Here is a 72089-nt window from a genome sequence, read left to right as displayed (position 1 = left end):
CGGGCAAGTTCCAACGCTGCTTTTGTGAAGTGCGGGCTTGAGCTGCAAGCTGCGCGAGAGAAACTGCAAGTGGCAGAGGCAGATGCGGCAAAGCACGCGCGTCAAGCGAGTGACCTGGAGTTGGTAGTGGAGGCGCGTGACCGAACTATTGCGCAGGTTAATACTGAAAAATCTTTGTTGGAAAGTGAGGTTGCGCGCCTGAAAGAAGAGCTTGTTGCTGCGCAAGCAAAAAAGAAAAAGGCCTTGGCGGCGGCGGCGTCCGAAAAGGAAGAGCTGAAGCAAGCCAAAGAAACTGTTGAGTTGTTAAACTCTCAGATTCCTGCTTTTGAGACGTCTGTCTCTTCTCTTGCGCAGGATCGTCATTGGCTGATTTCACAGGGTGTAACTCGTTGCGCTTATGCCATGAAATATTCAGACGAGTTCCAGACCCTTGTGATGGACTGTAATGCGGCGTCGCGCTTGGTGGGTCGGGCTGAGGGGTTTAAGGATGGTTATGAATATGGCATGCTAAAGAAGAATCCATCCGACTACCCTTATCAGCTCGACGCTGTCTGCGCTGACATGGCTGAGGTGGGGGAGAAGTACTTGAATACTCCAATTCCCATCCTTGAGCAGGTATTTTAACCTTAATAAGTTTACTTGACTTATTTTCATAATCTTTTGTACTTATACTGTTCCTTGTGACTTGCAGATAGCCGCGCTTGCTGACCCGCCCGATCTTGGCGCTTTAAAGAAATTACTTGATGAATGTGAAGGGATTGGTGGCAATGATGATGGCGCGGGCAACACTACCTCTGCCAGCGGCTCTGGCGTGGCCAAAGGACCTACTCCTGACGCTATCATGACAGAAGACGACTATATTCAAGACGAACAGCTTGATTATGGTAAATTTAGAGATGACGAGGAGCAGGCTGCGCCAGATGCTGAGGGAGGAAATAATGATGAGGAAGATGAAGAGGCTGATATTAACATAGAGACTTGAAAAGCCCTTCTTGTTTTTTTTTTGTTTGTAGTTTTTACCTCATCATTTGTAAATTTGTAAACTTCTATGTTTCGAAATGAAATTTTGTTTTTCCCTTATTCGCATCTTGCGCATTCCCAATTCATCTCTTTATGTTGCATGTGTGTGCTTGTTGAATATAAGGTATGCTTATATATTGAAACTTGAACAAGGTTGTAAGGAAATTATTTTTTACTTATTCCTTAACAGTTGTCATATTTCAAGTTTTTTTTTTTTTTTTTTTTTTTTTGCGATATTCTGAATATGCTTACATGTGCCTTGGCATTTCATTATTCCTCTTTTGCGCGACGTTATCGTGCATTTATTATAGGGAATTATGAATGAGTTTTTTTTAGCCTTTACGTGTCAGTATGTGTTACTCTGCTTATATCCATTATAATCCCATGCGCGGCCCCGACCTGAGACCTTAACAACTATGCTTTGGCATGTGCTTTGCCTTAGTTGTGCTTAGGTATTTTTATGGTCCAGCTGCGCAATACGTAGGATGCATCTATGAGTAATTTGAGCTAAGGCTCATATTATTGGGCTAAGGCCCTGACGTTTTTAGAGTTAAAACTCGTTAACGCGTCTGAGCTTGAAGCTCGCGCATGTATGTTTTACTTCGTTTTATTTTTAGTTTGATATTAATACAATGTTGTCACATTGCTCAAAATTAATAAAGGGAAGTGTGAAACATGTATGCAAAAGGTAATAGAACGCATATAGAGCGCATCATTATTCATAATGGCTTAAAAAGCCTTGATTACAAACTTGACAACTTTTACATGAAACATTTTCTAAGTTGTGCTGCGTTCCATGTGCGCGGGATCTTCTTTCCATTTAAATCTTTTAAAGCATATGCGCCTTTTCCCAATTCTTCCGATACTTGATAAGGTCCCTCCCAGTTGGGAGACATCTTTCCCGGGGGTATTGCGCGACTAGCTTCATTGTTCCGAAGGACAAAATCATTCTTTTTGAAGTGGCATTCTTTCACGCGCTGATTGTAGTATTTTTCTAGCTTTTTCTTGTATTTGGCTTCACTGATGATAGCCGCCTCTCTGCGTCCCTCAAGTAAATTGAGATCCAACCTCCTTTCTTGCTCGTTATCCGTCTTACTCTTCATGAGCACTCTATAGGATGGGCATCCAATCTCTGCTGGAATCATAGCCTCCGTTCCATAGGTTAGGCTGAACGGGGACTCGCCATTGTTGGTTTTGCTTAATGTCCTGTGCGCCCACAGGACATTAGGTAACTCCTCGACCCATGCATGGGACTCTCCCTCCAACCTTTTCTTCAGCCCATTCAGCAAGCTTTGGTTCGCGCGTTCCACTTGACCATTCCCTTGAGGGTGGTATACTGAAGTGAAGACCTGATTGATGTGCAATTCCTTGAACCAACTGGATATCTTCCTGTCAGTGAATTGTTTGCCATTGTCGCTCACGATTTCCATGGGCAGGCCAAAACGGCATACGATGTGGCTCCAAATAAATTGCTTCATTGCCTCGGCTGTAATTTTTGCCAGTGGCTTGGCTTCAACCCATTTTGTGAAATAGTCTACTGCCACTACCAAAAACTTCACTCGCCCTGGCGCTTGTGGTAAGGGACCCACAATATCGATTGCCCACTTGTGGAAAGGCCATGCAGAGGTTACCGGAATCAAGTTGTTCTTTGGCCGCATGGTATTTGGCGCATAGCTCTGACACGCTTTGCATTTTTGGATCTCTTTTAACGCGTCCAAGTACATGCCTGGCCAATAGTAACCTGCGTTCATTGCCTTGGCGACCACCATGCGCGGGCCAGCATGTATTCCACAGATTCCTTCGTGTATCTCTCTGATCACATTGTTGGTTCATAGATGTCAGTAGTTCATATGTCTAATGTCTGTAATCGAGTCTGTAATATTATTTGTGTATTTGTTTGTTAAAGCGAAGTTGTTGACAAGTTCGCTTAGGCGAACTTGTTAACCAAGCGAAGTTGTTGACAAGTTCGCCTAGGCGAACTTGTTGAACGAGCGAAGTTATGGACAACTTCGCCTGAGGCGAAGTTGTCGTGTATTTATATAGGCTACGGTCTACTGTTTAGATGTTGATCGAGTTGGTTAATTTACGTGTAATTCAGTGAGTCAAGTGACGTGAGGTCGAGAGTCTGTAAGTATCACGGTTCGAGTTATTAATATAACGTGTGATCGTTCGTATCGTGTTCGTGTGTTTGTGTGATTGTTTTCTACGTCCGTAACGATCTACACAGGGATTCCGCACCTGTGTATATCGGGATATCTCGTGTGATCCGTCCAGGGAACCTACAATTGGTATCAGAGCGTAGGTCCCCCATGTATTTGCTCTGATACCACATGTAGGTCCCCCCGGGGGTGTCGCCGATCGATACGAGATTCGCACGAGGTCTAGGAGTGCGGAATCCTCCTAGACTCGTTTATTGGTGTAAAGATGAAGAACACAAACACGTACACGAACAGATACACGAACAAATACAAGAACGGGATAATCAAATCTGCAGATTCTTATATATAATAATCAACCACGAGACATACAGAACATAAACAGAAAACACGACTGACCCGAGGTGAGCTCTACCTCGGGTCGTCTCACACGACTCTCCTTGTCTCTTACTCTCTCTAAACAAACAAACTACTCAAGACACACACTAATTTCTGGATACAAAACCTAAACAAGACACACATATATATAGACAAAACATCTTCTCGGGCTTGGGCCAGTAGGCGAAGTTGTTCATAACTTCGCCAATGGCGAAGTTGTTACAACTTCGCCTTAGCAGAAGTTGTTACAACTTCGCCGTTGGCGAAGTTGTTCTAACTTCGTCTAAGGCGAAGTTGTGCTAACTTCGCCTGTGGCGTCTCCGCTGGTCTGAATTGCATAGCGACGGTCACAAAATGCACCAACAGTCTCCCCTTTGACCGTTGCTCTCAATTCTAACAAACACAAAAGATCATCTGTTACAAAACATGTACCAACAGACTCCCTCTTAACTGATGATCTTCTGTTTGCTCTTCAACCAGCCGTGTCTGAAACTGTCTTGTAGCTTCACAAATCTACCAATCACCCAGCGTCTTCCATATCAGATCTCCCCTTCAGTGTAAGCTTCTCCGACTATAACGATTGAGGTCTTTGAAATGCATGCATCCTCGTGCCAATAGATCATCTCAACCAATCACGTGAGTCCATCTGACTTCACCAACACGTGAAGTTGGGCTTCCTCCACAACTTCACCAACTCGTCGGCATACGATATGGTTTAATCTTCAACTACTCAACATCAAGTGATCAATTTCATCACAAAACCACCTTGACAGAATCTAACACATGACCGTTAATTAATCCGAAGCATCTTCAATCACCAGGGATAACGATCAAGAACATAAACACTTTTGTTCCCGATTAAATCCAACTTGTTCCAGAATTTTCACTCTAATAAATAAGCATCACGTTTCAGGATCCAATTCTCGAACACCTTGAAAATAACATAAATAATATGCTCTGACCGCAATCCAGTAATGACGAAAACCTTAAGTTCAGTTTGACTTTCTTCAGTTGGTCAACCTCAAACAACAACAATTTCATTGCCCACAAACACCCAAATATGTGTCAATATCCAGTTTCAATCAATATCCCATTCACAAACTCAACTCCATATCCAGAGTTGACACGTATTTGTTCACACGTAAGACCCAGAGATAACAAGTTTCACTCATTGACGGAACAACATCTCCGGTCTCACAATAATCGTGTACACCTGGCCATACAGACGAAAACTCCAAATACTCTTTTTTTTTTTTTTTTTTAACTTCGCCGAGAAGTCAACTTCGCCTGTTCATAACTTCGCCTGGCTTTAACTTCGCCTGTCCATAACTTCGCCAGACCTTATATCTTCGCTGAAACCCTACGAACAGTGACGGCAACTTCGCCTGATGAACAATAACTTCGCCTGCGGCGCTGTTCGGCCAGAAACGCACAGAAACGTGCCAGAAACACCAAAACGCAGATCTCGAACCAAAGCATAAGAGCCTAAGGCTCTGATACCACATGTAGGTCCCCCTGGGGGCGTCGCCGATCGATACGAGATCCGCACGAGGTCTAGGAGTGCGGAATCCTCCTAGACTCGTTTAGTGGTGTAAAGATGAAGAACACAAACACGTACACGAACAGATACACGAACAAATACAAGAACGGGATAATCAAATCTGCAGATTCTTATATATAATAATCAACCACGAGACATACAGAACATAAACAGAAAACACGACTGACCCGAGGTGAGCTCTACCTCGGGTCGTCTCACACGACTCTCCTTGTCTCTTACTCTCTCTAAACAAACAAACTACTCAAGACACACACTAATTTCTGGATACAAAACCTAAACAAGACACACATATATATAGACAAAACATCTTCTCGGGCTTGGGCCAGTAGGCGAAGTTGTTCATAACTTCGCCAATGGCGAAGTTGTTACAACTTCGCCTTAGCAGAAGTTGTTACAACTTCGCCGTTGGCGAAGTTGTTCTAACTTCGCCTAAGGCGAAGTTGTGCTAACTTCGCCTGTGGAGTCTCCGCTGGTCTGAATTGCATAGCGACGGTCACAAAATGCACCAACAGACAACGATTGTCTGTATAGATACGTTTAGCCTCATCTTTGCCCACTTGAAGTCTCCAGACAACTTTAGCACGTAACATGAGAGTAAAGTAATAGTTGTCCTAGTACCGTGACGTGTGAAAGGGCCGGATGTGTCAACGAAGCGCTTTCACCTTGATGGGATAGGCTAGAAAACAAGTGTGGTGCTGTAGCTCCAAACACTCGAAATTTCGCAGTATGCCTCAAGTGTGACTTGTAGTAGGATTGGCATAAACTATTGGTTTTAAATTGGGATTGATTTTAAAATTACCAAATAGAGTAAAAGTCAAATTTTACTGTATTTATTACCGGGACGAATAGATGAACCCTTTCATCTCCCAGGACACTTAGTTTTAAATAACCTATTAAAAGCTAAGTTTGTCACGATATGACTAACCAATTTTAAGTTAATTATTAAGTTATTAGTTTTGGAAATCAAAACGTTTTTAATTTGCAAAACAAAATCGGTTAATGAAATGATTATTTTCAAATTTATTTGGTATTAGATCGGTGATATTATAATCCTATTATAATCAATCCAAGCAATCACAATAGCAAATAATAATAATATGTAAATCCTTATGGCCAAAAGGTGATCGGTCTCGCTAGAGCCAATTAGGGAGACCGATCGGGTCAAGGGGTTCACAACAAAAAACAACCACAAGGATGGACTTCTTCGTGCATCCCGTCATCTTGCCCGAACTCCCACTAACTCCAAAATCCTTGAGCTCGTCCTCGGTTATCTTCGCGTCTTCTTAATTACAAATTTATAAACTAACATATATTTGCCCTATTACAAATTTGAACCATCTTTATGGCCAAAAGAAAACCGAAAAAATAAATAATAACCGTTTACAACTTTTGAACCAACCATATGGCCAAAACAAACTCAAATACCAAACACAACCAAACAAACATAGGTCGGGGCCGGATTTACATATTCAAAATAAACGAATTTCGGGTCGTTTTGAGTTGGTCAAATAAAATAAACAAAACTTTGACCAACTCAAAATCACCCGAAAATAAATCTAGATCTATAAACTTTAAACGATTTAAAGTTTAAGATGTAAATCCGGTTTTAAACGAACCGGAATCGACTCGTACGTTGTAACCTAGGCTCTGATACCACTGTTGGGTTTCAACGGTGGTTCGAAACAAAAACGGAACAACCTTTTTAACCCGTTTTAGTTAATGTTTCGTTTCAATAGTTATTAATCAATATTAATAAACATGGATATATAAACGAACTATAAAAAACGCAGCGAAACGATTAACCCGAACCAAAACCGAAAACCCAAAACCCGGATCCGATTACAACTATTATACGAGTACGATTAAACATAAATAAATCAACCATAGATCTAGTTTATCGATATACCTCGGTTATCGAAACCGGGAAGACACCAAGGGATAACGAGATGAGCTAGATGACACAATCAACAAAACCAAGCAAATCCGGGAACGGCGGCGACTAGCGGCGACGATGGCGGATTCCGGCGGCTAATGAGGTCGGACAGCGGTGGACAACAGCTAGTACAGTAGTGGATGGTAGCTAGGACAGCAGACAGCAACACAACAGCAGCACCAGGTCACCGGAAAAGGTTCGCCGGAAAAACGTGTTCGCCGGAGAAAGAACCAGACCGCCGGAAAAGGTTGGGTAAGGGATTTTGACAGCACCGGGGCTCGAAGGAGCTGCGGTGGTGCTTGTGGTGGTTGAAGAAGGACCGGTGGTGGTTGATGTGGGTATACGGCGGCCGGAATAGGCTCGCCGGAAAATTGGGTTGGCCGGAATTCGGCGCCGGAATAGTAACTAGCTGCTAGGGTTTGTTTTGTCTAAGGTGTTTATTAATAACATCTTATACTATATATAGATATTATTATTAGGGTTTAAGCAAGTTAAACCAATTGGGCTTGAGCCCAATTAACAAAATGTAAGGCCCCGTTACCGGTAGCCCTACTTTCGTGTTGGATTTACTCATAAACGCAGTTATAAATATCAGAGTTAATTAAAACATTCGCGGAATATAAAAGCTTTCATAAAACATTTCATAACAAAATACATCTTGTCTTAAAACATCATCTTGTCTTTCAAAATAACCGAAACATTAAACTTAAACGTCTTGAGTCTTCCGATGCCAGTCTCTTATTCAGTGCCACGTGTCTCCTCAAGCGAGCTGCCTCATCCTACTCACCTGCGTGCATACTAAAAGTCAGCTACGCTGAGTGAGTTCTAGTTAATCATACATTATACAATACACACAAACTTATATTCTTTCATTCATACTTTCATACTTTCATACTTTCTTTTGTATTAACTTGCTTTCATATCTTACGTTATAAAGAGCATTACGCCCTACATTCCTCGAGTATTATTAGGGCTCGGTACCCTCCTTCCTCGAGTATTATTAGGGCTAGGTACCCTCCTTCCTCGAGTATTATTAGGGCTCGGTACCCTCTTTCCTCGAATATTAGTAGGGTTCGGTTCCCTAGTTCTCGAATATTAGTAGGGTTCGATTCCCTCTTCGTTACCATACAACCATACATCATACCTCGAGTATTATTAGGGCCCGGTACCCTCTTCGTAACCATACAACCATACAACCATCCTTTCCTTCTTTTATTAACTTTATCACATTCATACACATAAGCATACATATCATACTTACCTTATACATAGCGTTACAACCTGACAGTACGTGCAATATCCGAAGATCGTTCACGTACCATCAAGCAATCATTCATGCATTTCACATTATTCACATAAGGCATACACTTATCTCTTAGGATAAGCGTATTAACAAACATATTGAGTATGCACACAGCCCCGAAAACATAACACATAAATGGGGCTAGAAACTCACCTGAATCCTGTTACGCTCTCCGTTAATCGTTATTCCCTTCTTGAGCTGTGCACGGCTAACTGTATAATATTTACATGTATCAATTAACTACTACTACTCATGTTGTATTTCTATCTTTATATAACTCACAACGAACGGGGGTCCGGGGGCAGCGCCCCTGGCAGCGGGGTTCTAGGGGCGGCAGCCACTAGCAGGGTCCAAGGGGCAGAGCCCCTGGCTGGGGTCGAGCTATTTTTCATTAGGTTTTTAATTTATTTTCTAATTTGCTAACTCCAGCGAACTTATCATTAAGCGAACTTAACAATAAGCGAACTTAACATTAAGCGAACTTGGCCTTAGGCGAAGTTATCAGCTAGGCGAACTTGCTTGCAAGCGAACTTGCATGAAGGCGAAGTTATGACTTGCAGGCGAAGTTGCCCAGCTGTCGTCTCTGTTCAAACTAAATCACCAAAATCACCCTTATTTCATCGAGAATTTCTTGGATATTACGTTAACTAACTCCGCGATCATTCCCATGGCCTAGTTCGGGTAAAACTTAGCCCGGAAAGACATAAAATTTGGACCTTTATGGTAAAAACGTTCAATACTAATGTTAAGGGTTCATTAATCGATCCGTTTCCATTTTCGGGTTCATTACACTCGTATTTATCATCAAGTTTACAACTTTATGTTTCGTTTATACCCGATCTACTCTCGTTTTAAGTTTCAAGACTAAACGTTTATAAAAACGAAATCTTTAAGATCAAAACATACCTTTTATACGTTCGGTGTGGTCGCGGTTTGCTTGGTTATCTCGTATATTGAAGATCTAATAATGGTCGGCTTGATTTTTTTGGACTCGAATCCGCTCTCTCTCTCTCTCGGCCGTAAGAGGTGTAGTGTATGTGTGTGTTTTTGAGTGTGTAGAGATTTATGAAAGATAGAAATGATAGTTAGGATTTTAGGATGGTTTAAGGGGATATTTATATCCCTTAAAGCCCATGGACCTAAGGCCCATTACCCTTAATCCATCTTAATTAATCTAAGTCCATGATCTTTTCCATATTAGACGTTAGTTAATATTATTAAACGCACGACAATTTAACGCAACTTTCTTTATTTATTAGAATATTTAGGATGTTACACAAAACAAAGCCTAGTCCATCATCATGTCCATCTAATTAATTGTGTCGGGCCTAATTAACATTTAAATATGCCTTTATCTCGTCACCCCCGGTGTAACTCAGTCCGGGTCACATTCGGGTCGGTCGCATTGACTTGACCCGAATCGACCATTAAATCCAACATTTCTATACTTCAAACCAGTTGGAAGCTTGTCATTCTAAATGAATGGTTTATCTCTGGCAAGCTTAAAAATAATGGTAAGAGTTAAGTGAAAATCATTGAGAGTTTTTTACTTATATTATATTTTTAATTTGATATATATAATATTTTTTAAGTTGGTAGAGATGTGTACGTATGGGGTTTATCTTTTATAAAGTATTTATTTGATTTTAAATCATGATTGTTTTTAACTTGAATGTTTATTATTTTAACTTTGAACTTGTTTTTGAAGGAAGTGGAACTTTCCAACATGTTTATTCTTGTTGATCATTAATGTTAGAAATTATCCCATTTTCTGCATGTTTTTGTATACACTTGTAAAAGTTTTAGACCGGATTGACTAGTAAACCGTATAATAGCCGGTTGATAGATAGAGTATATATATCTAATAATCGACTAACCGTATTGGACAAGAGCCGTAAGTATGAAGTACGGTTGTCAATTTAGGACGACACGAAATAAATAAAAACATGAAAATACTACGTTGTTATTGATGGTCTATGTTCATTGACACAATACGAAGACAATAATGTGAAAAGGCTTAGACAAAAACTTAGTAAATACTATATATTAAAATGAATAACAAAACTTGATTTTCATTTGGATACGTTTGTTAACATTTCTTGACTAAAGAAAACAAATATAAGAGGATTAGTTCAAATTGGTAGTTGTTTAATTAATTAATACTTGTAATTGTCTCATTCTTCGCTTACACTAGTCTAATTTGGGAAAATGCCATTTTTAAAGTAATAAGAAAAAGTTAATTACACCATTCATTGTTAACAAATGCACTTATGCAACTAGACTTGGTTAAACAAGTTAATTTTTGTATTAAAAAAGGGAGTCAATTCTAACAATTTGTTCTAAAAAAAACCTTTTCACATAGATGATTATGTGAATGTCGTTTAATTGGTACTTTGTGTAAAGAAATGGTTGTAGTGAAGTAATGTTTATTACTTGAAGGTGTGTGAAATACATAAGCAACTACATCTATATATACACAACTAAACCCTAGATAACAACCCATAAAAGGCCCATGGGCTTTAGCCAACAATATGGGCTAAAACCCTAACTAAATACAATTAACACTCTTCCTCAAGTTGGAGCATAGATGTTAATTATGCCCAACTTGTTACAAATAAAATCTATCTGAGCTTTCCGGAGCGGTTTAGTTAGAATGTCTGCTAGCTGGAAATTTGTCTTCACATGAACTGGTTGAATGAAAGGAGGATCAATTTGTGTGCCTACTACCCGATCTCTGATAAGGTGGCAGTCGACCTCAATATGTTTTGTCCTCTCATGAAATACTTGATTCTTGGCTATGTGAATAGCTGACTGATTATCACAGTATAACCTCATCGAGTCATTAGAGACAACCCCGAGCTCTTTGAGAAGACGACGAACCCATGTCATTTCTGATGTTACATCCGCCATGGCTCTATACTCCGATTCGGCACTCGACCGGGAAACCGTGTGTTGCTTCTTACTCTTCCATGATACAAGGTTTCCTCCAACAAACACACAATATCCGATGGTAGATCGTCGAGAAATTGGACAACCTGCCCAATCTGCATCTGAGAACCTTGATATCCGACCATCTCCTTCTTCCGTGAAGGCACCTACACGACAATGACCCTGATCGGAGTATAATATACCCAAGCCAGGTGAGGTCTTAAGATATCTTAAGACACGAAGGGCAGCATCCCAGTGACCGCTGTATGGTGTAGCCATAAATTGGCTCAGAACACTGACAGTAAAGGAGATATCCGGTCGTGTGACGGCTAAATAATTAAGTTTACCAACCAGCCGTCTGTATCGCTCAGGATCTTTCATTGGATCTCCTTCTTTTGGGAGGAGTTTCTTTGTAGGAAGCATTGGGGTATCAACAGGTTTACAACCTAGTAAGCCACATTCAGTTAACATATCAAGAACATACTTTCGTTGGGAGAGAAGTATTCCTTGTGGAGAGCGGGATACTTCTATGCCAAGGAAATGCCTCAATCGACCTAAGTCGCTGACCTGAAACTGAGACTGAAGAAACTGCTTGAGTTCGGAAATCCCGACCTCGTCATCACCTGTGATTATAATGTCATCCACATAAACAACTACGATAATCCTCTTCCCTTTCTGGTGTCTAAAGAAGACAGAGTGATCGTAGGCACTCCGAGTCATCCCAAACTGTCCCATAACACTAGAGAATCGACCAAACCATGCCCTGGGAGACTGTTTAAGACTATATAAAGAACGACGTAGTCTACAAACTTTCGAGGCCTCCTCCTCAACGACAAACCCTGGGGGCTGCTCCATATATACCTCCTCCTCAAGAACACCATTAAGAAAGGCGTTCTTGACATCAAGCTGGTGGAGCGGCCAATGATTAATGGCAACAAGAGCGATGCAAATACGGACAGATGGCATTTTAGCAACCGGAGAGAAAGTTTCATCGTAATCAATGCCATATGCCTGAGAATACCCTTTTGCAACCAACCGAGCCTTTAAGCGGTGTATGGAGCCATCCGGGTGTAGTTTAACCGTAAACACCCAATGACAACCAACAATACGCTTCCCTTTAGGAAGTGTTTCAAGATCCCATGTATGATTGGACTTTAGAGCCCCAATTTCATCTTCCATAGCCTGTCTCCATCCTGGGTGAGCGAGAGCGCTCGTCACATTTCTGGGAATCGGGTAGGAATCAAGGGTAGTGGTGTACGCATGAGATTCAGGAGATAGATGGGTGTAGGCAACATAATCCTGAATTGGGTAACGAGTACATGTCCGGGGTTCTTTGCGAAAGGAAATAGGTATATCGGGAAGTGGGGCACCAGGAGGATCATAAACGGGTGTATCAGAGGTTGGTGGATCGGGTAAGGATGTAGTAGTGAGAGGTGTGGCTTGCCCAGATGTAGGCGGAGTATCGGAGGGTATTTCGGGGTCGGGGCCAGGGTGTGGTGAGTCTTCATTTACTGATGTTTGACCCCTACCTCGCCTAGCATATGTGAAAAGCAGTGGCGGAGATTCTGTCGGTGGGTCAGAATCAGTAGAGATTGGATCGGTAGAAGGAACTGACACAGGAATGGTGGGGATGAAGGGGGATGTGGGTATATCGAGGTCAGGAAATGGGTCAGAAACAGGAGTGGAATACTCAGGAAAGTAAGGACAGGGTTCATTAAAAGTGACATCGGCACTAGTAAAGTATCGGTGAAGAGATGGGCTATAGCACCGATACCCTTTTTGAACCCGTGAGTAACCAACAAAGATACAACGAAGGGCCCGGGGATCAAGTTTGATTGTTTTCGGATGATGGTCATGGACATAGGCAACGCAACCAAAGACTTTAGGTGCGAGAGGAAAAGGAGTACCGGTTGGGCATAGTACAGAAAACGGTGTTTTACCATGAAGAACAAGTGTGGGCATACGGTTAATTAGATATGCAGCTGTGAGAACGGCATCTCCCTAAAAACGATGAGGGACACGTGATTGGATCATGAGTGTGCGAGCAACATCCAATAGGTGACGATTTTTGCGTTCGGACACACCATTTTGTTGAGATGTGTATGCACATGAAGATTCATGAATAATGCCGTTATTTTTTAAGAACAAAGAAAAGTCGGTGGAAAAATATTCCTTAGCATTATCGGATCGGAAGGTTTTAATGGTGGTGTTAAATTGGTTTTGAACATAAGCATTAAATTCTTGAAATATGGAAAAAATTTCACTACGAGATTTCATCAGATAAATCCAAGTAGTGCGAGAATAGTCATCAATAAAGCTAACAAAATATTCAAAACCCAAAGTAGATTTGGTAGGGCAAGGCCCCCATACATCAAAATGCAAAAGTTCAAAACAAAAACTGACTCGATTAGACACTCTAGGGGGATAGGGACGCCTGGTATGTTTACCAAGTTGACACGACTCACAATGAAAATTAAAAGAAGAAATTGGCAAATCTAGACGCATTTGCCTCATAACCGCTGTAGAGGGATGACCTAATCGACAGTGGTCCTCCTTGACTGAAGCAGTTGCTGTAGAACATGTAGGACCTGACGGGAAGATCAAGCGGTAGAGGCCTCCAGATTCAAAACCTGTGCCAATCAGACGGTTCGTCCCTAGTTCCTGAAAGATACAGTAAGTAGGATAAAATTTAGCAGAGCAATTGTGTTGTTTAGTAAGTTGGCTTACCGAACAAAGGTTATCGGGAAATTTAGGAACATATAGAATAGACGAGAGGTTTAAGTTGGATGAGGTGTTAATGGATCCAACACCCAGTACAGGACAGGAAGACCCATCAGCCAGTCGAACAGGTTGGTGGGAGACTTTATTAAGGTTGGACAGAATACCCGAATTCCCAGTCATGTGATGAGTGGCACCCGAATCAATAATCCAAGATGAAGAAGGACTAGGAAGCGTACCTGAATCGGCCATATTGGCACATGGAGCAGGAACATGAGCAGGAGTCTGAGAGGCTAGAAGCTGCTGGAGACGACAATAGTCTTCTTCGCTAACTGTGTAGGTGGGAGTGGCGGTTGGACCTGAAGTCTCACCAGCGGCAGCCAAACTAGCTTTGGGACGAGGGGGTGGCTGACTTCCAGGAGGGCGGTTCGGGCAGTCCCATTTCGTATGACCTGGTTCCTTGCAATAGTGACAAATAAGACCACCGCCCCGTCCAATACCCTTTTTGTGGGTCATATGAGAACCTCGACCAGTACCTCGACCAGTAGATGTATACATAGCCGATGTATCAGTAGGAGGTAGAGTTGCACCAGGACCATACATTTCCCGCAACAGATGAAAGGTTGATGCAACCGAAGATGTGGCAGCGGAGTTGCTCAACAGTAGGGGTCGGGCACTTGAATACTTAGGCGAGATTCCGGCAATGAAGGTCATGACATCCATCTTGGCGTTTCGCTCCTCCTGAATCTTCAAATCAGTAGTAGGTGGAAACATAGTGCGAAGCTCATCTCGGAGTTTGCAGAATCGTGTAAAATAGTCGGTAAATGTAGAATCACCTTGCTCGGCCCGACCATAGGCTTGAACCACAGAATAAGCATGAGAGATAGACTCCTTAGCCGAAATGAAGAGAGGTGATCCCACATTTCCTTTACGGTGGAAAAGTTTTGAGCAATAGTAAGGATTTGTGTATCCATAGCATTCCATAGGGCCATTAAGATTCCGCTATCATCAATTTTCCATTCTTTGGTAATCGTGTCCGGGGGTGGTTTAGTGAGATGATCGTCTTTGTCCATACTTTCAAGACACTTTTGGACAAAGAGACTCCACGAACCCCAATTTTTTGAGTCAAGTTTGATCGGAATGCGAAGAACAGCTGAATAATTAATAATACCTGGAGCAATCTGATTTTCTGAAGCCTTTTTATCGGCCATTGGATCTGAAAGTTTCTTATCCGAACGAATACAATACACGAACTGAGACAGAAAAATAAAAGTCCCGGAATTGAAAAACTAACAACACAGGGTGGTGCGGAAGCAAAAGATAAGTGACCTGGAAAAAATCCGGTGGCCGGAAAGGGTGTCACGCGCCGTCACGCGGCGGCGCGTGAGTAGCAGCGGCGGTGTGTAGGCGGCGCGTGGGGGCGCGTGCGGCGGTGGATCGACGGCGGCTTTTCAGGGTTTGCTAATCGGAGGGTGGTGGTGACAGTGGGAGCGGCAGTGACAGCTGAATATCTCTCGAAAACAGAATTACAAGAACTGGACAGGAGGTACAGGTTCGGTTTCAGATCTAGGGCCGGCTGGTTCAGATTAAGTGGTGGCTAGGGTTTGGATCGAGAGCCGTAGCTCTGATACCATGTAAAGAAATGGTTGTAGTGAAGTAATGTTTATTACTTGAAGGTGTGTGAAATACATAAGCAACTACACCTATATATACACAACTAAACCCTAGCTAACAGCCCATAAAAGGCCCATGGGCTTTAGCCAACAATATGGGCTAAAACCCTAACTAAATACAATTAACACTTTGTAAACCAGTCCAAAGATTTGTGTACGCATCTTAGAAACATGTGTAGTGAGCGTTATGTGGGGGGTGGGGTGGACATGGGCTGGGCGTGATGTACATGTCGTCCCCCCCCCCCCCCTCCCGTTTTGGCGTGCCATGGCCTGGGCATGCCTTGGTATTGGCCGCGGAAATGCCTTGGCCGTTAGCATGTTTTGGCCTTGGTCGTGGCAACACTGGGGGAGTCTACTCGAGTTGTTGTGCAAGAATCCAAGTCGTTGGGCGAGCTTCCGATGCAATGTGGAGGGAGGGGCATTGGTTTCTCACATAGAGGGTGTCCTTTGGTTATGTCTAAGGCTTCCTTCTCAGTCATTCAACCTCCAGATGCTTACTCGCTGGCCTACCTTGTCCGTCCATGGGCGCTCAATGCCCATCCCTCCCTTATATAAATATTCTGAACAAAAAGCAAATTGATCGAAACAGACATTCAGATTTTGAAGAATTAACCACCCCCCACCCCCACCCCCACCCCCACCCCAGCGAGGCTTTAGCTAATTTAACCAAAACTTAAAAAAAAAACTTGCTTGGGCTAAATTCTTGAATTTTCAATTGAACTAAAAATGCACCTTTTTTTTTTCTTTTCATTTTCATCTATTATTCAATGGGCCAGAAAACAATCTATTATCCAACGGGCCAGCAACAAAAGATAAAAGGGTTTTGATATTTGAATAATAGTCCTCTCTATTTAAGTCTATAAAGTATTAATAAGTGGGGGAGTGGGGACCATGATGGAATCAGTGTTATATAAAAAGATCCAAATTTGATCTTGTTTATTATTTGATTTCTCCTACTACCGAGATCTTGTGATTCTTGAATGATGATGAGGATGATGAACAACATGGCACGCACTAGAATCTACCATCACTCCAAAAGTCCAAAGGCAAAAAAGAAAAAAAAAACATTCATAAGTTCCCAAAAGACCAAAGCCTAAATAATTCAAATTGATTCACACATAAATATTTGGGTTCCATATTTGCATAAACTACAAATACATGAAATGGGGGTGAAAAGGCTAAGAATATATGAATACAACTTGAAAATACATGAAAATATAAATGATTCGGTCCCAGGTAATTCATTTAACCAAGGGTACAAAACCGGATCCATAACTGATTTTTTGTCAATTCTGGTTCAGCTTCATCGGTTAATGGTTCAGTTTCGCTTAGTGTCTAGTTGCTGCTCACTCTCGGGTTAATAAAAAAAAACTTGTGTTTCAAGTATAACTCAATTTTCTTTAAATTTTACAAGTTGTAAATTTATGTATCACAAATGAATGAAATGTGAAAAGATAAGCTGACGAAATGTAAATTGTGACACATAGCCGTTGATATTTAAGTGTATGACTTATCTTTGAATTGTGAGATATCATTCCTTTTCATGTAATTAACATATATTTAGACAATAAAACATCTACAATAATCTTGTATATTATCTTTATTATTTTCAAGAGTATATAATATAAAATAGAAACAAAATGATGTTTAGAACGTCTACAATGGTGTACAAATGTGTTTATTTATTTATTCGAATATATATTAGGCTATATGTTGTGACATAACTAGAAAGCAATAGTTAAAACGTCACATTAGCGTCGTGTTAGGCTCAACCTATTCACTAACTAAAACCATTAATTAAATGTGTGGGTTAACTAAAATTAAATAAAACAAAAAAATTAATTTGTCATTACAAGGTGGACCCCACTTGATTTCAACATGTCGGGCGCTGTTGGGTTAATAGAGAAAGGGGTTAGAGCCTTTGGCGCCTTGGTTATTGTTGTTTAACCGCGCCATCTACTTATGTGAAGGGTGGGGCGCCACCCACTAATACCCACAACATTTGATCTAATAGCTAATATTAGTACCTAAAATAAGGAGGCGGCAATTTGATTGCGGATAAGGAAACGGTTTGAAGAGAAATACAAACCCAAAAAACAATGTTGATTGTTGGAGATCCTATAGTTACGTTACGTGGCCGGTGGCACTATATTTACTTATTTATTAAGTGTAAAAATGAAAAATGAATTTACAAATAGGTTGAAAATAAATAAATTAGTAGTTTATTTGTAAAGGCAAAGCTTATGCATATTATACCAGTAATAAATTAAACGAATTTCATAGCTAAGAAAAGTACAATTACTCAGGATGAACCTATCAACATCGACAACTACATCAAAGGATGAGTGCGAGTAGTTGCAAAATTGAAATTTAATAAGTAATTAATTCGATCACGTTTTTTTTAAACTAACTTTTATGTTGTTCCGACTTCCGACCATTTCTTCATATTCCAAATGGTTGAAACTTGGAAAGTGGGGCTTGGCTGCGTTCAACATTTTAGCTCTACTTTTCGGTCGGTGGAGCATTTAAGTTGGAAGATCTTTTGAGTTCCATTTAAATATATAATATTTTATATTAAAATAGAAGAAAAACAGGTAACAAGTTGCACCGTTAACCATTTTCGAATTATAAAACTAAGTATTTTATAAACTAAATTGATTGATCTTGGAGTCATAAATTACTATGCATAACCCGTTGACCCAGACTAAGTAGTTTCACAATCTTTGGGACGAGGAACCAAAAATATCAAATGCAAAAGAAATAAACACGCGTTGATACGCTTATCAGGTTTGGTCACTATGTATAAAGCAACTTGACCCATTGTAAAAAGATACTCCCCAAACTCGCTTTTATCTTATGGGTATTTGAACCGTTCGTTTTAAACGTTCACTAGACGGATTGAAGGAAGAAAATTTTAAACAATATATGAAACTACTCGTGGTTTTGGTGAGTTTACATTAGTCATATATAAATATACTTTGAAATATTTGATCAAAATATGAAGGTTTAAGTGGTAGTAAATCAATCAGATTGAAAGAACAAATTCATTTGTCTAGTGATTTTACATGTATTCAAGTAAGTTATAAAAATCTATTTCCTAGTGATCTTGCACACACACATACATAATATATTTAATCAATTTGATTCCATTTTCAAAATTCAAGCCACAACAAACTAAGGGTGATCAACAACCGAATCATTAACCGAAACCGAAACGAAAACCAACGAAACCGAACCGATATAACCGAAATTAACCGAACATGAAGAAACACTAAGTGACCCCGACAGATTAAGGATAATCTTAGGGTTAAGTAGATGTTTCCCACGAGGGTTAGGTCCGGCAAAGATGGTTATTCTTCTCGACCTGCAAAACAGACACCGTAAGCTAGTCACTGAGAAGGGGGGGTTCCTCCTTGTGACCACCCTCCGGCGTGAGAATCAGACTAGATTGCTCTGAATATAAGTGTATATAGAGAGAAATAGCTAGAGAGAAGATGATGATACCGTTCCAGGGTGTTGGAGTATTTATAGCCGAAGGTAGGTTTCCAAGCAGGTACGGCCAGCTGTATATAATACTCCTTTTCCACAAACTATGGGCTACGTTCGTGCCATGATGGAAGTTGGTGGGTAGGCAGCGGCTGATAGTGACATTTTGTACTGGAGCGTGCTCCTCCTCGTACTATTGTCAGTGAGCTGTCACTTTGTGATTGGTTCATGAGTTGCTTTTGTCAGATCTTGTCTATTTGTCCATACCTTGGTAGGTATAGTACAAAAGATCTTCTAGAAGCGTACGGACTGGCTCTTTTGGGCGGGAATATTCCCGCCCTGCTCATTCCTTCTTCAGGTGACATTACTGAAGTATAAGAGTTAGTGCCTTATGCGTGTAGCCTTACTGTTAGTGCGGGTAGCCTTCCTTCTTGGCTTGTACCCACAGCTGCGGGGACAGGCAGGGTACTGTACCAAGGGAGGCTTTCCTGCGGGAACAGCTGGCTTACTGCGTGTAAGGTCTTCATCTCTGAGCATGGTGGGTTCTGCGGATCCAGTTGGTCTTTGCGTAGACGTACCTCTTCAAGGTGAGTCTTGTGGGTCCAACTGAGCTTTGCGGGAACCTACCTCTTCAAGTCCCCCAGTCCATTGTTCTTCTCATGAATTGTTAATAAGTGAGGGGAACTTTTGGACTTTAAGCAAGGGGCTTTTAAAAGGGGTTTTCGTTTTTTAAGGTTCTCCGTGGGGATTCTTCCCGCAGTTTTCCTAATGTCACTTGCAGAAAATTCCCGACTTTTCTGCCTGATCTTTGGGTATGATGCGGGTAGGTGTGTAACCTCTTCGCAAGTCGGGAGCGTTGAGTTTCACTTGTGTAGATTCTCCACGAGGTTTTGGTAGTTTTAGACATAGTGATCAGTTATGTTAAACAACCAATTCCACCTTGAAGCTTCAAACAATCTAGTTCTCAACGTTCCCGCCATGCGGGGGTGTTATTTCTCTTTCCGCAAGCGTGGCCCATAAGATCGATCTTCTTGGCTTCAATTCCCTGCAAGTGCTAAGTATGTGAAGGGTTTCGCCTTGACACTGTACCCGCACTTGTCTTATGGTTTCTTGCTTTCCAAGGTAAGGGGGTATATTCCCTCTTATTTTTGAATCTTTTTGAAATTCGGAGGGTTGGTGAAAGGATAAGGACAGTCCAAACGGCTGAGAGGACGTTGGCGTCTTCTGACGGTTTCAGGATGTGCAGGAAGTTGTGGCGACGTGACAGCATGCGGTCAATCTGAACGCTTTTTCAGGCGCGTGGGCGCGAGTTTTATGGCACGCGCCTTTTTGACATATGTTGCCAGCTTGCTTTATCCACGTGTCGCCGTGTCATTGCTCCTACGCTTTCTCTCTCATCCGCATTAAATTCATCGCATTCATTGCGATGAGTATATATAAGGTGGAGAGGGTGTATTTCGTCCATTACCTTCACTTCACTCTTCTTTTTCTTTTAAGCGATTTCCGGCGAATTCTCATCTTTTCCGGCAAGCATTCTCCTGAAACCGTTTTCTTTCATCCTTAACATTTAAAAAATGTCTTCTTCTTCTTCTCATGACCCAGAGGTTAACGTCGAAGAGTCCGACGTTTTCCCTGAGAACCCGACGTCAACGTCCGATAAGGACGATAAGAGTACTGCTGGCGAGTGTCAGTGTACTATTTCTATCGATGTATACCATTACATCGTCAAGAAATTCATGTTGGAGCCCTATGAGCCGGAGTTTCCGGAGGCCAACCAGACGGTATACGACGCCCCTAAGGGCAAGATAGGGGTTTACGCTTCGTTCCCTTTAACGAAGTTCGTATACCGTGTTTTGGAGAAACACGGTGTTCATTTGACAGAGGTGCACCCAATGACAATTGCTAAAGTTCGCCATTTCGAATGGGTGTGCCGTATTTTGGATATCGAGCCTCGAGTCGACCGCCTGATGACCTTCTATACCTGGAGGTGCGTCCAGGGTTGGTATACCCTTGTCACTCGGATCAAGGGTTTGAAGATCTGTACTACTGAGCGTAGTCTTCGCTCTTGGAAGCGTGAGTTTTTCTACATTTCCGCTCGTGTCGTTCCCATCGCGATGACGTTTAAGAATGGGAGGGCACTCCCTAATCTTCCGGCTTCCAATTACCAGGAGACGGAGTGGTTCACCAAGATTTCCCAGATTCAGACTCCTGTTTATCGCTTCGCGGAATCTGGGATGGTCATGCTTGGGATGAGTCGCGTGTGGAAGGACGTCGGGTCTGGGACGCCGCAAATACCCATCGTTCTTGAATACGGTTTGAACTATATTCCTTATGGTATGCCCCGTCTTTTGTATTGGTTTAGGGTTGTCCTTCTAACATTGTTATCCTTTTTATTTCAGAAGGGAACGACTTACAGTTGCTTTTGCACCCGCGGGAGACTGGTGGTCCAGCGCGGTTGGGTACTCGTGATCTCGATGAGAACGAGTTGCCCGTTTTGGAGAAAACTGCGGATAGGTTCGTAGAGGTCTACCCGCCAGGCCATGAGATTTTAAGCGCCACTCGGCCAGGTAATGAGTTCTTTAATCCTCGTCCTCTTCATGCTCAAACTTCTGCTGGAATTCCTTTGATCTTGTCATCTTCTGATGAGGGATCCGCAGATGGGCCTTTTATTATAAGGAAAAAGAAGGCGGCTAGCGTGAAGGGCAAAATGAAGGTTGCTCCCTTCGTTGACTTGGGGGATCAGTCTGATTTCGAGACTGAGAGTGAGGAGGCGGCGAGAAACCTTGGTGGTGGTGACGAGACCATTGTCTCAGAGGTTGAGACAACGGCTGTCACTTCCGAGCCGCCAAGCGTTGCGAAGGTAACTGGCGTGAAGAGGCCAGTTTCATCGGGTCAATCTCCGCCTATCAGGGCTTTCAAGATCAAGAAAACCAGTAAGTGTACTTTTTGTGTACCTTTTCCGCATCTCCTTCCGCCTTTGTTTTTGATATCTTAAGGTTTTTCTTTTATGCAGAAGTAGACTTATCTGTTTTGGCGAGTGGTGCGGGAGGAGTTGGTTTAAGACCCACGACGATAGGTTTGGTCAACCTATCCGAGGCGATGACCCAGGCGGCTGCGCCTATTTCTGTTGCTTCTACTGTTGAAGCAACTGTTCTGGTGATGACGTCGTCTGTCATGGCTGCTGTGCCGACGATGGCGTCTACTTTCGTTGCTGCGTTGAGCAGTTCAACTTCTTAGCCAGCCGTCAGTGCCATTTTTACCACGTCATTCACCGGACCGGCGGTGACTTTCTTCATGAGCTCATCTGTGATGGGCTCATCTGCAGCGACTGCAATGGTCATGAGTTCATCTCAAATGAGTTCATCTCCGATGGTCTCTACCTCTGTGGCTTCTACGGTGTCACATTCGGCGTCAACGACTAGTTCGTCCTTGGCCGGTTCTTCAGGTATGTTTAGAGTTGGGACCTCTAGACTTACCTCTGTTGATGAGGGGGTCCGATCTTTGTCTCCTTCCCATCTCCTTGACCTCTTGGATGGATATCCTTTAGGTTCGGGTGATGGGTTTAGTGGCTATCGGCCTGTTATCGACCCTACAGGTGCATGGGGTTACTTTGGCCTGTTATCCATCCTTGTCATTTTTTCTTAACTATTATTTTTTTTTTGTTGTTGCAGTTTCAGATTCCAATGAGGTCTATGCCCCAAGGTGGAATATCCGCCGAGGAACGACTCTCAGGACGGCTGCAGACCGCGTCGATTGGACGCGCCATGCCGCTCCAAGTGGTGCATTAGGGGAGGCAATGGTTAGTTACCAGGAAGGTCGGTTGTCCACCGAGCTCCGAATTCTACTCGCCCGGATGCAACCGTGTGTCGAATTACTTTGTCGTGAAAACGATAAGTTAAGGACTGCGCGTAGCTTGGAGGGGGCTCAGGTGCGATCGCTGAGGGAAGAGAAAAAGCAGCTTGCTGCACCGCTGCTGAGAGAGAAAAGGCCTTCAAGGATCTTAAGGCCGAAATGCAAGCTAGGCACGAGGCCCGTTCCAAGGCTTCCCAAGTTGTTAATGAGCAACTTAGGTTGGCTAAGGAAACTGCGCGTAATGCGACTGAAAGGGCCACAAAAGCTGAAGCTGTTGCTGAGCCTCTACGCGCTGAGAATGAAGAACTAAAAGCTAAACTGGAGAAGCTTCAGCAGGCTCATAAGGCTTTGGCTTTGGAGGATGCCAAGAAGCTACAAGAGCTCTTGGATCAGAAGGGTGTGCTTGATCGCACTGAGCGCAAGCTTAAAGGTGTTGAGGAGGCTGCTGCCAAGGAAGTGTTGCTTGCCAACCTAAACAAGAATGAGGCCGAATGCGCACGCGATCAAGCTCAAGCTACCCTTCAAGAGGCTCTGTCCAATAAGGATTGGCTTCTATGAGAAGCGTTGCCGCAGGTACGCATAGCTCAAATATTCTTAGCGTTTTGCTTTTTTTGCTTTTTATACTTAGAAAAGTTTTTTTTTTTGTAGGTTGTGCATCGGATTTTCGTGAACACATCCTATGATGATGCCATGAGCACAGCCCTCAACGCTTCTCATGAGGATGGAGAGAAAGCTGGTTTCTTACTTGGCCTAGGATTTGCAGAGAAAGGCATCTCGCCTTCCAGATTTCCTCTACACGATGTTGATACTGAGGCTGCCTATGACCAAGCTGTGAACCAGTATGCTGCTTTCTCTCATCCGGTTGTGGAGAAGGTGAATGGAGTTGTTGCTGCTGATGACGGGCTAGCTGTTCTCAAAGCTTTCCTTGAACAGCCGCAGCCAACTGATGGTGCGGGTTCAAGTGGGTTTGGAGGGAGTGGTCCCGAAGCCTGAATCTTGAGATTCCTCCACGCCGTTAGGATAGATTTGCACTTTTTGTAGGCGGGTAGATACCTAGCCATTTTGTAATGTTTGAACAGCTTTCATCGTGAATATAAATGTTTTGTTAATGCCTTGCCTTATAAACATTATATGATTTGCTCATGCATATTTTAGTTTAACTTAGCAATTTTCTAAGTGTTTTGAATAAGTTAACTTTTCGACGCGTGTCAGATAATAGGTTAATGTTCTGTTTCCTCTATCATGATTATGCGGGTAGGACCGTCACTTTCACTTAGTAGGATGACCAAACTTCATCTATATCTGACCTGCGTGGAGGTTTTCCTCATCTTTTCCTTAGAGATTTTTACTGTTTATTTGTGTTTATGCGGGTTGTGCCGCTTTCCACACGCAACGACTTACTTCCTCCCTCACTTATTTATGCGGTGAATACCGGCATATCAGTGCGGTCAGATCATAAGTATAAAGGTAAGGCTATCAGCATCAATGTGTGAAGGAGAATCATTTCCATTAGAAGTGGCTCTAGGCCTGCTCGTTACAAGTTTGGAATTGATCTACATGTAGCATCTGCGTAATTGAGCTCCATTCCATGTTCTTGGGATGGGGGTGCCATCGAGCCTTTCGAGCCGGTATGCGCCCTTTCCCAGAACATCTTTAATAATGTATGGCCCTTCCCAGACCGGGGCCAGCTTTCCTGGGTGCTCTTGGTTCGAAGCCTCGTTGTTACGCAGTATGTAGTCTCCGACATTGAAGTTGCAGAGTTTCACCCGCGTGTTATAGTACTTTTGCATTTGTCGCTTGTAGTTCTCTTCACGCGCTGCGGCTAAGTCTCTGCGCTCTTCGGTCAGCATAAGGTCTAACCGTCTTTCCGCATCATTGTCTTCTGGTTGAGTTATGACTCTTGGTGAGGGTAGACCAATATCGATTGGAACCATGGCTTCAGTGCCATAGGTGAGGCTGAATGGGGTTTCGCCCGTGCTTGCTTTTTTCAGCGTTCTATTTGCCCAAAGGACATGTGGAACTTCGTCCACCCAGCCGGATCTATGCTCCAAGAGTCTTTTCTCTATGCCGTCGACGATGCTCTTGTTTGTTCTTTCCACCTCACCATTACCCTGCGGGTGTGCCACTGAGGTAAAGGTGTGGGTGATTTGAAGCTCTTTTCAGCCACTTTTGTAGCTTCTAAATATAAGTGTATATAGAGAGAAATAGCTAGATAGAAGATGATGATACCGTTCCAGGGTGTTGGAGTATTTATAGCCGAAGGTAGGATTCCAAGCAGGTACGACAAGCTGTATATAATATTCCTTTTCCACCAACTATGGGCTACGTTCGTGCCATGATGGGAGTTGGTGGGTAGGCAGCGGCTGATAGTGACATTTTGTACTGGAGCGTGCTCCTCCTCGTACTATTGTCAGTGAGCTGTCACCCTGTGATTGGTTCATGGGTTGCTTTTGTCAGATCTTGTCTATTTGTCCATACATTGGTAGGTATAGTACAAAAGATCTTCTAGAAGCGTACGGACTGGCTCTTTTGGGCGGGAATATTCCCGCCCTGCTCATTCCTTCTTCAGGTGACATTACTGAAGTATAAGAGTTAGTGCCTTATGCGTGTAGCCTTACTGTTAGTGCGGGTAGCCTTCCTTCTTGGCTTGTACCCACAGCTGCGGGGACAGGCAGGGTACTGTACCAAGGGAGGCTTTCCTGCGGGAACAGCTGGCTTACTGCGTGTAAGGTCTTCATCTATGAGCATGGTGGGTTCTGCGGATCCAGTTGGTCTTTGCGTAGACGTACCTCTTCAAGGTGAGTCTTGTGGGTCCAACTGGGCTTTGCGGGAACCTACCTCTTCATAACAGAACCGAACTCTTCATATTTTAATATTTTCAAGCCTTTTTTCCTTCTATTTCATGTATTATATGCATTAATAGTTTAATACTATCATTTTTATGTATATATTCTCCATTTCATGTATTAATTTATCAATTTCATATATTTAAACCTTCATTTCATGTAGTTATGCATTCATGTCATGTATTTAACCATTCATTTCATGTATTTTTAAGCAAAATTATAGCCCAAGTTTGATACTGGTTATTAACCAAAATTAACCGAACCGAACCGATAACCGATCGGTTAGGTTGGGTTAATGCTAATAACCGAACAGAAATTAACCAAACCGAACCGATAACCGATCGGTTAGGTTGGGTTAATGCTAATAACCGAACCGAAACGAACCATGCACATCCCTACCACAAACCAATAAAAACCGCCCGACTCTATACTTTACTAAATCCGGACAGCTTTATATAATTATTAGAAAAAAAAAACCTTTGTACTATTATTTTACATTTTAATGCAAGCCATTATATACTTTTTATATGATTTTAGTGATTGTTCATAGAGATCATAATAGGAGGGGGCAGTAGTCTTATATCATATTGTAAAACTGAGTTTCATATCTAATTAATACATACTATGTATTGATTATACCCATTAATTTATTAAAAATTACATATCCTTAATGTTTCTAGATTTCTCACTAGGTTCATCCGATCATTGATCATATCTGACGTTGTAAAAAGGTAATAAATATCATTCAATATGATTTTTGGTGTTGATCTACACAAACATGTCTGAAATGTGTATTGATAAATCATTAATCGAATCTTAGACTGTGTGTTATTCTCCCATGGCCGTTTCCGTTTATTATGTATCATCTTAACGTCACATCACACTTGATTCCACTTCATTTTGTTTCCCCCTATCAAGGAAATATTTTATAACATGTTCCATTATTTTTTAACTAATTTAATAATTTTATGTTTTTAGTAATTTTAACATAACTAAACTAAAACATAAAATTGATTTTTTTTATTTATGAATCTCATGACTCGATATAAAATTAGGTCAAATTGTCTCATACGTTTACCACCCATACGACTTCATTGTCATCGAACCAAAAACCGCAACCTTTTCACCAAATATTCCACCGTCCTCCATATCTCTACCGTGCATATCATTCTAACTTTCATTCTTAACAAAGAACTCACCTATTAACACTCTTCAATCCTTTTCAACTTAACCCAATATTAATATCATGTTTTTAAATTATTAAAGTTAACAGTGAGACGAGCGTTAAATATAAACATCCCCACAAATGATCACGCTAGCTGCCCAGGCGCCTCTCTACGAGACCAGAATGCCACATACGCTTCGACACGAGAAACCAGTGACCATGACGCTTAGTCTTATCAGGTTCGGGTTTTCTTGTCATCACGCTAGTTTGACTTCCTAAAGTCCGGTCAATCCGGTCAATGGTCAATTAGTCACCCATAATGTTGAAAACATGTAATAAAATACATTTTCAACTTTTTTAAAAACAACTAAATAATATATAAATAGTCAAGAATTGCTCAACTGATTTCACCATTAACAATGCTTTATCATTCCTGTTTCTTTAACCCACCATCATGATCTCCACTTTCCGGCCACCGGCACCACCACCACCACTCCACCACCGGCAAAAACCCACCTCAAAAAACCCATTTTTATTCATCCAATTACTACCCACAAGACACCCAGAGTTAAAGATCATGGCCAAGAAGAAACCCATTGAAGGAGTGAGTGATCAGATGAATGCAATTGCTTCTCAGAATCTTGATCACGCGCCGGCTCGCCGGAGAGTCAGATTGGCTTTTACACAAGTTCAAGAACAGCTTGATCATGTCCTCTTTAAGGTTGACTTTTAACTTATTATTATTATTATTTGTTGGTTTACTAATTTAAAGTTTATATTTTTTATTTATTTATGAGTAGTGGCTCCTTCTGGAATCAGGACTGAAGAGGTAAGTGTTGAAAATCCTAAAATTAAAGTCCAATTTTGACTTTTTATTAGTCAAATGAGTCAATGGTAAGTGTTAAACATGATGTGATGTACTAGATGCATGATAGTGTTAAATATCACAAGATTAGAGTCTAATTTTGACTTTTATAGGTCAAATGAGTCAAGGGTAAACATTGAACATGATAAAGAATTGTTTTTATTTAGAAAGCTTCAAGCTTTATTAATTTGATATGAGTTATATATATATATATATATATATATATATATATATATATATATATATATATATATATAAACATGTCATATTTGTTATTTAGGGTGACTTGTGATGTACTAGATGTATGATAATCAAATCTATGTTTTAGGTCCAATTTAACCTATTCAGTTTGTGGGTTCCATTTTATTTTGTTTTTATTTTATTTTATTTTTTTGTTTAAAGAATAGCCCTTTTGGCATTATTATCATGTTCTTCTGGTCAAGTTAAATCTGAGCTTATAGACTTCTTATTATCAATTTATAATAAGTTTTTGCTGATTAAAAGTATTCCTGTTTTATTTAATCCGTGTGTTCATATGCAATACTACAGTGTGCATTTTCTTTGTAACTTCAAGATCAGTAGGAAATGATTTGACTTTTTAGACTAAGATGTACTATAATTAAAGAAACAGTGATAACTTATACTTTCTTTGAACCTTTAGTGGTTTGAAATGAACTCAAAGGGTCAAGAAATTTTCTGCAAAAGTTGGTTGCCAAAGCCCGGAGTCCGAATCAAAGCCGCTGTGTGTTTTGTTCACGGTTATGGTGACACTTGCACCTTTTTCTTTGAAGGTTTGGTCTATATTTCACCATCTATGTGGTATATATATATAGGGTTGCGATCATGTACATATGAGTTCAAACGTGCTAGCTTCACGGTGTGAAAAGAAAAAAGTCCACGTGGTGGCATTTTCGTAATTACTCAGAATAGTGAAATTATGCTACAACAAATTACAAGTAGAGTAATAATAATTACGCTACATTTTAAAAGTAGCGTAATACTTATTACTCTGCTTACATTTTGTTGTAGAGTAATAATAATTAGCGTAATTATTATTACCCTGCCACCGCGTGTTTTTGCTCATTCACTTCGCACGATTAAATGCATTTGTATTTGATCCTTACACTATTTGTATACTATAATATTCTTGTATGTATAAAGAAAATAATAACTTTTAGGCATTGCAAAGAGAATTGCTGCTGCGGGTTATGGTGTTTATGCCGTTGATCATCCTGGTTTTGGTCTATCTGATGGCCTTCATGGCTATGTTACCAACTACACGGACATAGTTGACAATGTGATTGAACAGTTCACAAAAATCAAAGGTAGGATTTGTTCTAAATCTCCAAGATATGACTTGTGACGCCGTGACGGTCAAGCCAATCATTATCAACTACAGAATTGATATAAAATATAACCGCATAGAATGTAAAAGTTTCATTTGACTTTGAATTTGGCTAGTAGTAGGTTTGGCTCTGGATTTCTTTTAGGGAAAATCGCCAAAAACGCCATTTTGACCAATCAAGTTAACAATATGGCCATTGACCTTTTGTTTACCAAAATGTTCAGCCAATAACACATTGACAAGCTTTGTCGGATTCAGCGCCAAGTTAGCGCCAAATTATGGAAATCCTGCTTCCATTTAAAAAAAAAACATAAAAAGCGTTCTTACGCCACGTCGGCGCAAGATCTTTGGATCAAAGGCTACTTTGGTAAATATATTGTGGTCAACTTTCTAATGTTCTTGGTCAATTGGGACAATTTGGTAATTTTCCCTATTTTTTAATCCTGTTTAGTTTGACTTTTTTAATCTCCGGTTTTGAATTTTGAAAGTCAAGCGGATCATTTTCAGCTTCAAAACTGATACAAATCTACTTACATTAAATCCATTTACAACATTAAAATTTAACAGTTTCTTTCTATTCTGAATATGAAAAGCAGTAGGTTTGACTCTGGATATTAATTAATTGGGTGATAATTTTACTTTATATTTTTCTATACAAGGGTAAATTGGTCATTTTTTAAGTACCAACAGAAAAAGTTAACCCCAGTCAGTGAAGATGACGAAAAGTGTGACAATATATGAACTTGATCGACGTCTTTTGTACTTACTGCAGTTAAACAACACGATCTGTAAATACCTGAAGGACGAAAATGTAATTTACGGTTGACTTTTTTTTTTACAGGAAGACCTGAAGTGAGAGGGATGCCTCGGTTTCTTTTGGCTCAGTCAATGGGAGGCGCTGCGGCGCTTAAAGTTCATCTTAAAGAACAACGTGAATGGGACGGCTTAATTCTTGTGGCTCCAATGTGTAAAGTAAAGCTCAATTTCTAATATTAGTTTAGAAACTTAGTTTGACCAAAAGGTTGTTAATTTGTTATGTTTTGACCCTCATTATGGTTCAAGATTTCAGAGGAAATGAAGCCCCCGGAACCCCTGCAGAAAGTTTTAATCTTTTTGTCTAGACTTATGCCTAAAGCAAAGCTTGTACCCGCTAAAGATCTCGCTGAGCTGGCGTTTAGGGACCCACAGAAACGAAAATTGGCAAGTCTTTTCTCATGCATATGAACTTTTCTAAAGTTTAAATTTTAGTCAAATGTCTAAAATGCCCTTGGTTATTTCATATTCAGGCTGATTATAATGTCATAAGTTACTCGGATCAGACAAGATTAAAGACTGCTGTCGAACTTCTAAAAGCGACAACCGAACTCGAATTTGAAGTGGACAGGGTAGACGCAAATATCTTTTTTTTTTAATTTCTTGTAACGGCATTTTTAAAAGATTTGGTTTTTATATATTTTCTTTAAAAAAATTGTAGGTTTCGTCGCCGTTGTTGATTGTTCATGGAGCTGCAGACAAGGTAACCGATCCGAACATCAGCAAGTTTCTTTATGAAAAGGCCGCCAGCAAGGACAAAACTTTGAAGCTTTATGATGGAAGTTATCACTGTATTCTTGAAGGGGAGTCAGATGAAAGGATATTGGAAGTACTTAATGATATTATTGCGTGGCTTGATGCTCGCTGCTCGGTTAGATAGATGTTTGTAGCGGTTGTGAGATTAAAGAAATTCTGTTCAAGTTTCACGAAAGCGATGCATTTGATACACTAGATCGGATTCTTTATTCTTTTTGTTACCACATTTTTATGTAACTGTATGTTGGCGTTTAATGTTTAATGTTTTATGTAACATTATTGTTTCTATTGATTTCGTTCGTGTTTTTCGACGTTGCTGAACATGTGTGTGTTTTTTAAATGTGTTATTGATGATGCAACCTTTTTGTTGTCTTTGTCATCATGACGCGGATCCATACGCGTCTCCTCATGTGACTCCTTCAATGCGTATGTATAATTATAGTCCACAAACTCTATCGTCAAACAATCTCAAAACCAAAACATGTCGTGCATTTAAGTTGTATCATTTGTTAAAGTCGTTTTTAGTTTTACCATTCGCAAATAAGTATTGAGATGTTTTCTACAATAATTAATGTATATGAAGTCTGATTTGTGTAATCAGATTAAGGATGAATATTTGAGCAATAGTGATACACGTAAAAACAATTAGTGTGTAGTGTTTGTCTAGAAAATGTATGTAATAATGTAATAGATTGTTTCAAAAAGCAAAAACAAGTAGAAAGCAATTATATAGATATTGTATCTTTATCATGCAATTTGTAATAATGATTTAAGTATTTTCATTATGCATTTAACAATAGATTTGGTTCTATCTTTTTATTATGTGACCCGACTTCACCCGAACCAATTGAAAAATCTAAAATTGAATGCAATAGTAGAGTAAATAAGAATAAAAAGAATAAAATAGATGTGATTATGTAGTTGCAAAATTAGTGAATATGCATCCATGCAAAGACCTTATGTTGTCGTCCACGAGCAGAGGCGTGAGAGGGTGTGGCGTGGCCAATGCGTTCGCGCACAACACAACACGTCCACGCGATCAGGGGTGCGATGGGCCTCCCGACCCCACTAGCGTTACCGAAGGGAGGTTAGAGGTGGAAATGTTTGAGATGGAGGTGTACCATATAATATGCTAAATTGGTAAAAGAAAGTGGGTGACATAGACACTTGGGCCTAGTGTATGTATGTGTTGTTTAAACAAATCAAGAAATGGACCAGCAAGTGATATTTTTGTAAAGGTTGTTTAAACACTTGGGCCTGATAATCTTTTATATATTATTGTTTTAAATTACGCCCTGCTTGCGGTGCGCACATATAATGTATATATGTGTGAACCCTTGGGTGGGCAAAAGTAAAATTGCACTAATTTTGACGTTATTTTACTAATCACGTGAAAATAACGTTAAAAGTGGCGGAAGGTTAATCAGGCATCATGTGGTGGCGTTGATAGCCGAAAGACAAGGGCACATACACCAATCAGCCAGTGTCCCGATGATTGAGTGTTTTGTGTCTTATGTCCAAGGCTTGATTCAAAACTACTATCGAGCCGGGGGTCTCACCGGAAGCAGCCTCTCTATCCCTATGGGATAGAGGTAAGGCTGTCTATATCTTACCCTCCTCAGACCCTACCATAGCATTGCTATTGGTGGGATATACTGAGTACGATGATGATGATGATGATATTATTGTTTTAAATTTTGGTAAGAAAAAGAAAAAAAAATGTAGTTGAAATCCTCATTCGTCTGAACTACAATAGACTCAGGTGGTTTCAAGGGCTTCAACGAATTTACAGTCAACATTTAATCTATATTGCACGACACAATATTACTGTATTAGAATGAGACTTCAACGATAACAAATAGTCTGAAGATTAAAGTGTCTATTTTGTACAATTTCATCATTTTATTAACTGAAGTGAATGAATCTAGAAAAAAATGATGAACCCCAATTCCAATGCAAAAGTGAGAATTTAAAATGTCCACTTGAAATCTAGCTTGTTGTCCCACTTGCATCTATCTAGTTAGTAGTTTACTCATAATGATGCAAAAAATGTTATTGGTTATGAGAAATTAGCTTACCCTAATCAAAACTTTGTGTTCCAATGCATGGGATGATATTTAAGACTTAAGATTTTATTGTTTTAAATTTGAAACATGATTTAATGTGATTTTTTTTATTGTGATTGTTTTTTCTCTTTGATAGTGTTTTTGAATGAGTCATGTCTTGAGCATCAAAAGTCATCAAAATCAGTATGGACGATTATTATTCAATCTCATAAATGCTCACTCAGATATTGACAGTAATTCAAACGCTATTAATTTTTTTTTTTGCATGAACAAAATCTAATATGTTGGATCCACTACATTAGGATTGCTTAATAAAACAAGAACCTAAAAGACAATGCAATTTAAAGAAAAACCATCTTGATAACCTGAATTCTGGATTGCTAAACATAGTCCACAAAGTAGTCGTTTATCAAATGCGAGTTAGAATATTGTGACAAATAGGCGTCACCGAGGTGAGATGGCATGGAAGTGTATATATGTTGATGCGGTTGCGGTTGCGGTGGAGGAGGTAAGATAGTGGTGGAGCAGCTGGAAAATAGTCTTGTAGGATAAACAGTACTACCACCCATGTTAAAGCCTGTTGCATAATGATAGCCTCCATGCACGGCTGGTTGCCCACTATATTCGGACATTATACACAAGAAAAATTAGTAGTACTTAATTAGTTTAAATCAAGAAAAGAAGACATCAAAAAATAAACAATATGAAGAAATATAATAACAAAAAAGATGATTATAATAAAAGAGTCTATTATAAGTTCACAACTATTTTTCATTTGATTGGAAAGTATATATCTTTATGACTTTATGTTGTCAGTTATGTAAAGGGCTGTTTGTTTATATCTGAATGAAACCATTCAAATGAAAACATCTGATTAATTAAGACTTTAAACTGTTTAATTCAAGACAGAAAAACATCTGAATAATTAAAATTGAGTCTGAATCATTCACACTCAGACATGTTGCTAAATGAGACAGATGTTTATTCAGATCTGGTTCATTTAAATCTTAATAAACCAAACAGCCCCTAAGTACAGAAAGAATTCAAGGAGCTTAATTTCAACTTAGATTACTAAGTTGAATAATGGTTTCACTAATTTTTTTTTTTCCAACAATTATACATATATATGTTCTTTTAGGATATCTTAGAGCATTCACATTAGTTCGGCCATATTGTGTCTATCTTTCATAATAAGATACATTTTTTTATTATGTGTTATACTTATCTTAATCGCGTTTTGATTAGATATTATTTGTAACGTTGTACTCCGATAAATAGCGGATTAATAAGGTTTTCATTATTTTCTAAAGTTGGCCACATAAACGAAATTATTCAAGTGAAATGCAGGATGGGGGTTGGTTGGAATAAAACTGTTCAAGTTATAAATCACATGAACAATAACTATGGACTATATGATGAGTTAGGAGGAGATCCAACCAGCTTGATAGGGAAAGACATGTCATAAAGGCTCAGACTTGAAACTTCATAACTTGGGCTACGAGTGAATTTGACCATTTAGGCCCACAATTCCACCAAATTCTAATTCTCACAACATTGAAATATTTCCAAATTTAGCTTTACTCGTTTGTTGCTGATTTCGTAATTTAAGCTCTTATTTAACGTCTTAAATTCAGTTTTCTATTATTGTTATGTAATTTTGAATATTTGACAAAGCTCTCAAATTCAGAAATCCCCAATGTAATTGTTTGAGCATTCAAAATTCAATCAAATTTCTTATTCGAAACTATGATTCTATTATCAATTTTATCGCTTCGGCTATGCTTGAGGGAGTCATGTCAAGAAAATTTTGCTAGGGTTTTGTGACATCGTTTGGCTATGCGTGTGAGAGTCATGTCAATGTTTTCGCTTCGGCTAATGTTTTAATCGGAGTAACAATATATATACATATTCAAGCAATGAGTTGAATGCACAAAAATAAAACACAAGTCATAATATACAAGAGGGAGTGAAGTGAACACACCTTAGATGGTGAAGAGGTGGAGTTGACATATTATCAGCACTGAAAACCAGGTGACGAGCTTGGTTTAGTGTTTCTGACTCCCTTTCTGAGACCAAGATCACAATATTATTTAGAATTCAATCAAACAAACATTATAAAACAAAAGCTAAATGCTTAAAAGAAATAAAGACTTTGACATCAATACATGAAAGACATTATATAAACACTTCATGGCAAACAACATATTAATTTCATGTCTTAAAACAACTTAATTTGTGTGAGAGAGAGAGAGAGAGAGAGAGATCGAGACCTTGGTGATGACGGTTCATGTGTCCACCAAGAGCTTGAGATTTGCGGAACTTGAGGGAGCAAAACCGACACTCGTAAACCTTCCCTCTTTCTTCTTTTGACTTGTTTCTCTTTTCCTTGTAATCCCTAAAATTCATACCGATACAAATTTATATTTCTTTTAAGTTAAACGTGACATTAATCGATGGGACTAAACGGCATTGTTGTGTCTTTTAAACACAACGTGCCCGAGCTAGTTGCGGACCCAATATTTTTTTTTCACTGGGGTGATCGAGAGATTAATCAAAATTTTATGCGAGGTGATCGGGATTTGCGTTTTTTTTAACAAGGGTAGTTGCCCCCACCCTTAATCTATAGGGTTGCCAATATTGACCCTAGGTCTCCAATGATATTATACTAAAAGGAAATCACACTCATACACAGGGTAACTCAACTATTTTGGTGGCCTAAAATAACATTTAAAAATGAGGCGTTATTGTAAAAAAAATTTCTCTTGCTTTCACTAAATAAATCTAGATATTGTCATTATCTTTCGCAAATACATAAGTAATGCAATTCATACCTTCCCGGACCTATTTCAGTTTAAACGGCACTCAAATCACACACATTAATCCAAATCTCAAATTACAAATGTATAATTACTAGCATTGTTACCCGCGCGTTACGGCGGGCCGGCGATGGTAGTTTTGTATTACAAATATCGTTTTTATTTTGTGCTACTTGGGTTTAGATCCAATTTGGCATACATGACAATTGCATTTATTGTTTTGGCACATTTGAAGCTGTTCAAATCTTATAATAATAAGCCCAACATTTGAATGACAAAACTAAAGTTAAAAGTGTAGGATCGTCTTCTTTTTCCTCGGTTTGCAAAAATGTGTCGGGTGGTTGTGTCGCTTGATCAATATTTTAGCAAAACGTTGAACACATTTTTAAAACAATGCATATTAAAAGTTTTAAAATAACAATATTACCCAAGTGTTGTATCGGTGCAATTTGTGTGTGGTTACAAAAATCATATTCATTTGATTTGACTAAGGTAATATAACTCAATAGAGTAGTATGTTGTAGGTAATAACATATGTTTACATGCAATAGTTATCTATTAGTATTTTGTGATAATATATTGTGTGACACAATAAATAAATAAAAATTACAAACTATTTACATATTAAACCGACGAAAAAATCACACCCAATCCTTGATTTAAAATGAAACATTGAGTTTCTTTTCTGTTACATATAAAATTAAGCCGTAACAATGAATGATTCTGTTTTAAAAAGCATGTAATTCTAATTTCTAGATGTCTCAAAATATTTAGCTATCATCTTTTGTTTTAACAGATGATTCGGTTATGCTTTCATACAATCATGCCCCATGTTATATTATATCATATGGGATTCATATATATGCATGTAATCATAATTTTAAATGATGAGTTTGTTTTTAATAACCGATTGTTGCACATAGCATACAAATTCATCTTGTTGGGCATATAGTTATATGGTTGTAAACAATATTAATGTAGAAACATGTGCAACAAATTATGAAGATGATTATGTGTACCCGGATGTGATGAATAGACAGATGAGTTCATGTAGAGAGCAATTTCCGCGCTGATAACGTAAAATGAACCAGAGAATTCAGAGAGAATTTGTGTAGAATATTATTGACGATCAAGCATTCACATTATACATAAACGTATATATATACATGCAAAACATAAACTAATCGTCAAATACAGTTATGTGGGGTATTGTATATCTGGTTTATAACATGATTATATTAATGGACGCTAGCAAATTTTTCAGAAACATAATTACAAACACACGTAATAAGGTGTTATGTTTTTGATGTGGGTATAATGATGCTCTCACAACTAAGCTTTAAATTTATTAAACAAGACTCCTAAAAAAACCATACAAAACCGGCAAGTGTACCGATCACTAATAGTATAGCACTATGGAAGTTCGAGTATCGAACACAAGGACACTTGAAAACGTTAATGATACTTAACCCTAACCAAGACTCATCTAATAATATTTAAATGATTTTTAATAATTAACTACTTAACCTAAATTACTTAACTACTTAACTTAACTAAACACTTGAAACTTAGAAACTTAACTGCAATCGGAGAAAACGTCTACTTAGGTAAAATCATAATGAAGGTATAATAAGATAATGGATTGAAGACTCTCACGACACCGATTCCTAAGGATGACTCAACTAAGGTTCACTCAAGAAAGCTAGATCACCTCTCAGTCTCACTAACAAACTCTAACTTACAGTTAGTTGATTTTAAGAACAAACTGGAAAACGAATTGTTAAAGTGCTCTAATGTCGACTCTCCTCTCGGTCTCACCGACACACTACCCTAATGGAGACGAATACTACGCAACCAAGGATAGAGGAACAATTTAGTTTAACTTAAACTAAACCAACTAATCGCTCAAAAACCCAAACCCGACAAGAACCGAACCCGCTCTCGCGCGATCCTAATTCTAACAAGCAAAAGCTATGAGACGAGTTTACTTCTTATCACCTCTCGGTCTCTAATAAGGTGTTCAACCGCCGATTATATTCAATTAATACACTCACTTAAACCTGCGGTTGATCACCCCGCAAACAAACCCTAAACACAAAGTAAAGAGTTCTAACAAGCAACAATCAATCAAAACTTATTCAATTAATCAAAGCAAGAGGTACATGAGTATAACTAATAAATTCACAGCCACTAAACACAACCTAATTCAATGTTAAACCAAACTTTTCATCAACAATTCAAGTCATGATAATCAACAATCCATATTACTCATTAAAACCTAACAATAAACATCTAACCTAGGTAGAACTAACACGTTTAGCCAATCAAAATCAATGAACAATAGATGAAATAGATATAAATGATAAACATGTTCATATAAATTTGATTACAAAAGGTTTGAATGCTTAAAAACCAAAAACGAACTCACAAACGTTAAAATAGTCAAAACCGACAACCGAAGGATAAAAGATGGAACCGTAAGCTTGTCCTCCTTGGTTTTTCCTCTAGAGCAGGTGTGGGATGGCTGGAAACTTGAATAAAATCGTTCATAGGGTTTTAGGGTTTATATATATGTTTAATCACCTCTTTCCTAATATAAAATAGGTTAAAACAAGCCCACTAGACCCACTAGAAGACAAAATAGACGTGGTAGCTGATTCTTGAACATTCTTGGCAGACTTGGGACATGTTGAAATCTACCACATGCTTCTTGAATGGTATGACCTGGTCGCGTAGCTCGAACATGACATTTTCTGACGTTTTTCGACTTTCAGCTCGTTTATCTTCGTTTTTTGCGTACCGGCTTCATCCGAGCTCCGTTTTAACTGATTCTTTTTTCATTTGACTCGTTTTCTCGCTCTCTTCAACATGGGACCTATCACATACACAAACATGTAATTTAATGCAAGAATAACAAAATAATCGTTAACGTTTAAGCACAAAATAACATAAAAACTATTAGGAAAACATGTGTGTTTTACACCACATCAGTTTTCTTGAAAACAAATTTGGAGTTTGATTATTCACAACAAAGTTTTAGAGTTCTTCCACAATGAATTCACAACAAAGTTTTGGCGATTAAAGTAACTAAAAGATTGTAGTTGACAACTGGTGTAATATTGGGGGCATTAAACAAAGTTTGTATATTGATGTTTTTTTGTCTTTTCTTCTTCTCTTGGCATGGAATTAATAGAATATATAACCAAAACATATGCAACGGTTTTAGACAAGAATTGAAAATGCACGCATGATAATGCGATGAAGTTTGGTAGAAAAACATAGAGTTACATGTTATCATTTCCGGAATATCATGGGAAATAAATTGGTAAAAACATTTTATCTTTCATATGATTTTCTGCTTAAAATATCTGAATCCGAATCAAAATATTCAGTCGACCACGTCAGCGACGCGTATCAGCCCAAATAAATCATCAAAATCAATCAACGTAAAAAAAATGGCATCAAAATCTGCTCTCACAACAGTTGTTCACACATTGCAGATCGAATGATCGATCTGAAAGCAGTTTGTTCATGTGCGCCCGCTTTGTTTTCGAATAATAATGATAATTTTGAGGAATCTGGCCGGTGGTTTAGGAACGTTATATAGTTGGTGGGAGAAGTGTTGGTGACGGTTGAAGAAGAGGCTTCGGAGGTATGAAAACCGTCGTACGTCGTAACCGTAACCGGCTTTTATCTAAGTAGTTTCGAATAATAATGATAATTGTGAACTTGATCTATTGATGAAGCAATGCGATGCTTTCCGTCGTACGTCGTAACCGGCTTTTTAAATCCACGCATGTGAAACGGCGGCACACCAGAAAGAAACCACCGGCAGACTGCATGGCCCTTGAATTAAGTAGTTTCGGCGTTAAGGCGTCAAATTATTCCGTGACTGAGTTATACATATATTGATTCTCGAAGAAATGACGCTGTAGTGTGGTTGAGGGTTATATAGGGTATTGACTGTGGAGAAGGGGTGGCGACGGTTGTAGAGATGCGTCGTGTCGGAAGTTACGTCGGTGTAGGAGATGATATATCATGAGAAGTAAAATAATTATAACCGTCATCTTTAAAAGAATTGATTATTCTTTTCTTGTTGACTAATGTTTAATTTTATTATTATATTATTATAACGAAAGCAGTTTTAATATTATTGTATTATGAGAATAGGATGTAAATTTTAGGATGGAAATATATGTGTAATTTTTAATGTTGGTTTTTTTTATAAAGGTTCAAAAATTGATTTGCAATCAATTCTAAATGTAGTAGAGATAATTAATTTTGTTTTAAAAACGATAGGCTTTAGAAAATGGGATCCTAAAACCCTAGCTTTATTTCACTGTTTCTAAAGACGGCCCTATGCGGAATTTCCTAACACTCAACACTATTGTATATACAACTTCCTCTATTGTAATTAAAAGACACCTCAAGATTTATCCACAATTAAATTTTGCACTTCATTTACTATGTCACTGTATATTATTAATAGAGATATCAGAAAAAGATGGTAAGTACCAGATGCAGCAGAATATGAATGATCATCAAGTGGCTGTTTGCTATGGTCCCAAATGAAATGATCATTTGGTAAGTTGTTGAGGTCTAGTGGGTTACTCCTGAAAACCAAGATAAATGTGTAAGAGTTAAATTAAGTAACTAAGCATAAGTGACCACTTAAGATGAAAAAAAGATAAAAAAGAGTGATAGTTAATTAATTAAGGGTGTGGGCTGAAGCCTATACATGTTGGTACCACAGAGAGAAAATAAGTTTATACAACAGCTGAAACAATAATAATCTGAAATATGGATGAATAAAGGTTGTGAAACTCAAAAAATTAATTATTAAGTATATATGTAAGAAAAGTTATCAGGTTTCCTGTCACACTCTTTCACATGCAAATGGAAAAGATACACTGGGTTTCATGACTTTAAAAGGAGGCAGTGATGGGTAGATTTTGTGGAAACCACCATTTTACACGTGGCATTGGATATTATATGTAAGAGATTTATGTCTAATTGTCTACATGTGTGGTTAATCTTCTTTTATCGTCTAAAACTGATTTTTTTAGAGAAAGATCATCATGTATAGTTTGTCTACTTGATTTGAATGGAAGATTTTCTTTAAACGTAAATTTCTTTTACTAATTATTTTACTTGATTTAAAGCTTTATTGGATTTAAACCTATAATCTTTAAAGAAAATCATCCATTTAAATCATGACCAACTCATGATAAAGATTCTGTGGACCTCGTGGTTATTGACGTATTAATGTTTCATTAACGTCCACTCTATCATGAAGAATAGGTGATTGTATTGTAAGTCTTTGTCATCTTTGAAACCGTTTAGCCAATCTGTTAACTGTTACTCTCCCGACTTGAAAAATAAGGCCGCCCTCCTTCGAAGAGTAAGACGAAGAAAAAGAATTCCATTGCCTGTTTGGTTTGTAATTGGGTGTATTTGAGAGAATGAGTAGGTATTTTTTTGTATTTGCGTTTTGATGTGTAATAGTGTTTATATAGAAAAAAAAACATTAAATCCAAGGTCATATTCTAATTCCCAAAACATTCCCCTTTCAATGGTCACTTTAGCCAACGTCACCACCCTAGCGCCGGCTCGTGACGGCCGGTGAAGTTGGTGATGGCTTGACCTCAAAGGTAAGAGATGAAACTGGTTGAAATTAGTGGGGTTTCACGCAAATATTCATTTTAAGTATTCAGTTTAGGTGATGTTCACAAAGGACAAATATTTTCAAAACTAGGATATTGTAATAGGATGGACGAAACTACATAAACAAGTTATATATCCACACATAATCACCTAACCTGTCATGCCAGCCAGGTGGATGGTAAACAGGGGCGTAGACAGTTTTAGGGGAACGGGTTTGGTCGAACTCATACAAAACTTTAATTTTGTGTTATATATTAGTTTATTTTGACATCGAACCTGTAGAAAAAAATTCTAGCTACGTCACTGATGGTAAAGGCTCTTAATAAGTTATATCGTGTGCTACAAATCCATATGCATGTTACAATCACAGGTATAATTGATACATGCATCGGTATGATGTTTTTAAGAGACGAGATTCCAATTGATATTCCGGAATACAAGAGGTAAGAAACTATGATTTAACCAGTTGATAATATATATCAAAACGTTCCGTATGTGCTAGAACAATGTTAACTCAAATGTATATTGATCATTCGGTTGTTAACAGGTCAAAATAGTACTTAATACAGATCGCTGACTAGGTGTGTGCATGGACTAATACAGTTGGTCCTATTTCTTCATGTTTTATTCAATGTTTTAAAATTTGGTCTAAATTATACGATGTCTACTTATTTATACTAATCATGTATAGGTGAAATTCCGCAATGAGGCTCGTGTACAAAGTCTCAGATTGAATCTATATATTGAATATGTTTTTTTATATACTTTCACAATCACTTGCATGAGTATCAATTATGTTAAGTATGTTTTAAACAATGTAGCAAGTTGTTTAAAGCAACTTTTAAAATGAAAAATTTGAGACCAAGTTCCGCTTAACAACTCGATTATTCAAAACTTTTCTTCATGTTTTATTCCATGTTTTAAATTCAGTCTAAATTATACATTGTCTACATATTTATGCTAATGCTTAAGTTGTATAATCATGTATACGTGAAATTCCGCAACGAGGCTCGTGTACAAAGTCTCAGATCAAATCTATATGTTGAATATGTTTTTGTATACACCTTCATAGTCACTTTCATGAGTATCAATTATGTTAAGTATGTTTTAAACAATGTAGCAGGTTGTTTATAGCAGCTTTTAAAATGAAAAATTTAAGACCAAGTTCCGCTTAACAACTTGATTATCTAAAACTTATTTGGGTGTTTCACTTTCTTCTTTAATATATAGCCTATAGAAAAGGGTTGAAAATCCAATTGCCTAAATATATTCTTACTCTTTTTACAAAATATTTTTTATTTTATTTTAACCCCCCTACCCTTTCATATTCATTTGTTGGCTGCAACTTCTCATTTATCTAGCTATATATATATGTTAACATCTCTAGTACAAGTTTTTTTTAGAAACGGAATCTGTAACAACTCGGGTTTTCGAATTTATACTTTTACCCAACTCGGTTCAATGTTCAGGTTATTTTTTTTATTAAATATATTGCGTTTATCAAGTTAAATCAATTATTTTGTTAATATTTAATTGTTTATAATTAAATCTTTAATGTTCTTACACATTTAGCCCAAATTATATAATTTTATCTCATTTGTATCCAATCTCAAACTTCAGGGTCCGGGAGTGTAAAATAGTTATAACCCATATCTCCAAACTGGATATCCATTTATCAAACCCGTGCCACCCCGATATTTTTGCTATTTTTATTATTTTGTTAGTTTGAACATTTAATAATAATAATAATAATAATAATAATTAATAAAAACTAGTTTCTTGAGAACCGACTTTATAAATGCTTGTTTTCTCCCGTTTTCGTTCATGTATATACGTATAAGTAAGCATATATGTTTATATATATATATATATATATATATTAACATGAAAAATAATATCTTGATATTAAGTAAACTATATGCATAAAAATATGTTTATAGAACTAATAATAATATTTTTAAAAGATGTATTTTACAACTTTATATATATATAATTAATAAACTAATAATTTCATATTATATTTTTATATATAATCTTACATTAACTTAAAATGATATTAACTTAATCATCGAGCTTTCATGATCTATCTAGTTAATTAACTTAGTGTACCCGTAATTCCATCTTCCTTTATAGCCTTTATCGTCAACGCGTGATTTCCCGCATTCTTAATATTTTCAATCACCTTTGTTCGTCTATCAAGGTGAGTACCACATTCCCCTATTTTACTCGTTTTCTCACGTTTTGGGAACATATGCGTAAATAATATTTCTTATATATACTCATACTCAAAATTGCAACTTTGTCTTATGTGTTAAAAACTTATACCTTACTTGTTTACGTGCTTATTTGCTTTGTATGCTTTCGCATTCGGAGAGGTCCAACATAATCTCAGTTTAGTATGATCATACACCAGTCGTTATAGCTTTGTGCTTCTCGACATCTCAGTTATACTCATTTGGTTATTTTGTTATTCACATATGACTTGTTGCAAATACATATTTTTATTTATACTTTGAACTGGTGTGTTGTTCACTCAACCTCGTGTTGACAAACTATATTATTTTCAACGCATATGCAGGTATTCGTTTAATGTGAAGTACAAGATCACTTAAGGATTTATGCTAGAAAAAAAACTTGTGAACAAAAAATGATGATTGGTGATGGGACAAGTAAATGAGAGAAAGAGGATGAATAGTAACAACAAATTTAAAAAAATGAAGTGTTGTATCAAAATGCTCTTGTTGCTTTCTTTCAACACTTTTTACAGTGCACACTGCCTATGAATACGCTGCTTGCCACTGTTGAAGTATCTAGCCACATATAGCCTCTAGGTCTGTAACATCTAGGCTTTGTTACTGCAATATATAATCAAAACTAACCAGAATCCATAAACTATAGATATCATTAAATATTTGTCACAGCATGGTGCCCTGGTAACGACTTATTGGTATAATTCATTTTCTTTTATTGTGAAAAGTTTTTTTTTTATGTAACAAATTAAGCTAAGGATTTTATCTCTTAAAACATTCTAACCCACAACTTACGGTTGATGGAAGTGGAACCCAGTAAGTTATAAATTTTAATTCAAGAACAAATGTCGTTTTATTTAAGGATATGTGTTATGGAAGGTTCGCGTTGTGTTGCGTTTACTAACAAAATTAAGGAGCTTTCGCATTTTGTATTTAAAAAACATGTCGTGGGTGAAATGTTAAATGTGGTTGTAGGTGATATAGAGAGATGATTGGCTAATATATTAAAAATAATTATTAATAAACATGCACATCACGATCACGCCCGCCAACCCACTCACTCTCGCCCTTTTCACGCCCTTTCACACCCCGTACATTGTGGTGTTTCACGCCTCATCAACTGAGGTGGCAGAGGCCCGCGCCCTTTCACCCGTCCATAACACTTACCCTAACAATGGAGTATCGAAAATGGAAAATCATCTACGGAAAGAACCACCCGGTGATTGCCGATGGAGTCCGAATAGACAAATGAAAATAAATAAAAAGTGGTAAATTGTAAGAACTACTTGTAAGAGCATTCCCAGTTGATTCTCTATCATATATTTATATATATCATATAATTACACTAAAAATCACTGTATTTTTCTTTCTTGTTCAACTTAATACTATTTTTATACCTTTATCATTATATTTCTCTTTACTCTACTCACAAACACTTTCAGAAAATATTAAAAAGTTATACGGTATGAATAATGAAACCTCAAATTTAAATTTCCCATATAACATGTTTTTTTTCTCTATTCACAACCACTCATAACCATGAGCTGTATAAATTATAGGCGAATAAAGGTTGCCTTATTAGTGATAGGGTGGTTTTTATCAAACCTGGAGCGACTGATGTTGTTTGGGCTTGGTCCAAAGTGAACCTTTCACCGGAAAATTTGGCTGATGTTGAAGACTTGAAGGAGATGGTGGTTTTGTTTTCTTTTCATTATGGTAAAGAAGATGGCTGGAGATGGATTGGTGATTCTCGTGTATTTTTTCGGTTCAAAGCTTGAGAAGATTCTTGGCTGATCATATTTATGGTGATGGTTTGACTATTTGCAATTGGGAGTCTTGGATCCCTATAAAGATAAATTGCTTTATTTGGAGACTTTTACAAAGCAGGATTCCGGTTGCTGTTAATTTGGTAGCTAGAGGGTTGTACTCGGTTCAGTCGGCTTGCTCATTGTGTCAGTCATCGGCTGAAACTTCAGTACATGTCTTTTTCGAGTGTCCGTTAACAAAAGAGGTTTGGAGAGCGATATCGATTTGGTGTCATTGGGATTTGACGGATTTGGATTCTTTTGATAATCTTTTAAAGGTGGCGAAAGAACCAGACTACGGTTTGGGCAAAAGGATCTTGGGCTTGATTATATTCTCAACTATTTGGTTCATTTGGAAACGGCGAAATTCTCGAATTTTCAACAATAGGTGCAAATCCACCCAGTTCGTTGTTGAGGAAATTATGACAAATTGAAGAGGTAGGTCCCAGCAGAGCCCAGTTGGACCCGCAAGACTAACCTTGAACAGGGACGTCTGCGCAATGACCAACTGCTCCAGCAGGACCCACCATGCTCAAAGAACCTTACGCGCAGTACGCCAGCTGTACCCGCAGGGAAAGCCTCCCAATGGTGAAGTACCCCGCCTGTTCCCGCAGCTGCGGATACAAGCCATCAGGGAAGGCTACCCGCACTAACAGCAAGGCTACACGCACAAGGTATTCGTTACTTCAGTAGTCACATGAAGGAATGAGCAAGGCGGGAACACTCCCGCCTAAATGAGCCAGTCCGTATGCTTCTGGAAGGTCTTTCGTACTATACCTACTAAGGTATGGGCGGAATAGACAGTTTGACCAGAGCAGCCCATGAACTAATCACAGGGTGACAGCTCACCGACAACAATACGAGGAGGAGCACCCTCTAGTACTGTTTGTCACTATTAGCCGCTGCCTACTCACCAACCCTTACGATGGAACGTGCGCAGCCTACAGTTGGTGGAACAGTGCGTAGCCGGCAGTAAAGGAACAGTATACAGCCGACCTTATTACTGTTGGCCGTAACCTATCCACCAACCAGCATGGCCTGTGCATAGTCCACTGTTGGTAGAACAGGAATACTATTCAGCCGGCTGTACCTGCTCGGAAACCTACCTTCGGCTATAAATACTCCAACACCTTGGAATGGTAAGGACATCATCTGATATCTCAATCTTATCTAGCAATCTCTTAATATACACTTATATTCAGAGCAATCTAGTCTGATTCTCACGCCGGAGGGTGGTCACAAGGAGGAACCCCCCCTTCTCAGTGACGAGCTTACGGTGTCTGTTTTGCAGGTCCCCTGAAGAACAACCTTCTCTGCTGGACCTCATCCGTGGGAAACATTACTTAACCCCCAGATTATCTATAATCTGTCCAGGGTTCACTTAGTGTTTCTTCATTGGCGCCATCCGTGCATAAAAGCTAGAACTAATTTAGTTTTTTCAAAATTTCTGAAGAAATGGTTAACGTTACTCCGGTCCCAAGGCCAGTAACCGACCAAGAAACCCCGGTAACCACAACCCCAGCAACTGGGGGGAACACCGGCGGTTACACAAATCTTACGAACACTACCCCGACTACCCAAGCCGGGGCAAGTGCAGTAAATATTCCACTGGGGTTCACTGATGCCCAGTTGGAAAAACGAATGAGGGCCCCTCGCCAAACACTAGATCAAGTGAAGGCGTGGGCCGAAGCACGTCAAAGAGAGTTCCAAGCTGAATTGGATGAACGCTTGCGTTCAGTTCAACAGGCTGACGAATTCGGCAGTACTCGCCAACAGCTCAACATGAACAGCGAGTGCGAGTACTCAGACGAGGAGAGAGAAGAATCCGATACCGACGCAAACCCTCGCCATAAGGCGAAAGGGAAGCGTAAGGAAACGGACTTCCAGCCAAAAAGGAATTTTGGGGAAGCTTTTAAACCAACAAATGCGGAGAGAAACCCGCGTGACTTCTCAAAAACCTTTAGGCCAACTGCTACAAATGCAGGAAAGTCAAAGTTTGCAAGGGACATTGCGGAAACAATCGCCCCGAGAAGTGCCAAACAAATGTCTAACATTGGCACTTATGATGGTCTATCCGACCCAGACGACCACTTGAACAGATTCATTGCGGGGGCAACCGTCAGTAACTGGACGGAACCCACGTGGTGTTATATGTTCCAGATGACTCTGGTTGGAGCGGCCAGGGCATGGTTCGATCGTTTACCGGTCCACTACATATACGACTGGGCGGACTTTCAGAACAAGTTCAGCCAGCACTTCAGCCAACAGAGGAAATACACTGAGGAACAGTGGACGATCCTTAACTGCGTTAGAGAGGAGGATGAATCTTTATTAGACTTCATCACCCGCTTCAACTCCAAAAAGCTAAGTCTCGGCAACGTAAGTGAAGATCTTGTTCGCGCCGCTTTCATCCAAGGCGCCGAATACCCGGAGCTTATCCGCACATTGACGGGTAAGGATGGCATGCCATCAACATGGGATGCCATCATGACGGCGGCCAAGCGCTTTGCCGAGACGGAGAAGCAACTGGGAAGGGACCTTTCCCAGAGTACACACCTCTACACGCAGAGGACAAGAGAGAACAATGTCCGGATCGCCCGGCAGAACAAAAAGAGGAAGCTAGGTATCTGGCAGTCAAGGGTAAACTTTGACACCTCATCCAGCTCTCGCCCTCTTGTTGGCGGAAGAAATCACACACACCCTTCAAGCCAAAAGCACCGGTGGACGCCACTCACCAAAAGCGTCACGGAGATATTTGCCACTGAAAAGCTACCGTGGCCAAAAGCTCCAGTAATCCGGCACCGACCTAATGCGGATCAGAGCAAATCCTGTGACTTCCACGGGACAAAAGGTCATGGTACAGAAGAGTGTACATCCTTGAAGGATATTATTGAAGCATTCGTCAAGGATGGAAGACTGGCACACCTGGTGGCATCAATCAAGAAGGGAGGACGGAACGACAACCGGTACCGAGGCAACGGACGAAAGCCCGTTGATATCAGCATCAACATGGTTCATGGTAACATCAGAGGAAGAAAAAGGCGAACGCCAGAACCATGTGCGTGGAAGGAAGCTGAGGTGCGCTTCCCGCGAGTGCCAGGAGGACCCAGCAAAGAAGGCCCTATCGTCATCAAAAGCCAGCTGGGGCACTACATCACCTCCCGCACTCTTGCTGACAACGGCGCATCGTCGACGGTGATGTACAGGCAGTTCTTCGACAAGCTTGATGACGAAGACAAGGAACGCCTGGAAACGATCTGCGCGTCGATGGAAGGGTTTGATGGCAGCACAAACACCCCCCTGGGTATCCTATCTTTCCCTGTCACTCTTACGGATGGGAAACACTCCCGCACAGAAGATGTGGACTTTGTCGTGATGAGGAAGCCACACCACACATACGACATTCTCTTCGGGAGAGACGGGATGACAAGATTCAACGCCGTGGTATCCTCAGTCCACGGCATGATGGGATGGCCAACAGCTGAGGGTGTAGCGATGATCACCGGCATTCCCCAGGTATGCATCGCATCTGTCTCATCTAAACCCAAACCAAAGATGGCTAAACCAACCATCACCGAACCAGAAAGATGGGCCTTCAACGGCAAATACCCGGACCAGGCCGTCACCATTGGCCCAACAATTGTTGATCCCACACGCACCTTACTTAAGCGCTTATTACAAAGGAACGCCGACATCTTCGCGTGGACACCAGCTGACATGACTGGTGTACCCCGGAGTAAGGCGGAGCATAAGCTCAAATGCGATCCGGCTGTCACGCCGATCGTACAAAAGCGCAGAGTAATGGGGCCAGAACAAACTAAAGCGTGTAGAACCCAAGTCAAGGAACTCCTTGACGCAGGCATCGTACGCGTTAGTAGATATCAAACTTGGGTTGCAAATCCCGTTATGGTACCGAAGAATGACAAACAATGGCGCATGTGCATAGATTTCAAGGATTTGAACAAAGCATGCCCCAAAGATTGTTATCCGTTACCTGAAATTGATCTTAAGGTGGATTCGTTGGCACCATTCCGCCTTAAATGCTTCCTGGACGCGTATAAGGGGTACCATCAAATCCACATGGCCGTTGATGATCAGGACAAAACCGCTTTTCGGACGCCCGATGGCACATTTTGTTATCAAATGATGCCATTCGGACTTAAGAATGCCGGGTCCACATACCAACGCCTGATGGACAAAGAGTTTCATTCCCAAATTGGGAGGAACTTGGAAGTCTACATGGATGACTTGGTCATCAAAAGCCCTGACCCAGAAGCGATGTTGAAAGACATCGAAGAAACTTTCAACACGCTCAGGAAGATAAACATGAAGCTCAACCCGAGCAAAGTGTGCCTTTGGAATGGAAGAAGGGAAGTTCTTGTGACATCTGCCCCGATCCGACCCGACCCAGGTACCCGTTTCTCTGACCCGATCTCTTTCTTTTATTTTACTTTTAAAAATAATATATATATTTTCCTTCCCGCCTCTTCCTCTCCGCCGTCCCGTCCCTCTCCTTCTCTCTTTCCGCCTTCTTTTCCCTCTTGTCGCCGTCCCGCCCTTACGCCTTGATTCCCTCTTTTTCTTCTAACTCTTTGCTTGTCCTTTGTTCCTTCCCGCCTAAGGTTGTCTGCGCAGCTCCACGCGCCAGACTCCCTTACAAGGAATCCTGCGTGAAGACCACCTGTACAGCGATTCGCGAGACGAACTCTTCTCGCAGCGCACTAAGAATTGTAATTCTTCTCGCAGCGCGCTAAGAACGGTAGTTCTTCCCGCGACGCGCTAAGGATTTGTAGTTCTTCTCGCAGCGCGCTAAGAATCGTAGTTCATCCCTCGACGCGCGAAGAATTATAGTTCTTCCCGCGGCGCGCTAGGAATTTTAGTTCCTCCCGCGGCGCGCTAAGAAATGTGATTCTTCCCGCGACGCGTTAAGGTTGGTTCTGTCTGCCTTCGCGCTCGCGCACTTTTGCCTTCGCGCTCGAGCCTTCTCGCGCTAAACCCTTTTGAGTTTTCTTCTGTTTAATCTAGCCGTTGCTTTTGAGTTGTCTTATCTTTTGAGCTGTTGACCTAATCTGCTTTATGTCTGAAAAGTTACTTTCGGCGCAGCATGCGCACCAACCCCATTGGTTGACAGATAAAGTGACTGACATAATCTTTTGAGAATCTGCTTTTGCCATGCTTGACCAGTACTATATCTGTCCTCTCCCTTGCCTTTTTCTGAATCCTGTCAGCCTTTTTCTCTTTTTCCCTGCTACCATATCTTTTGATATCTTTACTTTTCAGAACTTTTTACTGTTGATATCTTTTCTTTTACTTTTGGAGATCTTTTCTAGGGTTTGTGTCCCCTAGGGTTTGCCTATATATAGTATTATTTTTCTTAACACTACACACACAAACACTTACTCTCTCCTGTTTTCCTTGCTCTCTGCCGCCTCCCTCTCTGCCTCCGTCTTCCCCTCCGTTCTGCCCTGCTTTTCCGGTAATGTATATATGTTATATATAATAATTTACTTATTAATTATGCTAACTTATAATCAAGACTTAAAACAAATCATTAAAACAATAATCTTGTTTATAGGTTAACTTGTGCTTGTTTAAAGTTGGTTCTTGCTTTATCTATCATCGCATCTTTATCAAGTGAGTAATCTCGTACCTAATCCCTTTTTGCTTTTAATGTTTTGGGATGTTCATGTGTTCATACAAACTTAGAGTCTTAAACTTGTTTATGAGCTTTAGTCGCGCAGTATCCCATGTGTTGAGGACGTTTACTTGGCTGTTTATTTGTATGTGTGTATCATTAACCGCTTTGTTCGGCCTATTCCGCAGTTTTCATGGATCCATTAGATGAACACGGGAGACCTATCGTTTACGGTTTTCTTTGTTTACACTTGCACAGATGTTTTCTCGTTTTTGTGCTCAATTGGGAGCACGGATTGAACTATGAACTATGAGCTATGATCTATCTAGGCTTGATCACAATCTGATTGCACCCTTGTTAAACACCAGACATACACGTGTTGCGCGCAGATTTATTGTTATCTATGTATTGTATTAAACTTGATTTCTCACCAACACGCAAGTGTTTGACGTTTATTTTAACACATGTTCAGGTTTGCAGTAGCTGTTTTGGAGCTTGTGGACACGTAGGAAGTTTTCTTTATTTTTGACCTAGATTAAAATGTATCAAGACAAGTTATTGCTGTTCGGATATTATGATTTATAATATATTGATTTATGTTGATTTATATTTGTGTTTGCTTTGCGCGTGCGCGAATGAATGTATTTATTAAATATTGACACCCAATAGTGTCACGAGTAATGAAACAATATGTGGCGCCCCGATGTATAATCCGCCTTTGGTCGGGGTGTTACAGATTGGTATCAGAGCTCGTTGACTTTAGGATAGGTGGTTAGACGTAACGGCCTAGAATACCTAAGAGTCCCCTCTCGCGCATGAGAGAAATCTCATGTTTGCGCGCTTATTGTTAATTACTCGTTATTTATGAATATGCTCGCGCTTGCGCAGTATATGATTTTATGTTTTATTTCGCGATATTTCGATTTTTGCTGAATTTCGATTTTTATTGATTTTACTTACATATTCGTTTGTTGGGATTGAAAATCCGAAAAGTCATGGTGATACATGAATAGTTGATTTTCAATTTCCATTTACGATTATGTTCTGAGGTTGGAGACTTGAAAAGTCATGGTGATACATGAATTGTCAACCTCCAATACTCATTTTCTTGTATGTTTTATATTGAAGATTGAAAAGTCATGGTGATACATGAATTGTCAACTTCCAATACTCATTTTCTTGTATGTTTTATAATGAAGATTGAAAAGTCATGGTGATACATGAATCGTCAATCTCCAATACTCGTTTGCTCGTATATTTTAAATTGGGAATTCGGAAAGTCATGGTGATACATGAATTGTCGATTCTTGATTCGAATTCGTTACCTTTATTAAGTCTGCATTTAGGGTCATTTATTTTACTTTAACTTTTGACTGTAACTGACTCCGTGAAACCAAGCTTTATAAGATTAAAACTTTGCGCTAAAACCAAGATATTAACTAAAATTAAAATTCTTATAGAATGCCTCCGCTATCTCGCCGATTTCAGAGAAGAGAAGCCTCGCGCATGCGTAGACTGTCACACCCGGCCCTGAGCGGCGGAAACAGCCGGGCGCGCGCGAGTGGGGATTGATAATTAAGCACGGGCCATTGCAAACATTCAAAGATTTTCATTGCGCATGAATTGTTTAATACAATACATTACATTGTTTAAAAATTACATAAAAACATCCAAGTATAAAACTATTGAAGATTTCCAAGCCATATCCCCTTGCGCGGCGGGAACAACCACGCGCATCGAAGGGATAGAACTAAAATCTTCCAAAAAGCTAGTTTAGATGTTCAGCGTGAGGTGCTCTAAGTGTGACTCCATGCGCTACCTAATTATCTCCTGAAAGACACGTAAAAACATTTGAATCAGTATAAACTGAGTGAGTTCTCAAGTTTTAGTAACTTGGTAAATCGTATTGCATCATAATCATTCTGAAACATAATTCTGGTAGCATCATTAAAACACATGCTTGGTAAAACATAGTTATATCAACATATTCTGATAAAATCGTTCCGCGGGTTACGCGCGAACACTTCTGAAAACTGTGCTCGTCTGTGTAAGTGGCGCTGCCACTACGAGCGAAACAGGTAATACTGTCCCGCGGGTTACGCGCGGACACTTCTGAAAAATCGTGCTCGTCTGTGTAAGTGGCGTGCCACTACGAGCGAATAATACCGTCCCGCGGGTTACGCGCGGACGTTGTGCCGGAAAACAAGGCGCTCGTCTGCGTAAGAGGAGCGACCTCTACAAGCGGGCTCAATCCCATAGTACTGCCCCGTGCTAGGCACTCGTCTGTGTAAGAGGTGCGACCCCTACGAGTGGGCGGATCAAACCAGCAGTCCCTACCCTTAGAGTTCCAATGGTAAAGTGATCACTTACTCGAGTTCTAGCGCACATACATTGAAAACCTTAGATAACCGTTTGCATTGCTCATCATGAAACATAACTTAAACACATAATCGCTTGCATAGCTTGTAAGTATACCATGATAAAACATTATTTAAGTACGTGTCCCTCGCCCCGAAAGCAGTTTAAAAACAGTGAAAACAGTGAAAATAGGGGCTGTGAGACTCACCTGTGGTTCTTGTTAAGGGATTAATCGAGATTCGGGTTTTCTTGGTGTTGGCCTCGGAATCGAAGGTCTAGAATACGATTAAATAACAAGAAGTATATATATTAAGATCAATAAACGGGAGAACATAAGGGTTGGAAAGTAGATCTCAAGGTTATATTCTCGGCTTACCTAGTAACAGGATCGGAAATGAAAACAACGGATGCTTGGGAGAGGATTAGTGCAAGTTTGTAGTTCTTTGAAGTGTGTTTTGGGCGATAATTTAGGTTACAAATTTATAGGCAAACTCAAGGGAACACAATCCCTTGCTTTAGGGGATTGAAATCTTTTCATATCTAAATGTAATGATGATAAAGTATGGAAGTTATTATTATTTACTTAGGAGTGGAGTGGTGGATAAAAGATTTTGATTTGATTTGGACAGAACATGCAGGTCTGGGGTTGGTGAGAATAGGGTGGCTGACAGTTGACTTTTCATGTTACAGTGTGCTTTTTCAGGTACTTTTGTCAGTGTACAGTAAAAAGTGGAAAATCTCTGAAACACGCTACTGTTTCCTTTCGGGCGGGAGTAATCTCCTTATAACTGGAGAATAGACTGAGTGTTCTGTGCGCATCACTTTGTGCGCATAGCTTTCTGCGTGAAGGACATTTCTTTGCTGCGGGTAGGTGCGTAACCTTCTCGCAGTTAGGGACATTGAGTTTCATTTGTAGATTCTCCAGGAGGTCTTGGTATTTCAACATAGTGATCAGTCATGTTGAAGTCAATTCCATCTTGGAGCTTCAGACAAACTAGCTCTCAATGTTCCCGCCATGCGGGAAGGTTAGTTCCCTTCCGCACGCGCATAAACGATTTAGGATGCACCCGCCTTAGCATCATGCGGGATGGTCAACCCATAGATAACATAACGTTAAGTTACATGAAAACATAAAGCCAAAATATTCACGCATGGCGCATATAACACATGCTCACGCTGGTTCTTAACATGGTGTGCTCGCGCAGGTTGCATGTAACAACTGCACGCGCTGACTAACATGGCGCGCTCGCGCAGGGCGCACATAACAAATGCACGCGCTGACTAATATGGCGCGCTTAATATTCACAATCACCTAATTATTAGGTTGATTACTTAGTTTAAGGGGGTTGGGAATTTACCGGGTGTCACATTCTCCCCTCGTTAAACGAATTTCGTCCCGAAATTTAGGAGACTTTGCTGGCAGAAGCCATGTTCTGAAAGAGGTGTGGGTATTTCTTGCGTATATGGTCTTCTCTTTCCCAAGTGAACTCAGGCCCACGCCTCGAGTTCCATTGAACCTTTACTAACTTGATTTTGCTTCTGCGTAACTTTTGTTCTTTCCAATCGGTTACTGCTACAGGTTCTTCTACGAAGTGCAGCTGTTTGTCGATGTGAATCTCTTCCAACGGCAAAATCAACGTTTCGTCAGATAAGCACTTTTTGAGGTTGGACACATGAAACGTATCATGAACTCTACTGAGTTCGGCGGGTAAACGGAGTTTATAAGCAACCGGACCGACCCTTTCCAGGATCTCAAATGGTCCAATGTAGCGCGGATTCAACTTTCCTCGCTTGCCGAAACGGGGGACTCCTTTCCATGGAGAGACTTTCAAAAGTACTTTATCCCCTACCTGAAACTCCAATGGTTTCCTTCGCACATCTGCGTAGCTCTTCTGTCTGTCGCGTGCTGTCTTAAGGCGATCCCTTATCTGAAAAATCTTGTCTGTCGTTTCTTGGATCAATTCTGGACCAGTCATTTGCTTGTCACCCACTTCAGCCCAGCACAGTGGGGATCTACACTTGCGCCCATACAAAGCTTCGAACGGCGCAGCCTTAATGCTTGTGTGATAGCTATTGTTGTAAGAAAATTCAACCAATGGGAGGTGAGTATCCCAGCTACCTCCGAAATCGATTGCGCACGCGCGCAGCATATCTTCCAATGTCTGGATTGTTCGCTCGCTTTGCCCATCCGTTTGAGGATGATAAGCTGTACTCATATCAAGGCGAGTACCTAGAGCTCCTTGTAACGATCTCCAAAATCTTGAGGTGAACCGACTATCTCTATCAGAAATGATGGACACTGGGACTCCATGTTTTGAGACTACTTCTCGAATATACAGTCGGGCTAACTTTTCCATCTTATCGGTTTCCTTGATCGGCAGGAAGTGTGCTGACTTAGTTAGCCGATCCACAATAACCCATATTGTGTCATAACCCCCAGGTGTCCTTGGCAGTTTGGTGATGAAGTCCATAGAGATTTGTTCCCACTTCCACATGGGAATTTCTGGCTGCTGAAGTAACCCCGACGGCTTCTGATATTCAGCCTTTACTTTTGAACACGTCAGGCACTTACTGACATACGTCGCGATGGCGCCTTTAAGATTGGGCCACCAATACAGCGTTTTAACATCTTGGTACATCTTGTCTGCGCCAGGATGTACGGAATACCGCGTCTTGTGAGCTTCGTTCAATACCTGCTCGCGCAATCCTCCCTTGAGAGGGACCCATATGCGGTTAGCGAAATATAGATTGCCGTTTTCTTTCAGTTCCAAATTCTTAACCATACCCCCAAGGCATTCGTTTTTAACAAACTCTGGTTTCAAGGCTTCTTGCTGAGCGTCTCGGATGCGGGTAGAGAGATCTGCGTGAATGGTCAACCTTAGAGCCTTGACTCGTAGCGTTTTTATTCGCTCCTTCCTACTTAGCGCGTCTGCTACCACATTCGCCTTTCCAGGGTGGTACTTGATTTCACAATCATAATCGTTCAACAATTCAACCCATCTTCGTTGCCTCATGTTTAAATCCTTTTGATCAAATATATGTTGAAGGCTCTTGTGATCCGTAAAGATTACACACTTTGTACCATAGAGGTAATGGCGCCAAATCTTTAGCGCGAAGACAACCGCTCCAAGTTCTAAATCATGCGTTGTGTAGTTCTTTTCATTGGTCTTGAGTTGGCGTGAGGCATACGCTATGACTTTGTCTCGCTGCATAAGGACACATCCGAGTCCTTGATGTGAAGCGTCGCAGTAAACGACGATGTCATCCGTCCCCTCGGGCAGAGACAAAATTGGCGCACTACATAACTTCTGTTTCAACATTTGAAATGCTGTTTCCTGATTTTCGCCCCAAACAAACTTCTTGTCTTTCTGAGTTAGCGCGGTCAGAGGTAGAGCTATTTTGGAGAAGTTCTCAATGAAGCGTCGATAGTAGCCAGCTAGCCCTATGAATTGCCTCACCTCAGTTGGGGTTTTTGGCGCTTCCCAGTTTTCGATGGCCTTGACTTTAGAAGGATCAACGTGTATTCCTTTCTCGTTTACAACGTGACCGAGAAAATGAACTTCTCTAAGCCAAAACTCACATTTGGAAAACTTCGCATACAACTTTTCTTTCCTCAACAATTCCAAAATCAATCTCAGGTGTTGCTCATGCTCGGCCTTGGTCCGAGAGTAAATCAGAATATCATCTATAAACACAATCACAAACTTGTCCAAGTATGGTTTGCACACGCGGTTCATCAGATCCATGAATACAGCCGGCGCATTAGTTAGCCCGAAAGGCATCACTAAGAACTCATAATGGCCATATCTAGTTCGGAAGGCTGTTTTCGGCACATCTTCCTCATGGACCCTAAGTTGGTGGTATCCTGACCGTAGATCTATCTTCGAATAATAACTGGATCCCTGCAACTGGTCAAATAAGTCGTCAATCCTCGGTAAAGGGTACCGATTCTTGACTGTCAGCTTGTTCAGCTCCCTGTAGTCAATACACATCCGGAAGGAACCATCCTTCTTCTTAACAAACAGTACTGGAGCTCCCCAAGGTGAAAAGCTTGGGCGTATGAAACCCTTATCCAATAGTTCCTGTAACTGATTGGATAGCTCTTGCATCTCAGATGGAGCTAGTCGATAAGGCGCTCGAGCTACTGGCGCAGCTCCTGGGACTAAATCAATACGAAACTCTACTTGTCGCGGCTGCGGTAATCCGGGCAAATCTTCAGGAAAAACTTCTGGAAATTCGCGCACTACTGGTAAGTCTTCAATTCTTCGCTCATCACCTTTCTTCTCTACTACATGCGCCAGGAAGGCGTAGCACCCTTTCCTTAGGCACTTACGCGCCTTTAGGCACGAAATCAGTTTCGTCGCAACTCCCCTCCTTTCCCCTTGAATTACCAAGGTTTCTCCGTTCAACAGTGGGATCCGAACCTGCTTCTCATGGCAAATAACTTCCGCGTGGTTCTCGACTAACCAATCCATACCTATCACAATGTCAAAACTTCCCAAGTCTATTGGCAACAAATTAATATTGAACCCGTGACCTCCCATGACTATTACACATTCTTCAGTTCTTTCGTTCGCGCATAACTGCCTACCATTGGCTAGTTCTATAGTATAAGGCGTGTCTAGCCTACTGGTTGCTAAGCCTAGGGAGTTTTTAAACTCAGCGGATATAAAACTTAGGTCAGCGCCAGTATCAAATAAGACAGATGCAAAATGTCCGTTAAGCAAAAACGTACCGGTTACCACATTCGGCTCTTCTTTAGCTTCGCCTGCGCCGATCACAAAAGCTCTCCCGCGAGCTTGGTTTCCCCTTTGCGGGCAATCCCGACTGAAATGCCCTGGCTTTCCGCATGCGTAGCAGTTGTCACTGGCTCCAGCTTCTTTAGCACGGCAATTCACCGTCTTGTGTCCTGGCCTGTTACATTTGGCGCACGTGACGCTCGCGCATTCACCCTCGTGGTGAAACTTGCATTTGTTGCACCATGGGTAAGGCCCACTGTATCCTTTTCGTGGTGGCTCCGCGGCCTGAATCGCGTAAACCCTTGCGCTTTCCTGCTTCTTGAACGGTGGCTGCTTGGAGTCGGACCCTCGGTGGTGAGAGTTCCACTTCCTCTTGGGATCAGAGGTTCGCTGCTCGATTCCGCGCGTAGTCAACATACCCGCACGGACCGTATCCCTTGTAAGGGTGATGGCCCGCGCTACCGCCTCATCAAAGGTTGGAGGCGCTGCGGCGTTGAGCGGAACCCTAACAACAGGAGGTAACCCAAAAATATACCTCTCGATCTTCTTTTCCTCCGTGTTTGCCATGTCTGGCACCAACTGGCAAAGCTCATTGAACCGGTTGTTGTAGGCGTCGATATCCGTTCCTACCATTGTGTGGTTCCAGAATTCCTGCTGCAGACTCTGGATTTCTGCGCGAGAGCAGAACTTTCTCATCATCATTTCCTTCAGTTCCTCCCAGGTCTTGTGGAGAGCAACTTCTCGCCCCAAAGTTTTCGTTTGAAGCTTCCACCAAGACGAAGCTGCCTCTTGGAACATGCAGGTCGCGTAAAGAACCTTCTGGTTCTCACTACATCTGCTAATGGAGAGAACTGTCTCCATCTTGTCAATCCAGTTGTAGAGCCCAATGGCCCCTTCGGTACCCTTGAATGGCCAAGGCCTACAGGCCATGAATGTCTTATAGGAGCATCCTTTGTCCAAGGCTCCTGATTCGGGTTCTGGGGTCTCATTCTGACGACCCTGGCTAGATTCGGCCTTGCTGGCCTCATGTGTTGCGATCGCTTGCGCGATTATTTCCGCGAGTTCCTCGGGTGTCATAGTAATTCCCTTGGCTTTAGTTGGAGGCATTCTCGCTTTAAAAGAGAATGGAAATATATATCAGACTTAGCGCATGTACTCTGAGCACATAATGTTCTTTCTTTATTTACTAGACTGTGTGACCCGTGTTCCTAAGTGTGTGTATAGTTTCTTTTGAAAATATTTTCTTTGAAAAATATTTCATGCGATTCCCCAACGGTTATAGTCTAGGTTAAAACTTCTTTTCCTAGTTCGCTATAACCAGTGCTCTGATACCAATCTGTCACACCCGGCCCTGAGCGGCGGAAACAGCCGGGCGCGCGCGAGTGGGGATTGATAATTAAGCACGGGCCATTGCAAACATTCAAAGATTTTCATTGCGCATGAATTGTTTAATACAATACATTACATTGTTTAAAAATTACATAAAAACATCCAAGTATAAAACTATTGAAGATTTCCAAGCCATATCCCCTTGCGCGGCGGGAACAACCACGCGCATCGAAGGGATAGAACTAAAATCTTCCAAAAAGCTAGTTTAGATGTTCAGCGTGAGGTGCTCTAAGTGTGACTCCATGCGCTACCTAATTATCTCCTGAAAGACACGTAAAAACATTTGAATCAGTATAAACTGAGTGAGTTCTCAAGTTTTAGTAACTTGGTAAATCGTATTGCATCATAATCATTCTGAAACATAATTCTGGTAGCATCATTAAAACACATGCTTGGTAAAACATAGTTATATCAACATATTCTGATAAAATCGTTCCGCGGGTTACGCGCGAACACTTCTGAAAACTGTGCTCGTCTGTGTAAGTGGCGCTGCCACTACGAGCGAAACAGGTAATACTGTCCCGCGGGTTACGCGCGGACACTTCTGAAAAATCGTGCTCGTCTGTGTAAGTGGCGCTGCCACTACGAGCGAATAATACCGTCCCGCGGGTTACGCGCGGACGTTGTGCCGGAAAACAAGGCGCTCGTCTGCGTAAGAGGAGCGACCTCTACAAGCGGGCTCAATCCCATAGTACTGCCCCGTGCTAGGCACTCGTCTGTGTAAGAGGTGCGACCCCTACGAGTGGGCGGATCAAACCAGCAGTCCCTACCCTTAGAGTTCCAATGGTAAAGTGATCACTTACTCGAGTTCTAGCGCACATACATTGAAAACCTTAGATAACCGTTTGCATTGCTCATCATGAAACATAACTTAAACACATAATCGCTTGCATAGCTTGTAAGTATACCATGATAAAACATTATTTAAGTACGTGTCCCTCGCCCCGAAAGCAGTTTAAAAACAGTGAAAACAGTGAAAATAGGGGCTGTGAGACTCACCTGTGGTTCTTGTTAAGGGATTAATCGAGATTCGGGTTTTCTTGGTGTTGGCCTCGGAATCGAAGGTCTAGAATACGATTAAATAACAAGAAGTATATATATTAAGATCAATAAACGGGAGAACATAAGGGTTGGAAAGTAGATCTCAAGGTTATATTCTCGGCTTACCTAGTAACAGGATCGGAAATGAAAACAACGGATGCTTGGGAGAGGATTAGTGCAAGTTTGTAGTTCTTTGAAGTGTGTTTTGGGCGATAATTTAGGTTACAAATTTATAGGCAAACTCAAGGGAACACAATCCCTTGCTTTAGGGGATTGAAATCTTTTCATATCTAAATGTAATGATGATAAAGTATGGAAGTTATTATTATTTACTTAGGAGTGGAGTGGTGGATAAAAGATTTTGATTTGATTTGGACAGAACATGCAGGTCTGGGGTTGGTGAGAATAGGGTGGCTGACAGTTGACTTTTCATGTTACAGTGTGCTTTTTCAGGTACTTTTGTCAGTGTACAGTAAAAAGTGGAAAATCTCTGAAACACGCTACTGTTTCCTTTCGGGCGGGAGTAATCTCCTTATAACTGGAGAATAGACTGAGTGTTCTGTGCGCATCACTTTGTGCGCATAGCTTTCTGCGTGAAGGACATTTCTTTGCTGCGGGTAGGTGCGTAACCTTCTCGCAGTTAGGGACATTGAGTTTCATTTGTAGATTCTCCAGGAGGTCTTGGTATTTCAACATAGTGATCAGTCATGTTGAAGTCAATTCCATCTTGGAGCTTCAGACAAACTAGCTCTCAATGTTCCCGCCATGCGGGAAGGTTAGTTCCCTTCCGCACGCGCATAAACGATTTAGGATGCACCCGCCTTAGCATCATGCGGGATGGTCAACCCATAGATAACATAACGTTAAGTTACATGAAAACATAAAGCCAAAATATTCACGCATGGCGCATATAACACATGCTCACGCTGGTTCTTAACATGGTGTGCTCGCGCAGGTTGCATGTAACAACTGCACGCGCTGACTAACATGGCGCGCTCGCGCAGGGCGCACATAACAAATGCACGCGCTGACTAATATGGCGCGCTTAATATTCACAATCACCTAATTATTAGGTTGATTACTTAGTTTAAGGGGGTTGGGAATTTACCGGGTGTCACATAGACAGCAACGTTCCCAGGAAATGGCCGCCGCGATAGCCCAAGCCTTGAGCCAAAACAATACCTCGAGTTATAACATTAAGTCCTTTAACGCGGGTAACCCTCCAAAGTTCACAGGTCTTGAAGGAGCCACCGTGATGCTCCAGTGGCTTGAGAAAATAGAAAACACTTTCCTTCACACCCAATGCCCCTCAGACAGACGAACCCTATATGCTTCCAGTGTCCTGGAATCCAGAGCGCTTACATGGTGGAATGGAGTAGCTCATGCGCGTGGCGCAGAGGCTGCTTCTAGCATGACATGGGAGGAATTCAAGGAAATTCTTACGCGAGAATTCTGCCCTCCCAACGAAGTTAAGCGCCTGGAGGAGGAATTTTGGAATCTTAAGCAATACAGCGGTGAAGCGCGCGAGTACGCGACGCGCTTCCACGAGCTAAGCTTACTGGTCCCTCACCTTGTTACCCCTTCCCGCCGAGCCATAGAGAAATTCCTTGGGGGTCTCCCCATGGAAATTCAAGATTCTGTATGGGCCAGAAACCCAGTTACCCTCTCTGACGCCATTGAGTTGGCCGCTGTGCTCAGCGACAACCATGTCAGAGCAGGAACCCTGTTCCTGCGGGGAACTGAGAAGACCAAACTCACCAAGACTGTCCCTGAACCAACAGAAACCAAACCTGAACCCTCGAACCGTAACAACCTCAAGCGCAGGCGCAAGGCCTATGCGCTTACCAACCCGCCCATTGTCCAGCAACCCGCATACCAACCTCCAGTTTACACGCCTAACCCTCTGTCAGCCTACCCAACTCCCCCTGTAGTTCACAACTATGCCCTAACCAATCCAGCACTCCCTGCCCCGCCACCTAAGAAACCTTACACAGGAAATCAACCCTTTTGCCCAACCTGTAGACTTCACCACCCAACCCAAACCCCGTGTCGACAATGTAACCGATGTGGCCGCGTTGGTCACTCTGCCGAATACTGTAGAGTCCCTTCCGCCAACCCAATTGCGCCAACACCACCAGTCTACCCGCAGAATCCACAACCAACATACCAAAACCCACGACCCAGGTCGTGCTATAACTGCGGTGATCCCAGTCATTTCCGGAACGCGTGCCCGAGACTACAAGTGCAAATCACACAAGCGAATCCGGTGAACCAGATTTCGAACCAAGTGACGCGTGGACGAGCTTTTAACATAACCGCGCACCAAGCGCAAGCGAATAATGACGTAGTTAATGGTACATTTTTGCTTAACGGATTTTATGCTTCTATACTTTTTGATACTGGCGCCGATAGAAGTTTTATCTCTCGCGCCTTCGAGCAGAAGCTTGCGCGACCGCGCAACGATTTAAAAGAAAATTTTTCAGTTGAATTGGCTAACGGTGAAACTGTTTTAATTAACTCGGTGATAAAAGATTGCACGCTTAACCTTAACGAAAACGATTTTCTAATCGACCTCATCCCTATGCCTCTTGGAAGCTTTGATGTTATCATTGGTATGGACTGGCTCTCGAAGAATCGCGCCGAAGTTATTTGCGCCAAGAAAATGATTCGCATACCTCGAGAAAATGGTGATCTTCATATCTACGGCGAGAAACCCTCCCGCGGTCTTAAACTTATGTCTTGCGCCGAAGCCCGAAGACTCATGCGGAAGAAGTGTGTTGCATTCTTAGCCCATGTGGTTAAACCTGCTGAAGAGAAGAAGCTTCGCGATATCCCTGTTGTGCGTGATTTCCCTGAAGTTTTTCCTGATGATCTTCCTGGTATCCCTCCCGCTCGTGAAGTCGAGTTCCGTATTGATCTTGTCCCTGGTGCTTCCCCCGTAGCTAAATCTCCTTATCGTCTTGCACCCGCTGAGATGCAAGAATTGGCAAGTCAACTTCAAGAGTTGACCGCTAAAGGATTCATTCGCCCTAGCTCTTCGCCCTGGGGTGCTCCGGTGTTGTTCGTTAAAAAGAAAGATGGATCGTTTCGCATGTGTATCGATTACCGCGAGTTGAACAAACTCACCATTAAGAACCGGTATCCCTTACCGCGTATTGACGACCTCTTTGATCAACTCCAAGGTGCCTCTTGTTTCTCCAAGATTGATCTCCGCTCTGGTTATCACCAGTTGCGCATCCGCGATGAAGATGTTCCGAAGACTGCTTTTCGAACTCGTTATGGCCATTTTGAATTCTTGGTCATGTCCTTCGGTTTAACCAACGCACCCGCCGTTTTCATGGATCTAATGAATCGGGTGTGTAGGCCCTTCTTGGATAAATTCGTGATTGTGTTTATCGATGATGTTCTGGTGTATTCTAAGACCAAGGCCGAGCATGAGCAACATCTCCGATTGGTATTGCAAAAGCTTAGAGCTGAACAACTCTATGCTAAGCTTTCCAAGTGTGAATTTTGGTCTGATGAAGTACAGTTTCTTGGTCATGTTGTAAACAAGATGGGTATCCATGTCGACCCATCCAAGATTGAAGCAATCAAGAACTGGATTACGCCATCCTCTCCTTCCGAGATCCGTTCCTTTCTGGGCTTAGCTGGTTATTACCGGCGCTTCATTTCGAACTTCTCGAAGATCGCTTTGCCTTTAACAGCTCTAACGCACAAAGGTAAACCATATATTTGGGGCTCGAAGCAAGAAGAAGCCTTTCTAACGCTCAAGCGTTTGTTGTGTGAAGCTCCTGTTCTTGCGCTACCTGAGGGTAATGATGATTTTGTCGTGTATTGCGATGCATCCAACCAAGGTCTCGGTTGTGTTCTTATGCAACGAGGCAAGGTTATCGCTTACGCATCAAGGCAACTCAAGGTTCACGAAAAGAATTATACAACTCACGATCTCGAACTTGGTGCAGTTGTTTTTGCCTTGAAGATCTGGAGACACTACCTTTATGGTACTAAGTGTATCCTCTACACTGACCATAAAAGCCTTCAGCATATCTTTGATCAAAAGGAACTTAACATGAGGCAACGCCGATGGAACGAACTCATCAGCGATTACGATTGTGAGATCCGGTATCATCCTGGTAAGGCTAATGTGGTAGCCGATGCGCTCAGCCGAAAACCCTGCCAGCTTAACTGTATTTTGCCGCGCACGCATCTTCACTTTGCGCCGATTCAAAGCAACCTTGAATCGCGTATTCGTGACGCGCAGCGCGCATCCATCAGTAATGGTAACCTTCGCGCCGAGTTAGCGTGTGGCGCGGAAGCGCATTTTGTGCCCAATCTGAGTGGAATTCTCTGCTATCTCAATCGCATCTGGATTCCCTTTGATGAGAATCTTCGCGCTGATATCTTGAGTGAAGCGCACAAATCTCGGTATTCTATTCATCCTGGCGCTGATAAGATGTACAAGGATTTGCGCATTACTTATTGGTGGCCCGGTATGAAGAAGGATATTGCTGTGTTCGTAGCTAGATGCCTGACTTGTTCTAAAGTAAAAGCTGAACACCAACGCCCATCTGGTTTGCTCGAACAACCAGAAATTCCTACGTGGAAATGGGAATGTGTAGCGATGGACTTTATTACCAAGTTACCTTTGACAGCAAGCAAACATGATAGCATTTGGGTAATAGTGGATCGTTTGACTAAGTCTGCTCACTTTCTGCCCATTCGTGAAAACTACCGTGTTGAGCAACTCGCGCAGCTTTATGTCAAGGAAATTGTCTGCCGCCATGGTACTCCTTTGAGCATCATATCCGATCGCGATGGCCGTTTTATATCTCGCTTTTGGAAATCTCTCCAATCTGCGCTAGGAACTCGCTTGGACATGAGTACGGCATATCATCCTCAGACTGACGGTCAGTCTGAGCGAACTATTCAAACTCTTGAGGATATGCTCCGATCTTGTGTTCTTGATTTTGGAGGTAATTGGGATTCGCACCTGCCTTTGATCGAGTTCTCTTATAATAACAGCTATCATTCCAGTATCGGTATGGCCCCATTTGAAGCACTTTACGGTCGTAAGTGCCGCTCCCCGATTTGTTGGAGCGAAGTGGGTGAAACTCAAATCACAGGACCCGAACTTGTTCAAGAGACAACCGATAAAATCGCCAAGATCCGTGATCATCTGCTGACTGCCAGAAGCCGACAGAAGAGTTACGCAGATCGTAGGCGAAAGCCTCTCGAATTTCAAGTTGGTGATCTTGTTCTCCTCAAAGTGTCGCCTTGGAAAGGTGTTGTCCGCTTTGGGAAGAAAGGTAAGCTTGCTCCTCGTTATGTTGGTCCATTTAAGATTCTCGCGCGTGTGGGAAAAGTTGCCTACAGACTTGACCTGCCGCCCGCGCTCAGCAATGTGCATCCAACGTTCCATGTATCCAATCTCAAGAAGTGTTTAGCTGACGAGAACCTTCACATTCCACTTGATGAAGTTCAAGTTGATGAAACTATGCATTTCGTTGAGAAGCCTGTTGAGATTATGGATCGCGAGGTTAAGCAAACCAAGCGCAGTCGTATCCCTATCGTGAAAGTTCGCTGGGAGTCCAAGCGCGGAGCCGAGTTTACATGGGAAAGGGAAGATCAAATGAAGATCAAGTACCCGCACCTGTTCTCTGCGCAACCTACTTCGAGATAAATTTCAGGACGAAATTTCTTAAAGTAGGGGAGACTGTGACATCTGCCCCGATCCGACCCGACCCAGGTACCCGTTTCTCTGACCCGATCTCTTTCTTTTATTTTACTTTTAAAAATAATATATATATTTTCCTTCCCGCCTCTTCCTCTCCGCCGTCCCGTCCCTCTCCTTCTCTCTTTCCGCCTTCTTTTCCCTCTTGTCGCCGTCCCGCCCTTACGCCTTGATTCCCTCTTTTTCTTCTAACTCTTTGCTTGTCCTTTGTTCCTTCCCGCCTAAGGTTGTCTGCGCAGCTCCACGCGCCAGACTCCCTTACAAGGAATCCTGCGTGAAGACCACCTGTACAGCGATTCGCGAGACGAACTCTTCTCGCAGCGCACTAAGAATTGTAATTCTTCTCGCAGCGCGCTAAGAACGGTAGTTCTTCCCGCGACGCGCTAAGGATTTGTAGTTCTTCTCGCAGCGCGCTAAGAATCGTAGTTCATCCCTCGACGCGCGAAGAATTATAGTTCTTCCCGCGGCGCGCTAGGAATTTTAGTTCCTCCCGCGACGCGTTAAGGTTGGTTCTGTCTGCCTTCGCGCTCGCGCACTTTTGCCTTCGCACTCGAGCCTTCTCGCGCTAAACCCTTTTGAGTTTTCTTCTGTTTAATCTAGCCGTTGCTTTTGAGTTGTCTTATCTTTTGAGCTGTTGACCTAATCTGCTTTATGTCTGAAAAGTTACTTTCGGCGCAGCATGCGCACCAACCCCATTGGTTGACAGATAAAGTGACTGACATAATCTTTTGAGAATCTGCTTTTGCCATGCTTGACCAGTACTATATCTGTCCTCTCCCTTGCCTTTTTCTGAATCCTGTCAGCCTTTTTCTCTTTTTCCCTGCTACCATATCTTTTGATATCTTTACTTTTCAGAACTTTTTACTGTTGATATCTTTTCTTTTACTTTTGGAGATCTTTTCTAGGGTTTGTGTCCCCTAGGGTTTGCCTATATATAGTATTATTTTTCTTAACACTACACACACAAACACTTACTCTCTCCTGTTTTCCTTGCTCTCTGCCGCCTCCCTCTCTGCCTCCGTCTTCCCCTCCGTTCTGCCCTGCTTTTCCGGTAATGTATATATGTTATATATAATAATTTACTTATTAATTATGCTAACTTATAATCAAGACTTAAAACAAATCATTAAAACAATAATCTTGTTTATAGGTTAACTTGTGCTTGTTTAAAGTTGGTTCTTGCTTTATCTATCATCGCATCTTTATCAAGTGAGTAATCTCGTACCTAATCCCTTTTTGCTTTTAATGTTTTGGGATGTTCATGTGTTCATACAAACTTAGAGTCTTAAACTTGTTTATGAGCTTTAGTCGCGCAGTATCCCATGTGTTGAGGACGTTTACTTGGCTGTTTATTTGTATGTGTGTATCATTAACCGCTTTGTTCGGCCTATTCCGCAGTTTTCATGGATCCATTAGATGAACACGGGAGACCTATCGTTTACGGTTTTCTTTGTTTACACTTGCACAGATGTTTTCTCGTTTTTGTGCTCAATTGGGAGCACGGATTGAACTATGAACTATGAGCTATGATCTATCTAGGCTTGATCACAATCTGATTGCACCCTTGTTAAACACCAGACATACACGTGTTGCGCGCAGATTTATTGTTATCTATGTATTGTATTAAACTTGATTTCTCACCAACACGCAAGTGTTTGACGTTTATTTTAACACATGTTCAGGTTTGCAGTAGCTGTTTTGGAGCTTGTGGACACGTAGGAAGTTTTCTTTATTTTTGACCTAGATTAAAATGTATCAAGACAAGTTATTGCTGTTCGGATATTATGATTTATAATATATTGATTTATGTTGATTTATATTTGTGTTTGCTTTGCGCGTGCGCGAATGAATGTATTTATTAAATATTGACACCCAATAGTGTCACGAGTAATGAAACAATATGTGGCGCCCCGATGTATAATCCGCCTTTGGTCGGGGTGTTACAGTTCTTGGGGGTCATCGTCACTAAAGATGGCTTCAGAGCGAACCCTGAAAAGGTCGAAGCCATTATCAAAATGGAATCACCTACTACCATCAAACAGGCTCAGACACTTAATGGACGACTAGTGGCACTTAATTGCTTTTTGGCAAACCACGCGGATAAGTCGTTTCCATTCGTGTCAACATTGAGAAACTGTTTAAAGAAAACGCACTTCCGCTGGACACCTGAAGCGGAAGCAGCTTTTCAGGAGATTCGGTCACGCTTGATCGAACTCCCAACGCTGACAGCACCAAAAGCGGGAGAGGAATTAATCCTATACCTTTCCGCAACTGATAGAGCAACCGGGGCAGTCCTGCTAGTAGAACGAAAAGGCATCCAGATGCCAATCTACTATGTTAGCCGTGTCCTAAAAGACGTAGAAACCCGGTACTCTACCCTAGAAAAATTAGTCTTAGCACTAATACACGCTTCACGCAGGCTAAGACGATATTTCCAGGGTCACCCAATCACCATTCTCTCAAACTTCAAACTTGCAAACGTTCTAGGCAAACCCGAATTATCGGGACGCCTAGCCAAATGGGCAATTGAGTTGGGGGAATACGCGATAAAGTATAAGCCAAGACCAGCCATAAAAGGCCAGGTTCTGGCCGACTTTATTGCAGAAGTGCCTGCATCGCGGGAAAAAGAGTGCCAGGAAGAGGCTCAACCCTCTCCAGCATAAGACATCAATGATGTCTGGCGACTCTACACTGATGGAGCAGCCAGTAACGAGGGTTCAGGCGCAGGGCTAAAGATAACCAACCCAGCAGGCCAAGAATACACTTACGCTATTCGACTGGATTTTCCAAGTACGAATAACGAAGCCGAGTATGAAGCATTCCTGGCTGGGCTGAGAATTGCGCGTAAGATGGGAGTGAAAAACTTGGAAGCCCACGTGGATTCCATGTTAGTAGCCAATCAAATCAACGGGACGTACACGGCCGTGAACGACACAATGGCCCTGTACCTCGCACAAGCAAAATCCCTTATGCGCGATTTCAATGACTGCAAAGTCATACACGTCAAGCGAAGTGAAAACAAATCTGCGGATGCGTTAAGCAAGCTTGCATCATTAGCCTTCGCCCACTTAGGAAAGGATATCCGCATTGAACTCCTCGAGACACCATCGGTCCCGCACAAGGAAATTTGTGTCATCCAAACAGGCACGGAAACGTGGATGACACCAATAATAAAATACCTTGCGACAGGTACACTACCGGAGTCCAAAACACAGGCAAGAAAACTACGCTGTAAAGCAATGAATTATCAACTCATCGAGGACATCCTTTACAGACGTAACTTTCTTGGCCCACTCTTAAGATGCGTGGACAACCAAGATGCTGACTACCTCCTAAGGGAAGTACATGAAGGCATCTGTGGAGTACACGCAGGTCCCCGCGCTGTTGTTGCCAAGCTAAACAACGCGGGATACTTTTGGCCAGGGATGCATACGGATGCACTGGCATACATCAGAAAATGCAGGTCTTGCCAGCTTTACGCACCCAACACGCACCGCCCGAAGAATGAACTTGTTCCAGTCACTTCCTCATGGCCATTTCAGAAGTGGGTCATCGATGTGACAGGCCCATTTCCTACAGCAGCAGGAAATGTTCAGTTCCTAGTACTAGCCATCGACTACTTCACCAAGTGGATAGAAGCAAAACCTTTAGCCCAAACAACCGCGAAACATATCAAAAAATTTATTTGGGAATTTATTATTTGTCGTTTTGGACTTCCACAGAATTTGGTGAGCGATAACGGCACCAACTTTGCTGACAAGAAGCTACAACAGTGGCTGAAAGAATTTCAAATCACTCACACCTTTACCTCAGTGGCACACCCGCAAGGTAATGGTGAGGTGGAAAGAGCAAATAAGAGCATCGTCGAAGGCATAAAGAAAAGACTATTGGAACACAGATCCGGCTGGGTGGACGAGCTTCCGCACGTCCTTTTGGCAAACAGAACGCTGAAGAAGGCCAGTACGGGAGAAACCCCGTTCAGCCTCACTTATGGTACTGAAGCCATGGTCCCGGTCGAAATTGGTTTACCCTCACCAAGGGTCTTGATTCAGCCAGAAGACAATGATGCGGAAAGACGGTTAGATCTTATGCTAACCGAGGAACGCAGAGACTTAGCCGCAGTGCGTGAAGAGAACTACAAGCGACAAATGCAAAAGTACTACAACACGCGGGTAAAACTCTGCAACTTCAAAGTAGGAGACTACATACTGCGTAACAACGAGGCTTCGAACCAAGAACGCCCGGGAAAGCTGGCCCCGGTCTGGGAAGGGCCATACATTATCAAAGAAGTCCTGGGAAAGGGCGCATACCGGCTCGAAAGGCTCGATGGCACTCCCATCCCAAGAACATGGAATGGAGCTCAATTACGCAAATGTTATATGTAGATCAATTCCAAAACTTGTAAAGAAAAGGCCTAGAGCCACTTCTAATGGAAATGATTCTCCTTTCATAATGTGTTAACTTTACCTTTATACTTATGAACTTCCCACACTGGTGCCGGTATTCACCGCATAAATGGGGAAGAAGTAAGTCGTTACGTGTGGAAGGCGGCAAAACCCGCATAAACACAATGTTAAAAATAAGGAAAACCTACACGCAGGTCAGATGTAAGTAAAGTTTAGCCATCCTTGTAAGTGCAAGTGACGGTCTTACCCGCACAATCACGAACAAGGAAGCAAAACTTCAACCTATCATCTACCACGTTCAAAGGTTATCCTAAAAAGGATAAGGAAAACCTACACGCAGGTCAGATATGGGTAAAGTTTAGCCATCCTACTAAGTGCAAGTGACGGTCATACCCGCACAATCACGAAAGAGGAAGCAAAACTTCACACCTATTATCTACCACGTTCAAAGGTTAACTTATCCTCAAAAGATGAGGAAAACCTACACGCAGGTCAGATGGTAAAGTTTAGCCATCCTACTACGTGCAAGTGACGGTCCTACCCGCACAACCACGGAAGAGGAAGCAAAACTTCACACCTATCTACCACGTTCAAAGGTTAACTTATTCTAAACACTTGGAAAATTGCTAATTTAAACTAAAGTATGCAAGTCATAACGTTTATAAAGCAAGGAATCCAATGAAAGAAGCGGTCTTAGCCGCACAAAGATTTGTATTTCATAAATATTCGTTACAAGAATGGCCGGGTAACTACCCGCCTACAAGAAAGTAAATCTATACAAACTAAATCTATCCTAGCAGTGGGAAGGGATCTTAAGGATCAGGCTTCAGGGCCACTTCCACTTGGACCAGCGCCGTCAGTAGAGCGTGGCTGTTCAAGGAAAGTCTTAAGGATAGCTAGCCCATCATCAGCAGCAGCAACTTCATTCACCTTCTCTACCACCGGATGCGGGAAGGCAGCATACTGGTTCACTGCTTGGTCATAAGCAGCTTCAGCATCCACATTATACAAAGGGAAGTTGGAAGGCGGGACGCCTTTCTCAACGAACCCTAGACCAAGCAGGAAGCCGGCCCGTTCCCCATCCTCGTGAGAAGCGTTGAGGGCTGCGCTCATAGCATCGTCGTAAGATGTCTCTGAGAAGACCCGATGCACAACCTACATAAGAAAATATACAAGTGTCAACACCCTTTCTATTTACAAAGAAGAGCGTAAAGACATGAAAGTTTACCTGAGACAACGCTTCTCGAAGAAGCCATTCCTTGGCAGCCAGAGCTTCTTGGAGGGCAGCTTGAGCTTCGTTACGGGCGCGTTCGGCTTCACTCTTGTTAAGGTTGGCAAGCAACACTTCTTTAGCCGCAGCCTCTTCGACGCCCTTTAGCTTCCGCTCAGTAT

The 72089-nt window shown here is 41.2% G+C and overlaps 1 protein-coding gene and 1 pseudogene across 2 annotated transcripts; one reads left to right on the top strand and one right to left on the bottom strand.

The window, feature by feature from the left end:
* The first annotated feature begins 27260 nt into the window (after positions 1-27260).
* On the top strand, positions 27261-30922 carry LOC143556844 (caffeoylshikimate esterase-like; annotated as a pseudogene). Its single transcript, XR_013139452.1, has 8 exons — positions 27261-27771; positions 27820-27848; positions 28546-28675; positions 29063-29209; positions 30071-30201; positions 30292-30429; positions 30516-30614; positions 30704-30922. The product of XR_013139452.1 is annotated as a caffeoylshikimate esterase-like (transcript).
* Positions 30923-33080: 2158 nt separating this feature from the next.
* Positions 33081-40420, bottom strand: LOC143556849 (zinc finger protein JAGGED-like). Its single transcript, XM_077046079.1, has 5 exons — positions 40413-40420; positions 40192-40293; positions 35135-35256; positions 34846-34930; positions 33081-33482 (listed from the first exon to the last, which is right to left on the bottom strand). The coding sequence occupies exons 1-5, from the start codon at positions 40418-40420 to the stop codon at positions 33245-33247; spliced, it is 555 nt and encodes a 184-aa protein (XP_076902194.1). The 3' UTR covers positions 33081-33244.
* Between the last annotated feature and the right edge of the window lie 31669 nt (positions 40421-72089).

Source organism: Bidens hawaiensis, unplaced genomic scaffold (genome assembly GCF_021521415.1).
Source record: "Bidens hawaiensis isolate Kalapana, Puna unplaced genomic scaffold, B.hawaiensis_p1.1 tig00018746_1, whole genome shotgun sequence".
Taxonomy (NCBI): Eukaryota; Viridiplantae; Streptophyta; class Magnoliopsida; order Asterales; family Asteraceae; genus Bidens; species Bidens hawaiensis.
The sequence above is the reverse complement of the archived record's forward strand: the minus strand, read 5'-3'. Positions and strand labels throughout refer to the sequence as shown.

Excerpts from the sequence above, each read along its gene's own strand:
- LOC143556849 (XM_077046079.1), bottom strand. Across the intron at positions 35,257-40,191 it reads TATTCTGCTGCATCTGGTAC|TTACAAGGAAAAGAGAAACA; the intron begins TTACCATCTTTT and ends GAATTTTAGGGA. Across the intron at positions 33,483-34,845 it reads CCACCTCTTCACCATCTAAG|TGGGCAACCAGCCGTGCATG; the intron begins GTGTGTTCACTT and ends GTCCGAATATAG.